The 61,557-nt window shown below is 42.2% G+C and overlaps 3 protein-coding genes and 1 non-coding gene across 24 annotated transcripts; 1 reads left to right on the plus strand and 3 right to left on the minus strand.

Moving 5' to 3' along the window:
• Positions 1-6,324: 6,324 nt before the first annotated feature.
• NFS1 (NFS1 cysteine desulfurase) lies at positions 6,325-20,870 on the minus strand. 4 transcript variants are annotated; one of them, XM_039699535.1, is made up of 13 exons: positions 20,715-20,869; positions 20,550-20,617; positions 19,683-19,799; positions 18,257-18,340; positions 17,471-17,623; positions 16,447-16,540; positions 13,766-13,900; positions 12,175-12,332; positions 10,670-10,775; positions 10,415-10,496; positions 8,988-9,071; positions 8,771-8,860; positions 6,325-8,132 (listed from the first exon to the last, which is right to left on the minus strand). In XM_039699535.1, exons 1-13 carry the CDS (start codon positions 20,839-20,841, stop codon positions 8,069-8,071), a joined length of 1,362 nt encoding a protein of 453 aa, XP_039555469.1. In that variant the 5' UTR covers positions 20,842-20,869; the 3' UTR covers positions 6,325-8,068. The 4 variants fall into 4 exon arrangements, with proteins under 4 accessions (XP_039555469.1, XP_039555471.1, XP_039555470.1 ...); XM_039699537.1 differs by having other exon boundaries at positions 20,769-20,856; XM_039699536.1 differs by having other exon boundaries at positions 20,550-20,618; positions 20,764-20,856.
• ROMO1 (reactive oxygen species modulator 1) lies at positions 20,854-23,758 on the plus strand. Of its 2 annotated transcripts, none has more exons than XM_039699539.1 (3): positions 20,854-20,946; positions 21,480-21,610; positions 23,568-23,758. In XM_039699539.1, the coding sequence occupies exons 2-3, from the start codon at positions 21,480-21,482 to the stop codon at positions 23,674-23,676; spliced, it is 240 nt and encodes a 79-aa protein (XP_039555473.1). In that variant the 5' UTR covers positions 20,854-20,946; the 3' UTR covers positions 23,677-23,758. The 2 variants fall into 2 exon arrangements, with proteins under 2 accessions (XP_039555473.1, XP_039555474.1); XM_039699540.1 differs by lacking the exon at positions 20,854-20,946 and adding an exon at positions 20,993-21,118.
• Positions 23,759-25,212: 1,454 nt separating this feature from the next.
• Positions 25,213-56,037, minus strand: RBM39 (RNA binding motif protein 39). Of its 17 annotated transcripts, none has more exons than XM_039699527.1 (19): positions 55,755-56,032; positions 52,561-52,623; positions 52,265-52,337; positions 51,092-51,238; positions 50,666-50,719; positions 47,698-47,889; positions 42,308-42,373; positions 42,146-42,199; positions 40,644-40,761; positions 39,928-40,080; positions 39,242-39,379; positions 37,685-37,750; positions 36,457-36,661; positions 36,170-36,247; positions 30,671-30,703; positions 29,570-29,645; positions 29,313-29,418; positions 26,298-26,376; positions 25,214-26,209 (listed from the first exon to the last, which is right to left on the minus strand). In XM_039699527.1, exons 5-19 carry the CDS (start codon positions 50,686-50,688, stop codon positions 26,109-26,111), a joined length of 1,488 nt encoding a protein of 495 aa, XP_039555461.1. In that variant the 5' UTR covers positions 50,689-50,719; positions 51,092-51,238; positions 52,265-52,337; positions 52,561-52,623; positions 55,755-56,032; the 3' UTR covers positions 25,214-26,108. The 17 variants fall into 17 exon arrangements, 15 of the variants coding, with proteins under 15 accessions (XP_039555462.1, XP_039555461.1, XP_039555466.1 ...); XM_039699532.1 differs by having other exon boundaries at positions 47,698-47,892; positions 50,670-50,719; positions 51,092-51,337; XM_039699526.1 differs by having other exon boundaries at positions 51,092-51,337.
• A 2,203-nt stretch (positions 56,038-58,240) lies between these two features.
• TRNAE-UUC lies at positions 58,241-58,312 on the minus strand. Its single transcript has one exon. It is a non-coding gene; the product is annotated as a tRNA-Glu (tRNA).
• Positions 58,313-61,557: the final 3,245 nt, after the last annotated feature.

The raw sequence follows: 61,557 nt of genomic DNA on the forward strand, positions 1-61,557 counted from the left end.
CATGCTTATTTTACAAGCCAGGACAACAAGTCAGCAGCATGATGCAGATAGTTACCAACAGCACGAGGAAAGTATCTATGGAAAGCAAAACATTGATAGACAGAAGGTTAAAGGACAAGGGATCATGTAACCATGTCCAGTGTTTTCTCTGTAACATGCATGTGAGAGAAGGCAGACAGAGGAAAAAGGCATTAGAAAATAATGGGATTTTCCTTTATTGGACACTAGGAAACCACTGGGAGCGCACTAATTTATGTGTCTCCTTTACCTAAATCAAAACTGAAGAAAAGTGTTAGGTATGCAACCAGGGGAAGAAAATTAACATAAGACATTTTAAAGTAACGCTTGAGGAAACCAGCATCCACTGTGGCAATTGCACATATGAAATAAATATATTTTCCTCCTTGCAATATTAGTTTTACTGCACCATTAGTCTGCAACTATTACCCCAAATCCAAGGTTCTTTGTTTCTTCAGACCCTGAAGGTACCATTCCATAAATACAGCCTCTAAACATATCCCTTCATCTATGGCTTGGATGAATGAACTCAGTTTGCTAAATGATTCATACTACTTTGTGTTTTCCTTTCCAATAACTACATTCCAACCACAAATCTTGTTTCCAGATAATTAAAAAAAACCTGTTCAACAGAAATAATCCTCACAGAGTCTCCCAGAAACACTCTCTTCATTCCTCATCTCAATCTCTACTTAAAACCTGTCAGTCAGATATGAGCTGGTATAATGACCCTGTTAGAGTAAAACACTGTTGGTTTTACTATGCCTACTCAGCACAAGCCCACTCTGATTGTTCATTAGTATGAGATTTGCTTCTTAAAAGAGCATCTTGTACCTGCCTTTTTTATTACTCTGATTTGGATCAGCTTTCAGAGGGATCATTTCTCCCAGCCACTCATATTGTCCATTTTAAAAACTGGCATTTTCTTCCTTCCAGTGCAGGACCTTATTCATCAAAGCTGTCAATAGTAGAGGTCTCAGGCCAGTTTTTTGAGACTCAGAACTGGGCAACTGTACCATTTCAAAACAGAGAGCATACATGTTAGCAGATACAATTTGAATGAAAACAGTTGGCCTGTGACTGATGTCACAGGAGAGAGAGAAAATTGCCAGCCAGCCAGTCAGGCAGGCAGGTGTAATTCCCCACGGCTTCCGTATTTCCCTTTTTAAAAAAGGGGGATATTTTGCAGTCAGCGAAAACTTAACCAGACTGCCACAACTTCTCAAATTGATGAATTGTGTTTAGTCACTTCCTCTGTCAGTTCCATACAGGCCTCCTGGTGTTGCTGCCTGACTTTGTCTTTGTTGGGATGCATTGCTGCTGAGTTCAGAAGAGCGGATCCTTTAATATCAACCAGTTTGATGTAGGATATCGGGTTATAACTGTTAAGGTTGCTAAGGCTCATGCTCACCAGCAGGCCCTGTAGGAAAGTCGGTTGAGGGGTGAGAGGCCTGTGAGTAAGGAGAGAGTCAGCTGAATGGCAGCTGGAAGTGAGGCTGTGATTGGCTGGAGGAACGCGTGGACAGTGCATGAGCAGGAAGCTGATTGGATGACAGGACGCGTGGACAGCAGCACTGCAGCTGAGCCAGCCAATGGGTGCCCTCTTTCCATTGAGATTTGTTAGGCCTCAGTTTGGTTTCAGTGATGTCAGGTGGAGATTGAAGGTATAAAAATGTTGCAATTTCTGTATTTCTGTAATAAAAGGCTCTCTTTCGGATGCATAAGGGGGTCCATGTCGCTTCGTTCCCCATTGCTACAGCTTTCTTGGGATCCTCTTCCCTCGAGGGTATTATCCCATAAGACTCAAGCAGATCCCATGTGAGTCCAAATCCTGAAGTTGAGCACAGTGGGCTTGCTTCTCACCCTTGTCATTGCCCCAAGGATCACAATATCCACCATTTCATAGTCAGTGCAGCCCAGGCTTTCCTCGAGCTTCACATTCCCTGTAAAATCGTGTCACAGACGGGCTGTTTGGGTCCAATCCGGCTAGCTATTGACCCTAGTCCGCACAATCTTACATAGAGGAAAGCAAAAGATTGAGAAGCACTCTTCTCTACATGGGAAATGTTCTCTCTTTATTCTAAGAGACACACCAGGCCGACAAACACATGGGAGAAAGAGACCCGCCCCCTTCTCTCGGTGGGGGGACTTTATACCCAGGGAATGGGGGCGGAGGAAGCCAATGGGATACAAGTGAGGAGGGGTGAGGTGAGGGACTGACCAGGCAAGAGACCACCAGGGGGTATTGGGGAGAGGGGTGGAAGACGGAGGAACCATGTGAGAGGGGAAGGGGTTAACAAACCACATGATATAACAAACTATTCAGTGCCATATAAAGACTGGTCAGTGCAAACCCTTAATCACCCAACAACTAAACAACTAAATAAACTATATAGTACAACATGTTAGAGATATAGTTAGTAATTGTCCTGGCTTGTAAAATAAGCATGTATTCTATTTTTGCCATCTGTTGGGGGTTAGGCAGTTTTTCTTATCTCTTTCAAGAACAATGACACTGCCAGGAAGACAATGGCCTGCTAATGGGCTATTGAATTACTCACTGTGGCTGGTAAGATTAGTTACATCATCCCATTGGGAGATGCTCCACCCAGAGGGAGGAGCCAAGCATCCCTGCCACCATAAAACAAGCATTTCTGAGACCACAGACAGCCTTCTTCGCTGGATTTCCGAGAGGAATCAGGAACCAAGGCCCAGCTGCTCCTTCGCCGCATTTTCAGAAAGGATCTACACCCTTCTGCAGATCGCCGCTCCAGGAGGAGCAGCCACCATCTGGCTGGACTACTATCAACACCCTGACTTCTCAGGGTGTCGTACAACCATGGTAAAACAGACTTGTAGCTTTTAAGAGAGAAGACTATGATTTTTACAATATATTTAAAAACTAACTTACTGTACATAGGGGAAGGGAGAGGGAGGAATTTTTATCCTCAGGATGGTGAAACTGCGGCACATGGGCAGAGAGGCACCACAACATTTACATGCGAAGGAAACCTCAGCTGCACAGGAGATGGGCATTCACAAGGACCTGCACCCAGTGACGCCCAAGTGATGATGGCCCAGACAAGATACCTACCTGAGAGGACCAGGGCCATCAACACCTTCCATCTGAATGCCAGATTCTGGGAATCGGGGAAGTGTATTATTCCATTCCCAGATGAAGGCTTTGTGCAGCCCAAACCTAAGAATGAAACCAATTTGAATATGAAGAACTCAGAAAGAAACAAAGGGACTCTGCCGCAGGCAAATTAAAGAGTATAAGAATCGCTGCCTCGGAGCAGCCGGTGTGGACGAGGGGGACTTGGTGTGATAGAGGCCATATCCACATTCACCCAGCTTATCTCCCGGGAGTGTTATGCTGTCCCTTTGATTGTTGGCTGTCAGGACTGTATTATGCTTGCGAAAGAGATTCTTTTTATATTTTTATTATAATTGGGCATATTTTCATTTTTACTTATAACAAACACAACAATTCCCCACTGGCCTGTCCTTGTTGGTGAGAATATGGTGGCATAGCACCTCTCCTCATTGTCTCCTCTACCACTTGGAGAAGGAAATTGACATCAGTATATTCCATGAACCTCCTGGATTGCCTGCTGGGTGCCCTGCTGGGTTCTCCCCACAGCAGATGTCAGGGTGGTTGAATTCTGTTAAAAATGTGGTTAGTAATTTGTGGAAATAAAAGATGTATCAAATATATATGTATAAAATAAATGGCTAGTACACAGAAGTGGGGGAGAAATTCTTCCCCAGGATGGTGAAACCGCTGCACATGGGCAGAGAGGCACCACCACGTTTACATGTGAAGGAAACCTCGGCTGCACAGGAGATGGGCATTCACAAGGACCTGCACCCAGTGACGCCCAAGTGATGATGGCCCAGACAAGATACCTACCTGAGATGACCAGAGCCATCCATGAAATAAATGGGCAGGAGATCTTTCTCCTTTTTAATGCCTTTATTAAGAAGAATCAGCTCAGGTGGGGAGAAATCGACGGGTCGCGCCCACGCCGCCGCTGCTCCCAGGAGCGGCACGGAGAAGGAGGGTGATGCAGCTTTGTCCGCTGGTCTGCAGACAGAGCTGGGGATTCCGTCCTCACGGGAGAGTCGCAGATTCCTGGCTTGTTTGTTTAACACCCCGGGGTGTCTTTTTAATCAGTATCTTTTCAGGTTAGGGTGAGAAGCAAAAAGGGTCTAAGCAGGTACGGGACTACGCTCCCATCCTTAGACGTCACTTAAGTCACTTGTTGGCTCGTGATCTTAGGGGTTTTTCTTGTAAAAACTGTAAAAATTTGGGGCGCAATGCATTTCTCATCTGCATACTGGCTGTGATGTCACTGCTATTCTCTTTACCTTGGAGGGTCTGTCCCGGTGTCTTCTTGGCAAGCGACCAGCATCAGGGAAACAATAGTTAATCACTGGCCATTAATGGGTAATTGAGTAGCTTTTCTTTGGCAGCGAAACCAAAGAGGTCTGACTGGTCTGACTTGTTTCTAACTCTGAAACTCAAAAAAAAAAAAAACAAACAACTTTCTATTCCTAACAATCCACACCTTCCATTTGAATGCCAGATTCCGGGAATTGGGGAAGTGTATTATTCTATTCCCGGACGAAGGCTTTATGCAGCTTGAAAATGAAAAACTTGAAAATTAAAAACTCAGAAAGAAACAAAGAAACTCTGCCGCGGGCAAAATAAACTGTATAAGAACTGCTGCCCCGGAGCAGCCAGTGTGGATGGGGAAGAATTGGTGCTGGCAAGGCCAATCTCACGTCCACCCACATCACCTCCCGGGGGTGGTGCGCTGTCCGATTTGGTTGGTGGCTGTCGGGACTGTATTACGGTCGCAAAATAAATTTTATTTTTCTATTTTTATTGAAATTGGCTATTTTTCATTTATAACAAATTCCCATATGAAAACTAGGGCTTGTAAACATGAGGTCATTCCTGTTTGCCTGTGATGACCCTCATGGCTCATCTTCCTGCTCAGATGGCCCGCAGGGGACCCCCTCTGTGATGTCACCTGTCCCTGCCCTCCATTCAATCCTGACTCCTAAACTCTCAGTGAGTTCCTCATTCATCCCCAGGTGGAGCTCCATGCACTTCTACTGGTCACTGGCATAAAGAGCAACACTGCCTCTCTTCTCCCCTGCCTGTATCCTTCTGTTCCAGCCCTCCACTCACAAGAGTCACCCCAACACATCTCCCTGTTGCTAATTAGATGATCACAGCCTGCCCTCTAGGCACCATGAATGGTTCTAACTGAAATGGTTCTTACTTCAGATGCCTTTGTTTTTTTCACTGTGTGAAGGGCAGAGCTTTTGAGAAGGAGGGGGATTGGCCCAGGACCCATCCTTTGGGGATTCTCTGAGTGCAGAAAATGGGAGAGTTCCCAGCTCAGAGAGGCCCCAGCACAGGGAGGTCACTGCAACTATGGAAAGCCCCAAGGGTCTCACTCAGGGCCACTGTTTACAGGGCCACAAGAGATGGGCTTTAGTCACAACAATGTTTCATCCTGGCCCCACTTCAGGTCAGAAACTTTTTTGAAAGTAGGAGAACAAGAATATTATGCCATTAAGGAAAAAGAAAAAAGAAGAAGAGCATGAGCTCATTATATGGCACCAGTTCCTAGAGCAGTTTTTCTGCTAAGTTCCAGAGGAGCTGAAGCCAAGGGCTGTTCAAGGCCAAGGTCTAGTGAGCAGTTTTGAGATCATGGTGCAGCCTAGGGGTGGGGGAATGATGCACCACCATTTATTGGCATCCAACTGGTAAGAGTAGGATAGACTCAAGTTCCCATTCCCCAGAGGCTTTAACTGCATTAAGTGAGGTACAGCTAGATGTTCATCCTTGCCATTACTTCTTTCTGTCATGGGGGATGTATCTCCACTATACATTTTTCCTCATCTTGTCCCATAAACATTTCAAATAAACATTTGTTACTAGTATGAATGACTTTCCTTAAGCTTTACATGTAGAATTTTTATTTTATATCTTATCAAATAAGAGGGGGTCAGAATCTTCAAGATTTGAGGCTCACTTTTGTCAAAAGAACCACAATTTAAGTTATTTGAGTTTAAAAAAAATTAGCTCAGAATAGGCGCTGAGTTTGAGAAGAATGACTCTTCAAAAGTCAAAAGTCAAATGTCGACTCGATGATGGCAAACTTCTTACAATGTTCATAGAAAAGTTTATCCTTTTCTGGTGCCTAATGAAAGCTGCAATACAGCAACTTACTGATTGTCCTGCATGGTTCACCCAAAAAGGTGGATCCAAAAAGACTGACAGTAGCCAAGTTTAATTCTTATCTGTAATTTTTTATCACTCTCAAAACACAAAGAACAATTCATAAACATGTATTTCTAAAACATGCTAGGAAAGCATGTTATCATATGCTTAATCCAGAAAATATGTATGGCCCAAGGATGAAAAAGAGTACATACAACACCACTAAAACATATTTATGCATATGGTTTAAAAACTATTGTGATGAAATATAAGGTGCCAGCACTACAATATTAAAACTGCTAAAGCTAGTAATTTGAAATAGAACAACCAAGGATTAGCTTTGCATTACAAACAACTAAATCTGTCCTTAGTTACAAAAAATGCACAAGCTTCTGTAATACAAGCCATCTTGTGAAATTCAGCTTCAGCTTTTACATGACACGGTTGATCCTTGAAGAAGATTCCATCCCAATCTGAAGATGAACATATTGTCTATGGGGTATACCAAATTCAGCAGCTAACGCAGCATCCATCAATCAACACAACTAATTTGGGAGCTCTTTGTTTATGCACTGAAAAAAAAGGCACTTTGCCATACAGGGTTCAGTTTCTTACTGGAAAGATCACCAAAGGTAAGAAAGGAGAAACACTGATAGAAATTAAACTCATCAAACCCTTTTTAACAGATACTTACTTCCCCCAGCATGTGCAGGGAATGGATTCCCATGAGAATCTCAAGTCAGACAGTACAGTCTGTGAGACAAAGAAAACTTCAGTGCCAGGTGTTCTTATCTTTCCTATCTCCAGACAAAATATACTGGCTGAGCTGGGCAGACTCCTTGCAGGGACAGAAACCAAGGGCCCATAGGCAAACCAAGTAACAATAAAGGTCTCATGACAAGGGGAGAAAAAAAAAAAACAAGAAAAAAAACCCCAAAACCCCAGACTGCCTTAAGACATTGCACTGCATCTGCTCTCCCCACCACCTCTACCACTCATGCTCTCACCAAACTGGTGCTGCCATCAAAGCTGACATATTCTGCTTATCCCCTCCCCCAGTCATTCAAGTTTTCTATCCTCACTGAGAAAAAAATTGCATAGAAAAAACCCAATGGAGGGGACAGCAAAGTGCATCATGATTGTATCATAAACTCTGGAACACAGAAGAATCTTTTGAATTAGTGCACATACACACACAAAAGATGCACACTCAAAAAACCCCAAGGAAAATAAGCCAAAACTACTCAATTTCAGAAAAAAAGTTGTTCTTAACTACGCATAAAACTTATCTGTGAAGGCACATAGCCACACTGAGGCATCACTTTCCTCTAGAAATCCAAGTGTCCTCCTATCTGAAAATTTCTTGCAGTACAAGGCATTTGAGAGGCAAAACCCAGCTGATGTTGCAGGATACCCACATCAAACAGAACAAATTGGCAACAGGTCTGTGGTGCAAACACAACAGTGACTTGGGATGAATTACACCGAGAAGCAACCTCTTGCCAGAATTCACTGGCCTGGGAGTAACATGCTGATTTAATTTTCACATTAGAAAATACATTTCTGAATAAATTACACTTTAGCATAAATTTCTGTGTGTCAATAGAAACACAGTGGGTGTTGGATCAGCCTCCCTTTCTCCATGATAAAAACCAGTTTTATTTTTGGCTTCTTAGATTTTGTGGTCTGAAAGAGTAGTTCTCTGGTCAAACTGCAGTGTCAGAAAACAGAAGTACTGCAAAATTTGCTCAAGACTGTAGAGAAAAATGCATTTTAATCTATATCTAGTCCATGGATAGCAATGTTTTCTCAGTGCTGAGTCCATTTAATGCTTTTGAGGTCAATTCCATCCTGCACCATTTCCCAGAGAGGACTGTAAAGAAAAGGAGAAAACTGAGGGCTAGCTTAAATGCACAGGACATCATCAACAATAATTAAACAGATTTTACCAAAGATACATCTTAATTCCTTGTGTCAATCTGCCTGTCTTGCCCTTCTGGAGATCCGTGAGCTTCAGGTGATCAGCCCTCAACTGTGCTCTCAACCAAAAATACAAGAGATGAGAGGGCAGATGCTCCACCTCATTTCCTGCTCCTACTTTCAGCATAAAGCACTGGTGTCTCTGAGACTGAATCCTAGCATTTTCACTGTCCACATTAGTCACTAGTCTTTCCATTTCACTAGAATAAAACAACTTATCAATACATTAGCTCAGGAATACCATCTCTGGCTTAAAATCTCCAAGGTACTGCCCTATGTGCCTGCCCTAATCATATTCTTTTTCTGATAAAAACAGGATCTGGGAAAAGGTTTGGTGTCAGGTTTGTTTCCTTAGAAATTTGTCACTAATGTTAAAATCAGGCTCCTACATACCTGGGGGACACTGTTGCTGATATAGAGAAACACCACCAGATTCTTGAAGCAAACAATTACTTTCAACTAAATAAACCAAATTCTTCCCATGATTATCACACCTAAGAAGTTTTCGTGTTTAATGAGACAACATCTCACCTCATTTCCCTCAACCTTTTCACATGCTGTATGCACTTCTGCACTGTATAATCCACTTCTTCTTCTGTAGTGAAACGACCAATACCAAACCTAAACCAAAAGAAAATCATTAAGGAACTGAATAACAAGGATATGGAGGGTGTGGAACAAATCTACCATTTATTTTTATCAGGAAAGAAAAATATTTGGAAGTATAAGGGCAGACCACACCACATACCTTATAGATGAGTGAGCCAAGTCTTCATCTGTTCCGATTGCCCGCAAAACATACGAAGGCTCCAGAGAAGCTGATGTGCAAGCACTGGGAAAGGGCAGGCAGGGAAATGTCAGACTTTTGCTTAATCTCCTCCAACAAAGAATAGGTCACTTACCTCTTTACAACACCATGTATCAACTTCCCCAGCCTCCTAGAAACCAGAAGTGAATACAAGCAAGTAAAGTGATATTTCTGCTACTGAAGAAAAGAGAATACAAGACACAGACATTATTGAGAAATTAGAGTAATAAATTAGGAGTATAAGGAAAGGACAGAGAATACAGGTAATACACAAGAATAAACACAATGCCACACAGAAGCAGCAGGAATGCAGATTAAGAGGTAGTTGAAGTAGAGGCTATGAAAAAAAGACAAAGACAGAAACTATCCAGAGAAGATAAAACACCAGGAACATAAAAGGGAAAAAAAAAGACTTTACAAGCTGTGTTTGGCAGCAGAACAAATAAATGAAAAACAGTGTACAGAGGGATCCAGAACAAGATGACTGCAGTTGTCAATAGAGAGAGTTCCACTTTGCAGCAGTATACAGATCTGGTTACACACTGTGACTCAGTTTTTACAGGTAGCAACATGCAGTGCCAATTGGAGAGCTGTAAACAGCTCCCCAGTGCACAAAGTAGAAAGTCAAAAGAGATCTTCACATTACAGAAGCGTTTGGCTTCAGGGATGGTCATGTGGAGACTTGCTCTTCCTGCTCATAGTGCCAGCTAGCTTCTAATTAGGATATGCTGACCACTTGGTTCTCAAAAGTGAGAGAAGGAGAGGAGGGGCATCTTTACACTCCATTAATTTCATCCTGAACATCAGGTTTGTCTTGGTAACTGAAATATTACTCATCACTCCTGTAGTCAGGAGAGCTGCATAAAAACACATGTAATTTTCTTTCCCACTTTTGCATTTAACACAGGAACTATGAGCTGATTTAATTCGGATATGTGCCCAGCCTCAGTAACTGCAGTAAAAATCTGCCAAAGGACAGAAGCTGTTCAAATCTTGGTGGCCTTTAGAACAAAAGTGTCACCAGTAAAAGTTAAGGCTACTCAAATAACCAGTTTGCAAGGCTAGTAGGTAGGAATTTCTGGGTTAGTTTTTGTGGTTTTGTGGGGGTCTTTTTGTTAGGATATTTTTGGTTGGTTTTTGTTTAGTTTTGTTTGTTGCTTTTTTCTTCCAGGATAAATAAATTTGACCTTCAGTTTAAATGTGTCACTTAAACACCACTGTAGAATGTAATCAATACCAGGCTGACTCATTAACTGAATATACAAATACAGGGCACACAGGAAACTACTACTTAGCTTTTACCTTCATTAGCAGATGCTATTTTCTCTCAAAAATACACTGCTATCCTTCCCATAGATTCCACATACCTTCCTGAAGACAGAGCCACGTCTTTCAGAGCCATCAGAAGACTCTCCCCTTCCACATATGCAAAAGATAAATTGATGCATCCTATATACAAATAAATGAAATCGAAAAAAGATTCCATCAACTGAAATCTCAGGCAAATTGTCCCCTGCAAGGCCAAGGATTTGCATCATGTGCTCCAGTGCATTATTCAGCCATGGCCACTAACACCAAGGAGCCAGACAGTACTAACAAGCTCACAATTTTGCTTGAGTTACCTGGATAGCGATGCTCTTGATCTCCATTCATCACCACATGAGGAACTTCACTCATTATTTTTGTAACCAGTCGTTCTGCCAATTGTGAGATTCGCTTATGGTCATACTAACAGAGAAACAAAAAAAGACACAAATAATAAACAGTGTACAGACCTCACTCAAACTGCTTCTTCATGTCACCAGCTGCACACAGAATTAAGTAACTGGGTTTGGCCAGACAAGGGAATGAACACAGCTGAAATATAAACTGTCAGACTTCGTCTGCTCTAGACACTGTTTTAAAAGAGAATAACCCCTTGGCTCATAGCTATTTCAGTCCTCACAAATGCTTCAAACCATTCAGAAAGATCTACCTACACAAGCTGCCAAACTGACTTTCATAACAGCACTGGGTTCTTTGGGTTTAAAGACAAGTTAGGCAGTGCAGAAGATGATGCATTTTGCACACAAGAAAGGACATCTATTATGACAAGTGCCTCTTACTTCCAGGAGCTCTCTAACTGTACCACAGAAAGACATGGACTTGCAAATAACTATGAACTCAGCTTTTACAAGAAGTAACCTGCATGGTGAGAACTGCCCATGTGCAGTGTCTTGCTCTAGACTGAAAAATGAGGTCACTTATACCAAGAAAGCAGTAAGGTGTGGGATCAACTTTGGCACACAGGACTGGCCACATGCACACATGCAGTGCATGCTTGTTTACACTTGAAAAAGAAATCCAGGCTAGCTCCAACACCAGTTGGTTTTAAAATGCTGTAACTCTGCCAGGCAAGAAAGAGAATCTAGATTGGAAGTTTGTGCAGAATTTAGACTCTGCAGGCTCCCTAGCCTCAACTTCCATAACCACACAGTTCAGATGGTGGAATTCTGCCTGTCTCCTGGAAAGAAGCCTGATCCTTGGGTGCAGATATCTGGCCTATGCATCCCATTGCCACTGTAAGTATTTTTACATTCCAGCCGTAAGGAAGGCATTGGTGCCCACAAACCAGCAGCATACAGAGGCTCAGACACCAGACCTAGCAAGTAAACTTTACTGTCCAAGCTAGGAAAAAAGAAAGAAAATAAATTCTTAGTTTCAAAGCTGCAGTAAACTTGAAATTATACTTAATAGGTACAATACACATAATAACAGACTGGGAAGTCTTATTTTTTCAATATATATTACATAAACATTACAGTGATTTCAAAGATGTTGCTAATACACATGTGCATAATGAAGAAGTAAATACAAGCACATAAAAGCCATATTTCACTAAAACTGACTGTCAATTGTAGCCTTTTTGTAGAAAACTATGACTCTTCAAGAAAAAAGAAACTTTAGAAAGGTCTTACAATTACCCAAAAACATCCCTTAAATTCTCAAAACATTCACTTAATGCTAAAACATGAAAATCAAATTTAATTCAGTTACATGGATGCAAAAAGACCTAAGGAATCCAAGACTTAAATGGCACTGTTACACTACTTTCTGGAACCCAGGACAAGTATCTTCTTGCACATACCTCCATCTCTTGCTGTGCCACTTCACATGCTGCCCCCAGTCCCACTGCTAGAGGTGTGGGCACAGTCCCAGACCGCAGTCCTCTCTCCTGGCCTCCCCCACTCTGCAGGGGTTCTAGCCTCACACGTGGTCGACGGCGAACATAGAGAGCACCAACCCCTTGGAACAAGGAAAGCTGTTTTACCATACCCCCAGAGTTCTGAAATTATGAACAGGGACTCCAGCCTTTGGTAACATTCCTTATTTCCACAGCAAACACACATATGGACACTTAACTGGAGAAAAATAAAGTGAACAAGTTCAGTATTATTTTCTAGGAAATGGTGTTTGTCCCCAGTAACCATGTTGAGGCTCACAGAGCTTCAGCCATAGGAGCTCAGCTTCTTCCACTCCGCCTCAATCACCCAAGGACTCAGAGCTTCTCCTTCCCACAATTCCTGTACACAGCTGAAGTTCAGCCCCTTGCACTGAAGTTTTTATAGGCATTCACCAATGTTCTCTTACTGACTTCCAAATTCTTTCCCTGGATTACTAGACCAGCACCAGTCCTAGGAGTCCTCTCCCTTTCTTCTCATTAGGAAGACTAATTAGTGGCAACAACTTTCAGCGGGTGGATTAGATGATCCAGTTTTGCTAATCAGTCAATTTCGTGCTCTACTCTCCTCACCTTGAAACCAAATTTTCATGTCTTCGAGTGCCCTGGTACACTTAAGGAATGACTGTCAACACAGGAAGGACAGTTGCAACTTCCAGGTATAACAAATGGTGAAAATTTATGTCTGTCATCTGTTCAAAATTACTAGTTGAAAACTTAGTCCTTGTCCAGAGATAATGTCTTCAGCTCTCAGCAGAACTCATACAAAAAAAAAAGCCTTGTTGAAAAATAAGAATTTGTTTTTTGTTTCTGAATAGGATAACAGAAGTTACAAGTTATATATATATAATGTTATAATGTTGTAAGTTAAAATGCTGTGTGTATAGCATACAGCAAAGCTGATTTCAGGCTCTCTAACATCCACTGTCACAAGCCAAATGGACCTTGACAATAACAATAGCTGGATTTTTAGTATTTGTCAGTCAACCAGAAAATGCATGGCTGAATATTAAACCTCACTCTGCAAAGAAAATGCACAAATGGAGTTGAGGGAATGGAGCCCCTGGAAGTAGAAAACAATCAAAAATCACCAATCAGTTAGCTTTTGGTCTCCTTGTTTCAAATCACACTCTGGTCTAAACTTTGCCCTATAACCAAGTGATTTCATTTCAATAATTTCAGCATTAGTTCTGCTTCACATCAGAAGCAGATGACTCCTGAAAAACCCACTGCTGCAATGCTGCCACCATCATACAACACTGTTTCTTCCTTCAGTGAAGCCAGCTCAACCCATCTAGCATTGAAGATCCACTTACCACAGCTCTACGCTGGCAGGAGTGCCTGAACTACTCTGAAGTCTGTCCAACACCATTCAGAAGAGTTTTCTACAGCTTAAGTAACTGACACTATGACAAACAGGTTTGACTTTGCATCTTGTGTAGTTACCTTAAGGTAGGTATGAAAACAACAATTCCCTATAAATCACTTCAGTTGGTACCTTTGGGCCCATAAATTTTATGGCCACTGATGCTCATTAGGTCAATTTTCATGTTGTTGACGTCCATAGGAATTTTACCAATCGCTTGTGCAGCATCCGTGTGGAAGAAAACCTTACGTGCACGGCAGATCTCACCTGTAATAAAAACACCAAACCAAAACCAGATTACCTTAACTAATTGCTATGATACCAAAGATTCCAGCAATGGATCTAAAGCATGACTGAATCTGAACCAACAGTAAGTCTTTGAGGTATCTGAGCTGACAAAGGCAGAAATGAGGGGGGCTCTGATGTTCCTTTTATACTGAAGTGGCTAAAGGTATGCAGGGACTACTGTATGCCTTGGCACAGGTGTAGACAGGTAAGACTACAGTAAATTTCTCCAGTTGAGAAGTTAAAAAGTCTTCTGTTAAGAACTGAGATTATTTCCAAACCCACGCCTAACAAATTTAAGAACAAATGGTTGCATGAAATATCAAAGTCTCCACACAGGAATGACTCCACAGTTGGAAAAAATTGTTTTTTCTTGGTTCTTTTTCTCTTCAACATCCAGTACAGGACAGCCTTCCTTTCAAGTTTGTATTTGCCATGTATTTTCATGTCATTCCCTCTATTTTCCAAGTTTCCAACACTCAGATTCAAAACCATTCTCAGAATTGTCACACACACACTTATTACTACCACATGAAGTCATCTGAGCCTGTCATCAGGCTAAAACATATGAAGAAATAATGTATTGTTCATGGGCAGTAAACGTAACTATTATTTATTTGTGTCATTAAAAAAATCACAACACACCTTCCACAGAATCTGCACAGCTGCATCTGAGACCTCTCCTCTGCACAAGAGGTTCAACATGGTACTTCACAGGATAAGTAACCCTCCCTGCGGTCCAGCAAGGTCAGGCCACAAGCCACACAGCAACAGGCCTCAGGCTCCCTCTGCAAGGCCTCAGGCCTGGCGTGTTGGACCTGTTCAAGGTGTTATGAGAACATAGCAGGGGAACTAGAGCTGGCACCAGCTGTCTCTGACATTTAAACACGGGACCATAGTAAGGACCTCGACAATATAAGCACAGGAGGAAAATAAGAATCCTTGGGGCTATAAGCAACTCACTGATGGTCAAATACTTGTCAATGAAGAAACAGAACCAACCTTGAAAAACCTTTGCAAAAATGCTGCTTTGAGCTTATAGAAGAAAGAAATAAATTCAGCAGCTAAGTAAGAAAACCAGGTGCACAACAAGATGCCTGGCACAGCCTAAGAAAACAATACTTATGGAGTATGTACTCCAGAGCAAAGCCAAAGCCAAAATATTGTCCAAAATTTCAAACACCTTATAAGAGGATATCTTGAATATGAAGGTGTGCTGGTTTTGGCTGGGGTAGAGCTAACTTTCTTCACAGTGGCTACTACAGGTCTGTGTTTTGGATTTGTGCTGAACACAGGGATAATAATAGATGTTTCTGAGATTGCTGACCAGGGCTTGCACAGAGCCAAGGCCTCTTCTGCCCCCTTCTATGGACACACTGGAAAGAGAGCTGGGGGTACGTGAGAGGCTGGGAAGAAACACACCCAGGACAGGTGACTCAAACTTACCAAAGGGATATTTCAGACCATATGACATATGCCATGCACTTTCAGTATAGAAAAGTGGGAGGAAGAAGGTGGAAGGGGGAGACGTTTGGCATAAAGCTGTTTGTCTTCCCAAGTTACCACTGCATGGGATGGGGCCCTGCTCTCCTGGAGGTGGATGAACACCTGCCTGCCCATGAGAAGCAGTACAGAATTTTTTGTTTTTCTTTGCTTGTGTGTGTGGTTTTTGCTTTCCATATTAGACTGCCTTTATCTTAACCCATGAGTTTTCTATCTTTTACCATTCCAATTGCCTCCCCAGTCCTGATGGTGGGGGAGTGAGTGAGTGGCTGCAAGATGCTTGGTTGCCAGCTGGGGTGAAACCAGGTCAGAAAGGGTATGTGTATATGTTTTGCTACTGTCACAGGAAACTATCAACAGATCATCTGGGATCCAGGGATCTGGAGGGTCATCAATAACCCTGCTTGTTCCAACAACCGTGGTTTTCCAGGGTCTCCCTTAATTTACTCTGAGGTCCCTGTCACTCCACCTGCCGGCTCAGAGTCTGGCTCACCCTCTCCCTGCCTCCTGTTCCAGAAGCACAGCTCTTCAGTAGGCTTCTGGCCTACAAAGCAACTGTTCATGACTATATACAACAATACTAGGGGAAGGATTGTCCAAGTGTGGTGCTCACCATCCTCTCCCACTCCAAATCCTGCACATTTCTCCTCTTAAACACTACAAGCACTCAATAAATCTTTATAGTATATAAGCTCAATTTTGGCCAGTTATTCTGTACAGTATTTTTAATCCATCATACAATCCAATGAATTGCAGCTGATCCATCCAGAGCAATGACTGCTGCAATGCTCACCATAAAAGTACTGAATTTCATTCACATTTCCCTTTTGAAATCAGTTTTTATTTGGGACAGCAGTATTATTTATTTATATTACATCTTTTATTTTAAAACATTTATGTTATTATTTTTTCCTTAGCTATATTACACCTAATCTTTTGCATTGGTACCATTTAGGGATGAAAACATTATCTAAAATGAAGCAGAAGCAACCTTAGCTGGCATCTAGAAGACACAGTGTACTTACCAATGTCATGAATTGGCTGCTTTACTCCTATTTCATTATTAACAGTCATTACAGAAACCAAACTTGTATCGGGCTGGAATGCAGCCTCCAGTTCCTGATGAAAGATTCAGAAAGACAAGAGTTGTGACTAACAGAGAAGAAGGATTCCTGTGCACATGTTCAATTTACCAGCAACTCAACCACCAGTCCCTTATTTGCAACAAACACCTGGGGTTCTGACAAACAGCCCTGGGGAAAACACCAACCCACATGAACATTAAATGGCTGTAGGAAGAGGAGCGAATCAATTGTGTTTCTGCAGGTCCTAACCCTTCAATGCACCTGGCACCCCAATTGATTAAATCAAATCTCAACAGACTTTGCTATATCCCGTAAATGTCTCTGAACTATCTTCTTTAATGAATTAACCACCCACAGTATAACTTAAGCCTCTTCTAGCCAAGGTGAGGCAGGCTGTAAAGGAACTGCTCTTTAGACAAAGTCACATCACACCTGCAGCAAGATGCTCAGAAAACACAACTCATTACTGTGCCCACAGGCTGATCCCTCAGTCCCATCACACACACTACCGCTCTCCATGGCAGGGGAGGGACTGGGAATAAAGCTGTTGCTGCCCTGTGCTACAGGATGTCAACAATGAACTAAAAACATACAACTTCTAAGTTTTAGGGCTGCAGCCAGTACATACAGAAGGGCTGGCTCATGGACAGCCATAGGAAGTACTGTGATCACTGAAACAGTGCCTCAAATATTGGGCTCCTTATAGGGTACTCAACAGCTCCACCTGCACAGCAGCAGCTGAACGGTGGGACAGGAGGTGGATGTTCTGGCTGAGAAAAAGTGTAGGATGTTAGACAGAACAGAAAATCCTTCTCCAGATCTGACAGATTTGACTATGATTCTCATTTTACTTGGTGATATTTATTATCCTTTCCTCTTTTTCATCTAGAAGACACAAGGTTTTGAGCATCAATTTGAAGCAAAAACCTCTTATTTTAGTTTCTTTCTCTCAGTAACAACTTACCTTCAGATCTATCAGCCCATTTTTTTTAACGGGTAGATATGTGATGTGAAAACCTTCTGTTTCCAGGGAACGACAAGAATCCAACACACACTTGTGCTCTGTTTGCGTAGTAATGATATGCTTTTTTCTGGATTTATAGAACCTTGCAACACCCTGTCAGGCACAGTCCATGAAAAAGAAATTTGCCATTGAAGAAAGCAGGCATTACACAATGTGATTGCAAATAAGAAATTACTACTTAGATATAGTTCATTTGGATCTTTCCTGTTTGACCCAAGTCGTGAAAGTACTAAAAGGTACTGACATATAATCCACACTACCTATCTCCATCAGCACCTGCTTTTCAGAGCATCTTCTCAAAAACTCTGTGAAAATGTTTATTGCTGTTAAGATGTAGAAGCCATTAACCAAAGCATTTTTTTGAAAACTTTAGCACTGGAGTCATAAACACTGAGAAGTTTAGTCTTAATCAGAAAAAAGTTTCTAATCTGCATGTCCACTATATTTTACAATAAATATTTTAATTACATAAGCAGAAGGAGTGTATTTAGTGCATGTGAAATAAATACCAAATATTTTACACTGCACTCAAAATCATGTCACAGGCATCAAAACATTCATCCATGTATTTCCTCCACATTGGTAACAGAGTATCACAAAAAGTTACTCCAGAAATGCAAATATGTTATACTTCAACATATTAACATTTAAATTGTTGAAAGATGCATACAGTTCCTAAATACAAAATTTTAACATAATAAATAAGAATCAGTATAAACTTTTTACCTTAATTGCCATATTATTGGATTCTGTTGCACCACTGGTAAATATAATTTCCCGTGAATCAGCTCCTATTAAATCTGCAACTTGCTGTTTAAAAAGAAATACAAATTTGACTTGTTAAGAAAACATACAATAAATTCATTATAGCAAAATACATGTGAATGTTTTCAAGAATACTCCCTTGAGCTTCAAAGGTTTACAGCTGGTACCTAACAAAATTATGCTAAAAATAATCCAGATATCTGAATTATAAAATACACAAGGAATCCATAGTCATTAGAAGCAGTATTAAGCATCAACCTGTTATAACAGAGATAAAAGCTTAAGGAGACAAAAATCCATTACATATTACTTCAAAGAAATTACAAACATCCTTGCTTAAGATTAGAAGAATGACAAGATATGGAGTTAGTCCAATGACCGCAGCAATATGCTTGTGACTCCAGGAAACAAATACTGGGGCACGTTTACTTAAAGTATTGTTTTCTGCCATTTCAGTTGCTCTAATCTCACTGTTGGAGCAAGTGCCGGCTTCTGCACTGGGGACTGGAGAACCCTGGGAGTCCAGGCAGACTGAGGAACAAGAGGCTGGAGAGCAGCACCACAGAAAGAGACCTGGAAGTTTAGGCTGAGGGCAAGTGGAACAGGAGCCAGCAGTGCCCTGGCAGCCCCAAGTGCCAGCCTGTCCTGGGGGACATCGGGCCCAGCATTGCCAACGAGCAAGGGAGTGACTGTCCTGCTCTGCTCTGCACTGGGGAGGCCTCACCTCGAGTCCTGGGGGCAGTCTGGGGCAAATCTATATAAGGATATAAAGTTATTAGAGAACATCCAGGGGAGAGCCATGAAATGGTTAAGGGCCTAGAGGAGAGTCTGTAAAACAAACAGCTGAGGTCATTTGGTTCTCTCAGTCTGAAGGAGAGGAAACTGAGGTCAGACCTCTCTGGGGGCTGCAGCTTCCTCATGAGGGGCATCAGAGAGGCAGCGCTCTGCTCTCAGTGACCAATGACAGGGCTTGAAAAAACAGATAGAGCTGTGTTGAGGAAGTGCAGGCTGGACATTAGGAAAAAAGTTTTTTACCCAGAGGGTGGTCAGGCACTGGAACAGGCTCCCCAAGGAAGTGGTTACAGCCTTAAGCCTGCTATAATTCAAGGAGTGTTTGGACAATGCTATCAGGTATGTGGTGGGATTGTTGGGGTATCCTGTGCAGGGCCAGGATTGGACTTGATGATCCTTGTTGGTCCCTTCCAACTTGAAGTATTCCATGAGTCTATCTTTTCCTGCAATAAATCTACTGAAGTACAGCTAAGTAAAGAGGAAACTGCTAAATCCAGCCCACAGAGAACAGGGGTTTTTTTCTTCAGGTTCTTTTGACCCTGATTTGCCTCAACAGCAGGAAAACCAACATGACCGTGGAGAGTCAAAGACTCACCCGCCTCGCTTTCTCCATGGCAGCCTCGCTCTCCCAGCCGTAGGCGTGAGTTCTGGAGTGGGGGTTGCCATAGTAGGCTGTTAGGTATGGAAGCATGCTGTCCAGGACTCTGGGATCCTGTGGAACACAAACCACACAGCCTTAGAAAAGGAGAAGGGAAACCATATAGCTTCTCTCTGGACATGCCCCCTTGACACAGTATCAGCAGCACTTCTGTGGCAGTGTCTTGCTTTAGCTTCGGCATGACCTTGAAAACTTGAAGCCATTACATGTGACGTGTAACACAAGTATTTGGCAGTTATGTTCTGTGCACATAACCCTGATCTGCACTGAAGGTCAAAGAAGAACAACATCATTTGAGAAAACAGAATCACAGACCAGTTTGAGTTGGAAAATATTTCAAAGCTTATCTTGCTCTACACCCCTACCACGGACAGGGACACACCTTCCAGTAGGTCAGGTCGCTCCAAGCCCCATCCAACCTGCCCTATCTTCTGAGCGGAAAAAATACAAGGTCTTAAAATGTTCAGAAAAACGTCAGATCAGTATTTCGGCTGAATTCACTTCCTGCTTCTCTCAACTGTATCCATTCCCGCAGGGGTCGGTGCGAGCCCCTTCGCGGCTCCGCCACGCTCCTGCCCTGCGGCACTGGGGGTGCCCATCCAGGGGGCTGCCCCGGCGTAGCTACAGCCCTTCGGGGGATGCCCGGACCGCCCTGTGGTGACAGGAACAGCCTGTGTCGCTACAGGCGGCGCCGAACGCCGCCTCTGTCACCCACGGCAGCTCGGGACACACGAGAGCGCTCAGGCAAGAGAACTGGGAGTGTGGGGACCACGCTCCGCTTCCCGTGCTCGCTACGGCCCTTACCAGCGGGGTGGTAGCCTGGACATCCATGTAAAGCGGCCGAGAAGCACTGCCGCCATCGCTGGTTCGCCCTGAGGGGAGAACAGGGGGAAAACTGCTGTCAGGGGCCGGCAGCAGCGGGGGAGCTGTCCCTGCCCGGACAAGGGCTCCGCCCGACCGCGGCCTTACCCGGTTCCGGTCCCGGTCCCGATCCCGATCCAGGTCCAGGTCCAGGTCTCGGTCCCGGTCCCCCCGCTCGGAGCCGCCGCGGGGCTCGCTGGCCCCTCAGGGCCGCCAAGCGCCGCCACAGCAGCATAGCCCCCGACGCACAGGGCGCGGGCGTACCCGCCTCTTCCTGTGCGTCACGGCGCGCGCCGGAAGCGGGGCCCAGACAGGCGGAGGCGCGGTGCGGCCTAGCGAGGTACGGGCGGGGCGGGGGCCCGCAACGGGAACAGGAACGGGGCGGGCTCGGGCTGCTGGTAAAGTGAAGCGCGCGGTGGGGCCCCGGTTCGCCTCCGAGGGCTCTTGCGCCTCGCAACGGCGATGGCTGCCGTTCCCGGGGAGTCCGCGGCCTGGCCTCGGTGTCCGTAAGGGTGGGTTCACTGCCCGCTCCTCTGCCTCCGAAGCCAGCGGCAGCCGGGAAGGTCGAGCCAGCAGCGGAGGCTCGGTCAGATGCCGCGTGTGCTGCTCACTAGGGACTGAGAGCACAGGGTGAGGCCTCGGCAGCCACAGCGGCGCCCGCAGGAAATTGTTGAGAGGAAGCGTAGTCGTCGTTCCCTCTTTGTTCTTCCTACCTGACAAGCAAAGAAACAAGCCTGGGAGCCAGCACAACCTCCAGCGCTGCATGCACGAGAAGCTCTGAGCTGCACGGCCTGCCTGCCAGCCCTGTTTGGTTATAGAAGTATGTTAGACAAAGCAGTAAATCGATATGTGTATTGTTCCTTTCTTTTTTAGATGCCTGTGACCGTGGGCCCATATGGGCGGTCGCAGCCCAGCTGCTTTGACAGAATAAAGATGGGTTTCATGATGGGCTTTGCAGTGGGCATGGCTGCAGGAGCACTGTTCGGCACATTTTCCTGCCTCAGGTACGCAAGGAAATGGCTCCCACAGACAAGTGGTGACAGGGAGACAGCCAGAGAGAAATGGTCATGCTGTGGGGTTGGGAAGGGATTGGGTCTGGTCCTGTGCCAGTCCCATGAGTGGAACTTTGTGACTCCCAGCTACTGCAGTAAGCCCCTGGCCTACAACATGTGAGTCTGATGCTGGCAGGGCATCACCTCTGGGTGCCCTGTATGCCAGGAGGTCACAGTTTCACAGACCTTTTCTTGCCTCTTGTAAGGGAGGTTCATTGGGAAGCCCAGGCTGTGGAGGATCACCTCCAGGAGGAACCAGATGAATTATTGCCCATGTAGATACATGTGCAGCCCTCTCCTGGCCCTAAATCTTCCTGAGGTGCTCTGTAAGCTCTCAGTGTCTGCGTCGTGGTCCCTCTGTGTGTCCCATGCCCTGCACAGAGGCAGTTACCAAACTGCCCGAGTCTGAATGGCAGGAGTGTGGGTAGACCCATGGCTGGCATTGGCACAGTCCCACTGTGCAATGGAGAGGGACAATATTTCACCTTCCCCTGGAAGCATGCTGCCATGAAAACAAGCTGTTTGTTGCTCTGTGTTTGCTCTGGTACTGTTGACTGGCTTTGCACATCATCTGTGACAAAGAGTCACTGAAGTCTGCTCTTTCATGCTTTGCAGAACTCTTAGTGTGTGATGGGTTTTACCTGTGATTAAACATGGGAGATGATTTGGTAGTGTGGTGAAGGAGGAAAATGCACAAATCTTAATCCAATGGGAGTTTGAAGTTTTCTAGTCTCTCTCAGTTCCCAGAGGGTAAGCAGCATGATGCTGGCAGAAGATATACATTAAGGGCATGTAGAAGAACCAGCGAGAGTGGTTCTGTTACACTTGAATGACGCAGCTACAGTACTGCTGTTCCATTTTTGAGGGAAAATCTCATGTTTTAAGAATCAAGTGCATGAAATTCCTTAGACCCTAAAGTCAGTGCAGTGTTTAAAAGCCAAATATAACAAGAGCTTCTTGAGACAGAAAAATTCCTTTTGTTTTAGTCTGACCTCAGGTAAGTGAAAAATGGAGAACAGAAACACCTTTTGAAGTTTCTAGGACTTTCAGGTATCCCATATTAAAAACACAGAGTCAGTAGTAAATAGAAAGTTTATTTTAAATTGGTGATATTAAAGAGACTGCCACTGCAGCTAGAGAGGATGGCAGTACAACAGCTCAGATGTTGTTTAGGCTGCCCCTTGTGTGAGGACATGAGGTTTGACTCCATTTTCATCAGAAGGCTGATTTATTATGTTATATATTATATTAAAATACTACATTACAACTATACTAAAAGAACAGAGAGAAGAAGATCAGAAGGCTACAAAGACAAGAATAGAATAGAATGAATAACAAAAATCCTGTGACTGCTCACAGCCTTGGCACAGGTAGCTGTGATTGGTCACTGATTGAAAACAATCCACATGGACCAATGCAAGATGCACCTGTGGCCTTCCACAGCAGCAGATAGTTATTGTTTACATTTCTTTCCTGAGGCTCTCAGCTCCTCAGGACAGGAAAAATCCCAACAGAGGCTTTTTCACTAAAATATCATGGCTACACTCAGACAATTCTTTTTGTACTCTGGCAAGTGAAATACTTGGACAGCTTTTTTTTTTTCCTGTATTAAGGGTATTTAGGAGACCAGGATGGAAAGCTGTTCCTGCTAAAGGTGTGGCAGGAAGGTTCCACTGCAGGAAAAAATACACATGGGCCATGTGAGGTGAGGGCCACCAAAGAGCCCCTGCAGTAGCACAGGGCACTGCAGCCAGTCTCTGGGGAGGCAGCTGTACAATTGCACACATAAAGACTGAAGAAGTGTTCAGTTTGCAACCATGAGCTGGTTGTCTCAGATGTTTTCTGCTGCATGTCTGTGATCTGTCAGGTTTCAGCTTTTATATAATGCCTGTGATTTTCTTTATCTCAGGATTGGCATGAGAGGACGAGAGCTGATGGGTGGAGTTGGCAAAACGATGATGCAAAGCGGTGGGACGTTTGGGACATTCATGGCCATTGGTATGGGAATACGCTGCTAATCTGGAGTTTGGGATTTATCCCAGAGTTCCTCCACCAGCCATTCCTCTGCTGTACAATAATAAAATCTTTAGATACCTGGAAGTGAGAGCTCTTCATGAAACAGCAGAGTTCTTCCCTCTGTGCTCTGCTGATTGTAAGCATGCGTTTTACAAAATTTCTACTTTCTTCCCGTCTCTTTCTCCCAAAACAATGAGAATTAATAATCATTTTTACTACACTGAAGTTCCTGATTTACAGATACAAGTACACCACACAAGTTTCTCCCTTTGGCACTTGGGCAGCTGATATTGCCGATGTGGATGTGGAGCTGCTTTGTTCCGCCTTGCATTCCTGAGTCTAGGAAAGTTAGATGGTGGGTACTTCAGATTAATCATCAAATTTCTGTCCTCTTGCAAAAATAGGTGGGTTGAAGCTGGTCCCGTTTCTGAGTTTCAAGTGTCACGGGGCAGATGCCCTCAACAGTGTTAGGGACCCCAGGATTCAGGCAGCTCCCACAAGACCTGTTCTCCCAGAAACAAAGCCTTTTCTTTCATTCTGGTTTAGCAGGCGTACAAGATAGTCAGGACTTCCCTAGGAGAACAGGGGAATCCCTCCTGCTTCTCCCCAGCTCCAGAAGCACTGCCTACAGTTGATCTAGGAAAGGTATTGGGTGCTATAGTCTTCCATTGAAATAAGGCCTCTTTCTGCTCCTCCTTTAGTTCTGTGTAAGAAAGATGTGAGCAACAGCACTACCTCAACTGGCACCTGTACAGCCTGGGCCTGTTACAAGTGCCTTTTCCCCAGTTTTTAGGGCAGAAACACAAACTCACAACTCAAAGCCTGTTCTCAGATAAAGCACACCTAGAGCCAGCTCTACTTCTTCAGCTGTGTTACTATTCCCAGGATCCTGCTGTATTCCCAGCCCCTCTCCACCTTTGCCTTTTGCTTGGTCTCAGTTCTTTGGTGAAGGACAGGCACTGCTGCACTGCAGCTCAAGGACAGCTACAGCCCCAGAGGCTGCAGAGCAGATCCTCTCCCCACAATACTATGGAACACCAGCAGCACTGCTGCCTGCCCCACCTTTACCCACTCCCGAGGAATGTTCTGCTCTCCCTACTCTCTCCACCTTGGTCTTTTCTTAGTGGTTAAAAAGGCCAGGGAGATGGGACAGGGGTAAAACGGGCAAAGCACAGGGACAGGTTGCCTCTAGAAACCAGACTGAAAGCAAACGTAACTGGCTCCTCCAGCCCCAGGACTCTCTACCCTAAGGATGGGAGTGGAGATGGGCAGGATGGGTTTGTCTCTGAACTTTAAGCACGCCTGAGGAGGGTAAGACTTGTCCCCAGATCCTCAGCAACCATGGCCACACTGCACAAAGGGCTGGGAACAGCTTCTGCATTTACTCTCTGAGCACATGATATCCCATGGCCTATCTGCATACTGTGTAGTCATATCCCAGATACTGGGCACTGGACAGCATTTATCACTCACCTCCAGGCCTCAGCACACACTGCCTAAAGTCACATTGGGAGAGCAGAGAAATAAAACTTCATTAAGGCCTTTTTAAGAGAATTTTATTTGAGTGGTTCTTACAAAGATTGTTGCAATATGAAAGTCTTTGATAGAAATATCAAGCTGTCTTGTCAAACACACTGAAGTAACCCAAAAATATATTTCAGAGCTCACAGAGCTTAAAAAGAGCAAAGATTATATGCAACCAGAACAAAACACTTTTCTGTATTTCCTACCCATTTTCAGACTTGGCTGAAATCCTCCAGCTCTGCCCCACTGTGCCTGTGGAAACTCATTTGGAAATGCAGAGATGTTTTGTTTGGAAACTTAGACACACCTCACAGTATTTACAAAGAAACTTTTACAGATACAATAATCAAAAGTTACCATCAAGAAATAAAACCCTTCAATCCTCCTATTCTTACCAATTATTCAGCACAAAGCAAGCTGAGTAGCTGTCTGCAGTCAGCATTCAGTAGCTTTTTGAATTTTCCATTTATACAAAAACACTAAATATGTCCCTTCATTCAGTCTCTCTCTGATACTACCCTTGAGCAGATCACCCACATTTAGTGAAATGTAAAATGTCTTTGCTGCATTAAAAGAAAGGCTCATGAAACATTAAAAATGTCATTATGTCCCATCTGCCTTTTACGGAGTACTTGTTATCTATGAGCTACTTCTCAGTTCCTACGGATCACCTTTGTCAATGTACAAGAATTACAAGGCAGAACAAGAAGTCAACAGCTTTGTATACAGTGGAAATGCTAGTAAGGGAGAATGAACACACTGCATTTCTGCTTACTTCATTTTATTTTTAAAGATAGCAGGAAGTGTACACAAAATGACATTAAATCCTTTCCTTTAGTTTTATCTAAATAAAAGATAACTCAATCTTCCTCCAAAAAATACCTATGTACAAAACTGACTAAATTAATCTTCATCGTCGAACAGGAACCAGTAGTTGGGTTGCAGTCATAGAGTCTGGGAAAAGGCTGTGGTATGTTGGAAGAGGTACATACGCTGCTGTAATCATTTTACCTAATCACAAGAGAAAAAAAGTAAACATCAGTGTTTGGTCACTTCTGTAATGGACGGCTAAATGTAGGCATGTACATGGAACACTCACCTGCAAACCACCTCCCATGCAAAGCATTGACAGCCGCGATGGCAGCAGCGATGGAGGGACATTTCACATACACATTGCCCTGCAAGACAGAATAGTGTGGCCTGTGAGGAGTCAGAGACACTTCCCCCACGCTGTTCCTCAGCCATCCCTGGACCTGGCTGTGACAAGAGCCATACCACCTCCACCCAGCACCAGCTGGCATTAATCCATGACACAGAATGAGCACAAGATAAGGGGACAGTGGTACTGGCAGGCACTACTCCACTGTGCTAGTTACTGCAGCCTTCAGGTTTTCTAAATAGGATTTTGCAAGATAGCCCAAACATGCATTTGACTAGCAATTACTGAGCCACGGATGGCTGATCTGCTCCTGACAGCCTTTTAGAGAGAGGATCTAAAGGCTCCTAATCATTAACACCATGTGAAAGAGAACAGCATAAGGGGTCTGGCTGCCCCCAAGGCAGCCCAGCTGCCCAGGTCTGTAAGCCACTAACCTCAATCACATATGCTTCACTCAACACACAAGCTCACAGCCTGTATTCCACAAGAACCAACCACTCCGCATTCCCACAGATGGGAAGCAACACTTCAAGATATCATAAAAATTCTCCTATAAACACATCAGTATGTCTGTCTTTACTTGAACAAGAACTGAGGCAAAGAGAAAATCCCATCCCTGCAGGGCAGGAAGAGCCTGAGATGGTTCCCAAGGTGCATGACAGACTGATCTTTGAACTTCACCAGAGACACCTGGAGTTTGCCATCTGCAGATCAAGCACTGTGCCTCCCTAATCCAGAGAACCACAACAGTCACATCCAACAACTCCAAGACACAGAGATGCCCACAGTAATGTGTGGTATTTTTCTGGCTGTCTGCTCAAAAATAACCACCAGTAATACCCAAAAAATCAATTCTAGCTGAAACAGATTTTTCAGGAAAATAGTGCATTAAAAAATAGACTCCAGCCTTTCCTTAGCAGCTTTAGTCAGCCAGTATTACCTCTTCCCACTGCAATCTAACTCATTCCTTTCTCATGGGGCAAACCTAAGCTTAGGGGCTGGTGTTTAAGGCACTAAGCAATCAATTAACATACAGAGCTCTGCTCTCAGTCTCCCCCTGCAAAAACTGCTTAAATGCCCAAATGAGGTGCAGAAACACAAAGCTGTGCTTTTCCTTAACACCCAGCAGCACAGATAGATGCAGTAGATGAGCCATGCACTCAGCTGGGACTGCAACTGTTTAATCCACAACAAATCACACCATCATAAGCCAACACCTGACAGCCCTCGGCAAGGAAGTCTCAGACAAAGCCCTCAAGATGCCCAGAATCTAAGCCTGGAAGACAGAATGGTATAATGGAAACACTATCAGTGGGTATTTTATATCTGTGTCACTGCTGTGCTACTATGACAAAACAGATTTCATTTTTTATGAAACATTAACTCCTTACTTAGTATGTTGCAGTTTCTTCTTTTAAATCCCCCTGCTAATGTGAAACAGAATTTTACAGCTCCATGGGCTTAGAACCTAGCTGAGGTATCTTGAGGGCTGGTGTAGTTTTAGGGGTGGTGGTTTTTTGGGGGGTTGTGCAGTCATTTTTTTGTGTTTAGATATTGGGAGGGTTTGTTGGAGGTGGGAAGTGTTCTGGGTTGTTGGTTGTTTTGGGGTTTTTCTTCTGTCAAAGAACACTTCATTTTCTGTAAATAACAAACACATTATGGGGAAAGTTTCTGCCTCTCATCAGTCCAACAGTCCAAGACCACAGGTGTGATCTTGAAGATTACAAGATGCTAGGTAAGGCAGCACATTGTTTTATGTGCTAGACTGCAGCTCCTATCTAACCTCTCTGTAACCCACAAGAAAGGGTTTCAGGTGATACTGGGGCAGCTGCACAAGACAGCAATGGTTGAGTGCTAAGTGGATCACCAGGGCAGAATAATCCCACCTAAGCACACCAACAGGAACAGGGGTTTCAGCCTTATCTTAGCATGGAACACAAGATGACACTTTTAGGGTCTGGTAGAAATTAACCCAACTGTGAAATCATGTGAAAACTGAACTTTTGTTTGGGCTGTGAATTCTTTAATAAAAGGGTTCAATAGAGTTAAGCTATTTACAGACCTTCCAGAGTTTATACAGTCTAAGAGCTGAAATACAGAGAAGAGGTCTGCAGTTTATGTAAACAAGGTGAAGTCAGAAGAAAAAATATATTCACCAGTTTAAGATGCAGGCATTAATCTGGAATTCAGAACAAGGAAGAGAGACTGCTGCTGACTAACTCCAGGCTCTCAGACTGCCCATTGCAAGGCTTTAATGTCGTGAGTGAGCACAACTGTTTCTAACCATGGGTTTAGGCACATATTTACCTTACGCTGTAATTATGTTGGAGCAAGGGCCCTTTCTGCTGAAGCCTGTGCTCTAGAAAGAGGAAACTGAAGTCCCTGACTTGGGGGGAAGGCACAGCATAAGGGAAATGCCAAATGCCTGAACTGGTCACTGCTCTTCTATAGCAACTTCAGCTGGGTAAACCTGCAAGAGCTTATCCAAGTTACACACAATGACTCACAATAGGAGGGAACCACCTATATTTTGCACAAACTAAGACATTTAGGTACAGTTTAGGAAAAGTGTCGCCCTGTTTTTTAAGATTTTCTAAGCCTTCTGATGTTTACGTTCTTGTAACAAATTTTCTCACACACTTTCTGTAAATAACTTATTGTTCTGCATTCTTTTATGGAGGAGGAAAAATTTTATAGATTGTTGGTTTGTCCAGTGTCGTAGGAGAGGTGGCACTTTCACCTTCCAATCCACTGTCACTTCTGGAAATCTGTAAATGTTGGAGTAGGAAAATAAACTACCCCTTTTTTACCTCAAGAACAACGTGTTCACATCATGCTTTTTTGTGTCTTAAGAGTGACAAAAAAGCCCCATAGTTATAATGCTCCCTGTAGACAAAAGAGAGTAACAGAGCTCCTAACATCTGCTCAGGGTGTCCCCCCCAGAAGCAGGCATACCTGAGCTGAGTTTTTGTCAACATAGATGTGGATAACTCCTCCATGTTTGTTACATTCCTCAATCACATCATCTTTAATTTCTGTGTCCCAGCCAGCTTCTTCTTCACTGTACAGGGGAAGGAAAAACAGGACAGAGATATTGTTCACACAAAATCCACCCCCAAAACCCATTAAACACACTCCTGCAACATTCTGATTTCTTTCTTACATGTTAAAGTCATTGACAAATGCCAAACAGACAATAATAAATCACTTACGTTTGAGGATTAAACATGTTGGAAAGCTGGAAGCACTGTGTTGCAAGTGGTTGTACAGAAGCAGCTGCAGCCAGAACTGTTGTAATGGAAAAAACCCGAGACATTAGCATATCTAAGAACCTGCTATGCATGGCTCTAATTTATTCAGTATAAACAGCTCTGACTAAAGAGAAAGTGAAGGCAGGAAAGCAAAACGCAGAACCAGACACTACTGATGATAAGATATATTTAAACAGATCAATACAAAAACCAGCACACTATGAATCACAGTTGAACCTGAAAAGTGAAAATATAATTGTGTACATTGATTTTGGCAGATTTTCCATTTGAACATTATTAAAAGGCATTTATCTTAACTTGCATCTAGAATATCTGCCTGAGTTTTATGGCAGCAGCGCCTTTTATGTTTTGCTCCTCATAGAAGCCCAACAGCAGCTCAGGACAGCACCAGCTCAGCTGACTGGACAGCAGAGGACAGACAACCCTGGGGAATTTTTAAAACCCGTTTTAAGCACCTGTTTCAGAGGTGTACCTGCACTTTTATCCCTTGAAAAGGCTGACTGAAGGAAACATCTGACGCATGAAATTGCTCTTTCCCTATAACTGAAATTTTTATTACTTGTCATTTACTGCTGCTCATCATGCCAATAACATTGTGTTAAACACTGTCCCACAGGCTGCCCTTCCATAGGCTTCAGGCTGCTGTCAATGGAGCTGCAATAACAGCCCCCTTCCCCTTATACTTCACACATTAAGGGTTCTGCAGTCAGATAAGGAGCAATTCAGAGACCGTAAACCCAAACTTCTGATTCTCAAATAACCCCTCTAAGGCAGGGAGAACACTCCTACTCAATTACAAATACCAGCCCACGCATTTTCTTGGACTAGTACATGGCTGGGGAATGCTACCAACACTGGAGAAAATGCAACCAAGAATTTTCAGTCAAAAAAATCAATCACAGCATGATTCCCCACAGACAACTAGACAACTAAGAGAACACAATTTCTCAGGTATGGGCAAACCCTATACCAGAAGAATTTCCCCTGCAGACACCTGACATAAAATCTACTAACTACAAGTCATATCAAATGCTAGTTTACCTTCATTCTGCTGGGACAGTCTTGTTTGTAAATCTGAAGAAAAACACAGAGAAGTTAATTAGTATGCTTGCTAGCATCACTGTATCATCACCTGCCAACGAGGTTGTTCAGCTTGTATTTCTGTGGTTAAGAGCTTATTCCAGTATCACTGTTCCTCTCTAGTTGTGAGTTGTTTTACTAATTTCAGCTTCTCTACAAGAATGTTCTGTACTTGACAGATTCTGTGACAACAAAGCATTTTAAAGAGAAACAATACCTTAAAAGGACAGACATGACCATGTACCTTTAATTAAATGTATCACTCCCAACTTGCTTTTGCTGTGATTGAGGTCTTTACAAGACATGTTTTACTCCATGAGAAAATAATTACAGTAATTCTGACATGCATTAGAGGTGCATGTCAACACCAACATCTTTACTACCAGAAAGCAGTTAAGCACACAGTTATTCAAACCTGACATTCTTAAAGCAGTTATTAAATTTCATTTCAAGTAGAATAAGGCAATATTTAATCTGCTATGCTTTCATACAGATGGCATAATGATACAAGTAACTTTGGCATTTTTCAAATTCTAAATCTTTTCCAATTTTCAGAACATGTAATTGGCCTAGAAAACATTATTTACTTGTTTAACAACATACACTTGTCCCAATTCAAAGTGATGGGAATAAACAAATGCAGACTTTCTAGCCATTTCCAAGTATATGACATCTTTGAACTAACAGAAAACTTCAGAATTCAAGAACTGTAAGTATAAGCCCTTTTAATCATGGTTCCACTTAACATACACTAGATGCGAGAAGACTGAAGCAAACAATCGCCTTAATTCACTCATTTACAGAATAGCAAAGTGATGAGCACCAAGTAAGTTTCCAAGCTTACTTGGAAATACCTGAAGGCACCAGGTATCAACAACTTATCCCCTTTCTAATAAAACCTCCTCCAGAACACTGAAGAACAAAAATAAATGTTTTTCTCTAGATTTTCCTCATGTGCCTTTCCAAGTGTTTTGCAAAGAACACGTACCAGGAGCCATACTGAAAAGCAAGGGCTGGAAGGAGTAAGCTCTCAAGGCTGAGCTGCAAAAAGAGCTGGCCATGTTTGGCATGTTTTCCATCCAGATCTGAAGCCACCAAGTCCTCACCTCCATAGAATGAGAAATATCACAATAGCAAAGGCTGCCTTAGCCTGTATTCTTTGCAGAAACTCCATGGTCTTGGACAAATCTGTAACTAATTACCTACTTAATTAATACTCAGACTCCTTTGAAAACAAAGGCATTTGAAAGAAACCCGCAAATATCCAAACTCCCAATTTAGATGAGGACAGACACTTTTCTTGCTGCAATTCCAATCCATCATGTCCAGCTGAACTTGTCTATGTGGGTCAGCCTGGGGGTCTACAGCCAAATGCTCCAGAATTCCTGCCCCTAACATGGTAAACCTGCATATATCACCAATGCAAATTCTGTCCACGGCCAAGTAAGATCTGTTCTAAACACAGCAAAGTCAGCTACCACTATCTTGTGCAACAGTATCACAGGTTAATTATCTACCATGCTTGAAACATAACCTGCTGCTCACCAAATCTTTTATCAGCTAACTGGATTCTCTTGTTGCTCATGACTGAAGAACAGTCCTGTCCTCTCACTTCTAAAATCACTCAGAATTATGAAACTGTCACTCTATACTGTCAATTCATGTTTCCCTACACATAGTTTTAAATAGTATGCAGAAACTAAAATTTATACATCTGACCAATTCAAAGTAACTTTTCCAGTATGTTCTTACATAACACCTGTAAGAGCAGCAAGTCTAGCATGATGGGAGTACATGTTTAGTGTACAGAGAAAGCAGAAATACAGACATATCAAAGCGTTTTGTCTCTTAAAATATAAAGTTTATTCTGAAATCCAGATGGCTTTAAATAGGCCAAAGCCTGCCAAGCATCACCCAGTGTCTTGAGTCATTACTTAGAACAGAGACCAAGTAGAGGTCCGTCCAGGATGATAACAGCTATCCCATCCCCTTCCTCTTTTGCAGCACACCATGTCAATTTCTCCCATAAACAGATAGCTCCTTCCCCAAGTAAGGAATGCTTTGTCCCAGAAAACATTGGAAGAATGTTCTATAGGCTGACTATTTTAAATTTCCTACGTTCAGAAAGAGAACAGGGAGTACACAGTGACAACTGATCAGCTTCAAATTATTTTTCCTGCTGGATGGCCAAATTCTCAAGGGCCCCTAAAACTAATTCTTTACTTTCCCTACTTTAGTTTGATTGACTCTCTCTTGAACACAGATTATCAGAAGTGTTTGCAGATGTATTACACCTCAGATGCTCAGGCCTACCTGCCTCTAGGAACACAGCTAATATTTCAACGATGTATCAAGCTGCCAGGTCACATTCTGCCACTGAAAAACTGAAGCATTTAGATATTTTCCTCCTCCCAGGCAATTCTTCCATTGCTAAGCTCCCAGAACTATGCAAGTGAAATTTGATTTAACCATGACAAGGTGAACCATATTCAACACCCCAAGAACTTCTTGCACCTATTTATTCACCTCATTTCTACTGCTGACCATTTTCATTCATGTAAATATTACACAAGAGCAGCCCAACACCTGAACTTTGGCTTTAACAATAGCCTCCAACTTTCCCCTGTATAAAAATCCTTCTTTCTCCAAGCCAGCTTCTTGACACACCTCGTACTTCCTATATTACTCACTTCTCCAGTTTAATAACTTCCAAATGACAGGAATCTAAAGAACAGCAAGAAGCTGCTCCTCCTTAGCCAAGGAAACACAATTTAATCAATGACTGTTGGTCCATACAGTTTCTGACAGTATGCTATATTTTTGTAATATTCTCTGGTTTACCCTTCTTTACTATGACTTCTGCAGGAGCAAAGTCTACTCAGTAACGGGACCAGAATCTGGCCAGACCACATTCTTCTTCCTTTAAGTGTACTTCAAGTGTAATTTAGAGTCACATGTTTCAGCTATATACCATATCATGGACTTAAAATGTTTATCAACAATACCAGAGGTGAGACCTCATGTTTCATACATGTACTCCATCATTCATGTCATGGGAGTTTTACTCCTCTGAACTGTTTACATTAGCCTCTTACTTTTACCATTCTTCCTACCTTGGAAGTAATTTTCTTATTCATTTTTGAACTACATATTCCTAGCTTACCTTCCTCCAATTCTGAACTTTATGACCAGTATCCCCACTAGCTGAGGCAACTAAATACATAGAAACATCTTGGGAGTAGTTTTTCATCCACCTGAATGATTTTTTTTTTTCTTTGAGACTTGATAAATTTTCATCTATTGCTCTTTTATCTTTAACAACGTCTAACTCAATCTGACTGTTGGCAGACAATTATCTTTTATAGTTTCCCAAACTAAAAATATTGTTTTATTATCAGTCATTTTTCTTATTCTTTATAGGCTGTGTGGTCATTCCTCATTTCTTTTAAGGTAGCTGATCACTCAGGTTTACCGTGGAGCCCACACTAACAGAATTTTTTCTTCTTTCTGTAGAATACAGATCCAACACAGCATTAGCAATGTGAAACAGAAGAAACTTTTTACATCCTGCCTGTTCAAACACCCAAGTTGCTCAGACCAGATGACTTAATTGCCTTGTTTCTTCGACCAGTTAAGACTTGTTTGTGTATCCTTCCATTTAAATGTGAGCAACTCATGATCCCTCAAGTCAATGGTCATTTCTATTCTCATCCATAACATCTTCATTACTTACCAAATTGAGTTTAAAATAGAATCCCCTCTTCATGAGTCAGTGAGTGTTTGATGAAGAAATTTGTCGGATATCACATCCAGGAATATCTGGGCCCCACCATTATTACTAGCAATTCTTCTCCAATCTGTATCGGGGAAGTTAAAGTCTCCCACAATGACATAATTCCTGGTAGTAATTTTCTCTAACAAGAGTAAAGAGATCTTTAATCCATAACCAAATCTCACTTTGGGGATAGCTCATGACTCTATGGCAGCAAAAAGCTTAATCTTTTTCCAAAGTTATTTAAGTTGCATATGTCTGCATTATTCCTTTTGTACAATACAAGTGGAATGAACAATGCTACCCCTACCACCTTTATTTCTACAGTTGCTAAACATGCATCACCTGTATCCAGCCTCATCATTTATTTCTCCGCAGCCATGTTTTTTCATGCTGATTCTATACTACCTGAACCATTCAGCTGTGTCAGACATTTTTGGCCATGTTCTTGATTTAGTGAGCTTGGACTTTTTTGACCTTGTTTCAAATGAGGGGGAGGAAAATGACTGGTTTTTTTTTAAACACTATTCTGATTTCTAATTGCTGACGTGTTTCTACATGAGACTGCCACACCACTATATAAACTGCATACATGCTGATCTAACTTCACCAGTTGTTAGCTTTCCTTCTTTTTCTGGACTAGAAACACTTTTTCCTTGCTACTGTATGTTTTTCATCCTTCTCAAACAGGCAACCAACATTTTTCTGTCACTAGCCAGTTTCTTTTCCTTAGAAGGGCACATCTCTAGAACAACTCTATTATATTCTTTTAGCAACTGTCTACAGCTTCATATGTATGCTCTTCTTATGACTGCACCTGACCTTCAGTAACATGATTCAGACCTATCTTATTAAGTCTGAATCATTTTCATCACAAGCTCTGCTGGAAGGCAAAAAACAATGCCACCTTTTCTTTGCTAGTTTCCTGACACTTCCCACATATTCTAGCATCTGGTTATTTGTGACATTCAGGTCCTTTCTACTGTTATGACAGTTTCATATCCTTTGTTCATAGCAGTAATCAAAAGTAGCAAAAAAAAAAAAGAAAAAAAAACCTTCAGAGAAGTTACTCCCTGCTCTAGCTCTCAAGACCCCATTAACAATTTGTTTTTCAGACCCGTTATGAACTAAGCAGCAGCAATCATATCCCTCAGCCTCATTCCAGCACATCCACCTGCAGAACACACAGAGAACCATAGCCAAATCCAAGCAACACACACATTCCCTGACATAAAATGTCTTTCCTCACGAGGACATATGCTGTACAAACACTGCTGCCATCTTTACAGTATGTCCCCCATAAAGTCCTAATAACCTTCCTGCCCCTTGTACAGCTCTGGTTTTCCTATTGGGGTCAATCCCCTTCCAATTCTGAGCCTGCCATTTTTAACAGTCAACACATATACTGCAGTAGAACATACAAATCCCCACTAGCACAGAGAATAGTGAAGAGATGAAGGCTTGGGGTGAAAACCAGCAAATTTGGAAAAATGTGCAAAATTAATCACACCCATCCAAATTGTGATATACTGTTATTAGTTATTTGCCTATGGTTTTGCAGTGTTTTACAGTTTGTAAAACATGCTGCAATACCTCATTTCTAAAGACCAAAAAACATAGTTAAGTACCTCCTGTCTCAAATTTATAAAGTAATTTTTTTTAAAAATATATAGGTCATCATTTCTTACCTGTCACAGCTCCAAAGGCCAAAGATCCACTCATCTGCAGAGCCTGCTGTGCAGCTGGAGGAATCTGCAAACCAGTACCTGGAACAGAACATAGAGAGAACTTGGAGTAAGCCTTTTCATTCAGTTAGGGATGCAGTAATGGAAGTATTGGAAATCTTCCTGTTGTCAAAAGATAAAAAATATCATGCATTTAAACGTTTCTTTCATTTATCCTAACAGATCTGTGGAGTGTTTCAATTCAAATTCGGCAAACTTCTTCAACACTTGTTATCCAACACTGCACACACCTTCTGCAAGTCGTGCCATCAACTGAAGGCGACCAGTTGTTCCCAAATCAATTCCAGTCCGTTCCAACTCATCACTGTCCAAAAATGAGCTAGCACTGGAAGCATCAGTACGCTCAGTTACATGTCCAACTTTCATTGGCCTCCCAGCCAGCTCAAATCCATTGAGTTGTTCCAGGGCCTTTTTGGCACACTCAGAGTCTGAGAACTGTAGATCAGAAAAACACAAACTCAGTAATACTTGTCTACAGGAGTCAGCAACACTTCTACTATATGTAATACTCACAATTACACAAATAGGAAAAACTCTTCTAGATAATAGCAACAAGCTAACATACATGTGCTCAGAATTTTTCATTTAAACCAAACACACATATTTTGGTATCTACTGTCTCACAGTTAGGTACAATATATTTAAATATATTGCTGAAGATACAGCATCTAGATACTGCAATCAATAGAAGTCATGGCTGTGGCTCTCTTCCAAGAGTGACACCCAATTCCTTTGCAACCTTATAACTGCCATGGTATTTACAGGTTATTCCTAACAGATATTCTGCTTTATGTTGTGAAACATCAAAATAAACACAAGCATTTTATCAGTGTTAAAACCATCAAGTATGAACTATACAGTAAGTTTGGTTTCATTTGTGTCCACATGCCAGAGGTCCCAGCCAAGACTTTTTTCCCCATGACAAATTGAGAGGAAATTGAGTTAGGAAACTCAAGTTCACAAAACTGTGTACCTGAGGGTAAAGAGGAAAGATGCTTTCAACTGAAAGTTTCAGCCCCAATTATTTCCCCTAAAAAGCTCAAATTCTATTATTTTCAGCTATAAAAAACACCAGTCTTTACTAGTGTATTTGCCTGCAGAAGACAGAATTTGCTTTTGCAGGCAACTGACTGACTACAGAGGAAACTATTCCCATGTAAACATTATCACTGCCCTTTCTCAATACCCAGAGAACCATTAGAAACAAAGAAAAAAGCCAGTGGTGCATCCTGCAACATGACACTTGTGAAATGGGATATATAGTAATCAAGCAGCAATTTAGTACCTCCTATGCATATGTAACAAATTTAGATTATGCATGGTTTATTATGTTTAGATTGCTACTATATAACCACACAGATATAATATACACAGGAAGGTTAATATGTAGAGATATACTCCTACATGGGAAGGTTACACTCAGAAATCATCTTAGAAACCTGGCAATTCTAATCATACCGTAATGAATCCATATCCTTTTGAGCGTCCAGTTTCACTGTCCATCATGAGCTGAATACTTTCAATCTAAAGATAAGAATAAAGCTATTTATTAACAGACACTTTGGAACAAACCCCAAGAATCACAACACAACATGAAAACAGCCCTGTCAAACACACATACATGAATGTGTGAAACTATTAGTTTTTTTTAATTAGTCTCTCATTCCTTCCTCATTTCAAAATCAGTATACAGACAGCTAAATAGGTACTTGCATAGCAAGAGAAGCAGGTAAAACATAAGGGTTTTGAGCTCATCTATGGGTAGAGGCTTGATGCTGAATTCTAGCAGAATAAGCATGCAGACATGATGAGATCGTAACTGAAACACACTGATCATGGCACCTCATATGCTGAGAAACTGTTTTACTAAGTAAGAAAAGCAGTATGCCTGACTGATGAAGGTCTTTAAGAAAAAGCTGTATGTTTTAATAACTATTGGTACATGGGAACTCCTAGAAGTTTACAGTTACTGAATTTAAAACACATCACTGAGGTATCCATTAGCTATAAAGTAGCATTGGGAAGGACTGGAGTATACGGAAGAAGCAAAGATCTTCACAGGCCTCCATATAAGCCTCCTAAACTACCTTAATCCTACTGCCAGACCTTGATGGAAGAAAAAACTCCCAAACCACCAGATGAGCAGCCACGTACATTAAATTTTATCAATTGTAGCAATTTTCCAGGGTTTTGCGCAAGAGATTTAAAGGGATAGGCATACTGAGTCTGAATAAAGCATGTGAAAAGCATATACTATATGTATAAGAGGCAGAGTTTATACCCAAACACAGTAGGCAAAACCCTCAAACAGACTTCTTTTTACCCATTAAGAAGCATATTGAATACCTAACTTTTCCCCTATGTAAATGATATATACACCAGTACGGCTAACATATTGTAACTCCACAAGAAACTTCAGGTTTTATCTGCTCACTTCCATAATTCTTTCTACATAAACTTACTATCATGCTACCATGCTGCTGCTCAATGTTCAGGAGTGACAGTGGTCCCAACTCAGAGCTGTCTGTATAGGACACACTGCTAGTTTATGGTCTTAAAATCAGCTAAAGCTGCAGCAAAAAGTCATCAGAAACATGACAGATAGTACTATTCTCAGAGATCTCTGATTTTTGTGTTTTAACCCATGAAATGAGGCTTCCATTCACAATCCTGAAAGGGAAAGATACAAGCTGCCAGAGCACGATACAACATCGAGAATTGTTCTGCTTTTTTTTCCCCCCTGCTCCTCAATTTCAAGTATTCATTGAATTCTGAACTTTCTAAGACCTGCTATTCTAATTCACAGGACACCACCACAAATCTAAGTTCTCATCTGCTCTCCAACACTACCCACATACCTAAGGCCTGTGGATGCATGGGCACAGCAGTGCAAGAAAGCCACAAGTGTTTTGTGAGTATGAAGCTGAATTATTTCCAGAAGCTGCCAGGGCTCTACAACTAAGCTAGGTTTTTCAAATAAACTACTCTAACACAACATGCCAAATTAAAGTTTACCCTGCCAAATGGCTCGAAGATTCCTCGAAGCATATCTTCAGTTATATTGAAGTGTAATGATCCCACATAGAGCCTCATAGGACCAGCACTGCCCTTCTGCAGATTATTTGCCATTGCTGCTGCTCTGTTTTTCTCTGCCTAAGGAGAAAATAAAAATTCACTTCAATAAGAAATCAATAAAAAAATCTCTAACATATGAAGTAAATATCTATCAGACCTAAACTAGAAGATTCATCAAACAGAGAAGCTGTTGCGTGATCTGCAGTCTATTCATCAGACTTGAACTTAAGAGCTACAAAATCCAAGACCATGACCAAGTAGAGAGACAAGAGACTCCAAAAGCCTTCAAACTGAACAACTTCATGCAGAATTCTGACTTCTACCTAGTAAATTATCTGGAAAGCATACGCAATACAGCCTTCACTTCTGTAATACTATTAACAATTTCTTTACTGTTACTTGCTTAAGATCTGTATTTTCCTAGTAGCTTTACACATCTTTAAATCATGTTAATTTGCCTGTTATCTATGAGAAACAAAGGTCCATTATCACAAGCTTAAATAATCATCCTTGTTCAGGTTTTCCTAATATTCAGTGGTAGCCAAATTTTCAAACTTTTAAGTTTCTCATCAAAACACAGGAGGCATAACTCAGCATGAACAAAAATGAGGTTTACAATTCCTTACCTGAGATGCCTGTACTATGATAGGGACACCCAGGACTCTCTGTCCAGTCAGTCCTATTGCCAGGGGCACTGAACTAACATCAACAAATTCAACATAAGCAATCCCCTTTGAACGTCTGGAATTTCTATCTGAAATCATTCGCACATCTCGAACCTGAAAGGCAACAACAGAGATGGAAATACTTTTAGAGAAAGAGGAAAAAACCTAATGCAGCCTATTTCTCAGGCACATATTAATACTGAGAATTATTTGCCAAGCCAACAGTTTTAATTCTACAGCAGCATACACCTTTTGCAACAAACGTATCCCAGAGACAAGCTAGAACTAAAGCTGTTTTGTTTTGTATGTGACAGAACTTGCAGCATGCTAATGCTTTACACCAGAACCTTACAGCTGATAGAATAAATGAAGTTTTTCCAACTTAGAAGTTACATGAATTTTCAAATGACACTATAACTGATAGACCTATCTGAAAAAAGAAAACATGAAAAATGAAATTGAGTCAGAATTACATCAACATGTTTTGCCTCACATCACATGAACAAGCAACTACTGAGAAGCTACATTTTTGTGTTCAAAGCTTTTATTAGTTCATTGTTAATCCCTCTTTGCACAGGGATGTACAGGATGCTCCAGAAAGCCACATGCTTACAATTCTGAAAAAATACCAAACTTGAGGCAAAATACAAAATTATTTTAACTTCCCTATCAATTACCTTCCCTACTGTAGAGAAAAATTCTTCCAGGTCTCTTGGTCGAATTCTTGCAGCCAACTGCATGCAGAACACTGTTCGAGCATCCCTCTCTTCAGGGGTAAGATTATCAATAGGTTCTCTGGAAAGAGTAAAGTTCAGCTAAAAAATCAACTGAATTAAGATAACTCATCTATGGACCACAAATGACACACTAAGCAATCAGTACTTCACAGTCTAGGAAAAAAAAAAAAGCCTGCTGTATTAAAGAAAGGCGGCGAAAAGAACTGAAGGGAACACCAAATATTCACATGGTAAGTTATAACATGACTGAATATCCTATTTCAACTGTGAGCATCAAATATCACTGGAAAATTCTATTTTATGTGCAAAAGCATAAACTGAGGTTTTGCTACTGTCCAGAATTGATATCAGGTACTGCTATGGAGCTTACATGTCCTTTTCATCAGAAAGATGGAACGACAAGAATACAAAAGCAGATAGGGCAAACTAGCACAGATCGGCTATCCAAATTCTCAGACAAGAAGTGTGGGCTAGGTTTTACCAACTCACATCTGGCATTTACCCAGTCACTTTGGAGTCACTACAGCCACCGCATAAAACAAGACTAACATCCATGTAAATAGAACTCGCAATCCTCATTGCCTAGTTTCAGCTTGTTAACCCATAAAGAAGTATGAATAGTGAATTACTTTGATCCTTGACACATTAAGAACTAGAATAATATTAACTTCAATACTGAACTATTAGCTGACATTAGATGTACCACTGTTAATGTATTAAAGCTTCAAATCTAAACAAATCTGACTTGTACTCAAGTGCAAGTTACATATGCAGTAGCATGGTGTATCCTGGATTGAGCTTCCATCCATGTAGCATGTATTTTTATTAAATTAATCACATAGATATTAATCACTTAGAAAACACAAGAACAATTTAAACATAATTATCTCAGTAAGAGTTTGCTAGTCACTGAAAAACAAAATGAGATTGGTTGAATTTAACTGCATTAATGTAAAAGAATAATCTCATTAGCAGCTATCTCAATCCTACTCCCTTAAATAAGAAGACTAAGTAAGAATGGCTAAGCAGCTCCTGGATTGCAGAGGCATATAGCCTCTCGACAAATAACACTAATAAATACTGGACAGCAAAAAGAAGCATTTGCACTTTCCCATTCCATACTCTAGATTAAGTACGACTCATCAGAAAAGCTAATTTAAATCACAATTAATGAGGGAAAGACTGAAAATACAGAAACATAAAAAACAAACAAATCAAGATTTGTTTTCCAAACAGACATTATTTACAACCTCTTACAATGTGGGGAGAAAGCAACATACTACCAATGCTCTTCTCTCACTGGCTTTCTGAATGAATTCCAGCATCACTTATGAGTGTAAACTGGAGAGCAAGTAGCCATACATTATTTCACCATCACTTTTCCAACTTGACAAAAACAAACCAACCCAAACACACGTCAAAAAAAAAAAAAAAAGTCATACCTAACAGGACTTTTGTCTTTTCTGAAAGGACTTTTGCTTCTGGAGCGACGTCTGCTAAAAAGAAAGATCAACAAGATTACAAGAAAACCTTCCAATAAACCACTCCTGGTTCTAAATAAAACCTATTAATGATGCAATGAAAAACAGAGAAAAGTCAAAAACCTTAATTTGATGCTGTGAGGCAGACCAATCTTCCCTCTGATGGCGCTGTTGAATTTTGGACCAGAACTATGGTAGAAGAAAAGACAAGACACCTGAGTACGTGAATTCAAAGTGTCCTGTCTGTACTCACGCTCCAAGTGCTCACCCACCCTTGCCTCTGAACTTGTCATCATTTCCATTAGCAGCACCCACAGCATGCATAAGATAATCAGCTAGTTGTCCATACATGCAGCACTTCAGACCATCAGGAACAGAAGATGATCCCCTCCCACTTTCACCAACATCACAAAATCCCAGAATATGCAGGACTCTTTGTGAGACAGTCAGTCATGGCACATTGGTATATGCAAACTATTCTGAGCTACAGTTACTGTTATAATCATTTTCACCTGCTTTTTTGTCCACAAGCAAGTTCTACATACTGACAACTGCAAAGCATAACATTCATGGCCTTGAACTCAGCTTCAGAGATGTATGCCAAGTGGTACTGGCAGGATTACTTGCTCAAGTGTAACATTTTAAAATCAAAAGTTCCAAGAAATTTACGGTGCAAGAGCAAACCAAAGTGGCTGCATGCAGACACATGCAAGAGACACATGTTCACTAATGGCTCTAACCACTTAAGTGCTGCAAATAGGTAAATGAAGCTTCCTTAAAATTCCTAATGGCCATCAAACCACAGAAGCAGTGAACCCAGCAGTCAGATGTACACAGACACATAACCACAAAAGGAATCCAATCTCTTGACTGAATCTCATTTAATTCTTCAGGCATCACAGTGACTCTTGGAACACACTGTAATCTGCCCTTTGCTTCCATTTTAAGGACAGTCCTCTTTCTAGTTAATGGGGCACCCAGGAACAGACTGATCCATCCTATCATGCTCCCCCTGAATTTGATCTCCTGGTAGTTGTTCAAAAGGCAAAGAACAACACCTGTTAACATTCTTCCTGTATCACCACCAAGTGCAGAGGCACTCTGCACAGACTGAATACTGTGCACTGGGCTTTGGCTTTCCATCTGTACACAATTGATTCTTTCTGCTGTTGCTAAAAATTGATGTAAAACACCCTGAAAGACGCAGTGGGCTGAAGACACTAAGTAGTCTTTCACTAAATCCATTTGGCAACGCAATTTGTCTGAAAAATGTCTTCTTGCTCCTCAGTGGAGCAGTAATGCTTATAGTTAAACTCAGCATCCACCACAAGGAGGAGGATGCCCATTTTTTAAGCATGTTGTGACACAGTTAGAAGTAGTGGGCCAAGATCCAAAACCGTGCTGGCCAGGTTAAAGCAAGGGAAACATGGCCCTGTACAACACTGGGGAAAAAAAAAAAAAAGAAAAAAGACCATTTAGAAACTACTCATGAAGATAGCTACTTACTGAGCAAAAATAAGACATAAAACACAGGCATATGTTGAGATGAGATCACAACTGATCAAAACCAGACCTTTTTTGCCCAGGATAAATTACTCCCTTTCCTGCTCAAGTCTAGACAAATTATTGCTGAAGTGTCTATTGAGGCTCTTCAGTATCTATGGAACAACTGCCAAAAGCTGCACCTGGAAATACTGGTACTAATTTCAGAGGCTACCTTCTTATCAGATATGGGACTACCTTGCACCTTCACATCAGATATAAAACGTGGTGCTCTCCATTTTAATTCAAATGCAGCCAGACAAACCAATTACAGTGACTCCATAACACTAACATGCAGACCAACTAAACATTAATAAATAGTTAAGACCATGAGTTCTCAAGAAAATGGTGAAAGAAATATTGTAAGTATTCGTCTAAATCTAATTAATAACGAACCCAAAACACAAACAACTGAGAAGTAAGTTTTCAAATACATGCAGAAAGTGGGGGTGGGGGTGGAGAGAAGAGGAAAGAAGGGCAGGGAAAACCCACAACACACCATAACTCCAAAAATCTCCATTTTCTTGCTTGACTAGTACTGTCTTATTTACAGAACTCCATGAGACCAACATTAAGAAACCCCAGACCACTGGAACAGACCAAACAGAAAACTGCCTAGGGCGAAGTGAGAGCCCAAATTATCTTCTCAAAATCAACAGTATACCCTTTTCAACAGTATTCTCTCTGTGTTTTTCTAAGGAGACTTGTTTGTAAAGCCATACATCTCAAGTAAAGTTTCTTCATTGCTTCTACTGTCCCCACAATTGTTGCCCAGTTCCTGCTAATCTGTATGGAAACACCATGTCACAAGCCATTAATCTCTGTGTCTAGGAGTCACTTTCTTTGTAAGCCAAAGCGCTGTGTGCAGCCAAAGCACACACTTCCACAAAACCTATGAGATGCCACAGGGCCCAACAATGGTCAGGTCAGAAGACAGCCAGCAAATGATCAGCTTTTACCTATTCATTCATATTCAAGATTCCAACAGAAAAATGTTGGACAAGGCAAACTTTGGCTAACAAAGTCCAGGAGAATCACAAGCAACTTTCAGTCATCACTGAAATAAACCTGTTTTCCTAACAGCTTTGTCTAAATTTGTGATTTCAGAATAGAAACAGGACGATCTAAGTGACTTCTACTTTCTGTTAGCAGCAGCTGGGATTTGCCCAGCAGATGTCTAAGCAAGACTACTCAGTCAAGTTTTCTCCTAAGAGACCTAATGATACAGCTATGTAACACTTAAGGGACAACATATGTGAAAATAACAGGAGGAAAAAAAAAACAACCCTGTGAACACTAACCAATGCAAGACAGTCACCTAATTTTAACCTAATTTAAAACTAAAGCATTTAACCACATTTCAAGCCTAAAGTGAGAAACTCGAAGTTTTCAGGTTCTCTGTAGCACCCTCCTCTCTTTTTCCTTCAGAATTACCTAAACTTTTTTCTGACTACTGCTGAGATGCCTCCTAATTGCTCTCAGCGGCAAAACCATCTCAGTTTACAGATAACCAGCTTGAAAGTGAGCCTTTATAAAGCTCATGAGAAAGAGCAAAAAATAAAATAGAAACCATTAAGCAATTTGTTCTAGATACTGCAGTCAGCTACAACCCTGTCAGCAATAACTCCAACCCAAAACTACTGGAACAGCCCCACAAGGAGAGACTCCATAAATAAATTCTCCAACCAGAAAGAGTACTCTGGCAGTCACTTTTGAAACACTGAACTTATGCCACTGAGACAGAGACAACTTCTTCAAATGAAAGCTCAGTATTGGTAGATCCAAAAGTGGTTGGTGATGCAGGAGGCTTTATCACCGAAGTTTTAATCTCCCTGAAATTCAGGGAAATTTAAAGGTGGGTCCCTGCATTTTAGGAGCCTTGAACAGGAACTCCACAATTCCTTCTCTTTCACACATTTAGAGCCAAAACTAGACTTCTGGAATCACATTAGCATGTTTATCATTTTAACAGGACCATTCATCATCTACAACTGAATGACAGCAACTGCTTGCTGACTGCCATCAGTCAACACAAAAGATTCTGGGACACATGTTCCTGCCCTATACCAGTTTTCCACAAAACCATCTAAACACACTAGAATTCTCCTTGGTTAAATGAAAGCAATGATTTGGCAACTGAAGCAGTGAACAAACTATCAAATGAATAGCACAACTATATACCCTCAGAGCATACTACATTATCCCCGTATCTTGTTCACTGTACCTCAACACCAGAGCAATCACCCAGAACAGCTATGGGAGACTGCCAGGATAGCAAAAAAAACACCTTGCTTACCTTTCTGGCATAACATATCTCAGTGCATTAAAACAGGCATGGGTTATTGTAGTAACATCAATACTTTCAACCTCTACTTGCAGAAATTATTTTGGAAGACCAGAACACTGGAAATCCCAAATTTCTCCAGGTGAAAAACCTTCTCACCCAGAGACATCAAGAAAAACAAAGAATAAAACCCTCCAACACAGCTGGAAGAATGCAGCAACTCCCAACTACAAGACAGAACAAAAGACATCCTCTCCACACAACACTGCACTGGAGGGAAGGATGCCAGCAGGCTTCATATACAGAACGCTAAAGTTTTTGATCAAGGTCCTCTGTACCTTGAGCCACAACAGTGGCACTGGCATAACCCAACCAGCTACTGTAAACTTTACGTGCAATAGAGTTGTAGGAAAACAACTCTGCACTGCTGAAATCTTTACAGCTGAAGTCCAGAGCAGTGTACAGAGGCTCTGACACTCAAGACAAAGGAAATGGAGGGCTGATATATTATGATCCCCACATACATAGGATTGATGATGCATAGGATGCCACTACACCTTAGAGGATCCAGGAACTGCAGCAGGCTTTCATTACGAAAATGCCAACATCCAGCTGACTTAGCACAGAGCGAGATCCTGAGACCTCAGGAAGTTTTTGTTTGTAGTCCAAGAGTACAAAAAGCCCGAAGAAAAACATCCAGGTTCATAAAATTGCACAAGCCTACAATTTATCAGATGGTAAACACTGTCTGCTCAAACATCCTGAGAGATTTCTCTATCATGGTGGCATCATATGTCATGATTAAAAAAATACATCCTTTTCAAATGCCTTCTTTTAACAGGATCCTGCATTCCAAGATTTGACAACAATTGAGATGAGACCCAGACAACAGCAGAGACAAACCGCAGCCTCAGGTAATCAATGAGAGTCAAGCATACAGCCCAGTTCCCACTGAGTTTCTGCAGAAAGAGGCAATGGGAAGCAAAAGGGAGAACCACAGTACAAACCAAACCATCAGAAACTGTACTGATGAAAAAACATCTTTTGAGAACTGATTTATAAATGCCTGGAACCACCTATTGCTCAAGTTCTATCAGCTAAATATCTGAGAGGAACGAAAGAATTCTTGTCAGCCTCTAAACAAGTCTGAGAAAAAAGCAGGGCAAATTTGCAACACATGGGCATTACTAAGACCCGATGCTCCCAGTTTGGCTGCATAAACATGGAATATGTTTGTGTGAATATCCATTTATGGAGTTAATGTTCAGGAACAGCAAGACAGTAAAAATCTTTAGTAATACAAAAAAAAAGAGGGTATGAGCCTGTAACCAAATTAACAGACTACTATTAATTTTTTGACAGTTAAACCATCAAGTTCATATACTTTAAACAGTCAGGACATGGAGAGAATTGTGTTGTTATACTGATTTTGTGATAAACTTAGTTTTCCACTCAGCTGTACACATTCTTTCATTTGCTTTCCCATCTCTGTGTTTGGCTAAGAATGAAAATCTAGAAGAGGAATATTACTATCTCCTTTTGCACTCTGTATTTACTGATTCTTCAACCAATCTCTCACTTTCTTTTCAATGATAATTATTGACCAATTTAGAAAGCAGAGAGTGAAACTTTAACCTTTCACATAGTAACGATGAAGCACACATGGAACTCTGAACAAATAACCTACTAGGGACTTCTATACCGGCCTCTGAATCTGCGATCTCTACTCCTAGACCGGCTGCGTCTGCGTTCTTTGCTTCTGCTCCGTTTCCTTTCCCGGCTTCTGCTCTTTTTCCGTTCCCGATCTCGGCTCCGTTTGCGCTCCTTACTTCTGCTCCTCTTTCTGTCATGGCTTCGACTTCGGCTTTTGCTCTTTTTTCTCCTGACAAAAAAAGTGCAACTTCAGATACACACGCAGTTCAGTGTTATTTACCCCACATTCCACAGTTCCTCTGATGTCACAGACACTGATGGGAAAAGTTTGTAGCTGTTGGTATTTGTACTTTTTATTGTTAAATGGGTGGCTAAGCGTGAGAGCAATCTTCTTTCATGAGCCACATGAAATCTGCAACAGCACATTTGTATTTTAAATTTTTTAATTGCTAGAGAATGCTTTCAGAAGAGTAAAAGGACTAAAAACCCACTTCCTATGTTAGACCTAGTACACAGCAGTTGCAGTACTTCATCTGGTGTTCAAACATACTTCACTATTTTAAGGATACATTATATAGCAGAAAAACAAAATGCAACAAAAATAGAAAGAAAGAGGCAAATCTGGGGGAAAGGAAGGTTGTTTCCTCCTAATACTCTCTGCCAATAGTCTTTAACATGCTGCTTTTAAGAGTTTTGCTTCCTACTTGCTACTCCCACTCATAAACCACTTGCTTTTTTAAGTCTATGGCTGTTAGAGGTTTGGGACAAACTGCAGATTTTTGTACCTTTACCAATTTACTTAGAAAATAGCATCTTCTAAAACCTATATGTCAATTGTACCTCATATTTGAAAACTACGTGCAGTAAGCAACTGTTCCATTACTGCATTTGGATTGACCACAATTTTTTTCTTCCACCTCAGCCTCAGATCACCAAAGCTTAGTCTCCTAGTTTCTAAAATATATCTGTAGGTATATATAAAACACGTGTTAAACAGATGCTCAAGCCATTACTTAAGACAGCAAAATAATCAACTTTGCTGCTAAACTTTCATAGTTTGAAACATCCTTTGTCATTGAATTTTTCCTCTTCTTCCTTTTGGGCCTTCTGATTGCAGATATTATCTTTTCTCAACATGGTCACTCACGCTTTTAAAAATTCTTTTAAAAGGGCACGTGGATTACAAAATGTTCATCCCTGTGGCTTTCTATGGCCATGTATAAACTAAGACTTCTAGTTAGTTTCAATTTCTGAAGTAAAAACATCCCTCATCTGGCACATCTTACTGAACCTAATTATTAATAGCTTTTGCTCTCCAATCTCCACCTAGGAAGGCCCACTCAAAGTATCTTAGTATTCATCTCTGAAGACAAGCATTTTGCAATTATGTTTTAAACACTATTTTTTTTTCCTTATCTGCCATAGTTTATTAGTTTCTTTAATATTTTTGTATGGACAGAGAAGTTGCTGCATCAAAACCCAATATTCAGAAGCTTCATAGTTTTTGATAGTTCTCTATTTCTGTGTGGTGTCATCAGAATCACTTAACCACACTTCCTGCTGTAATGCAGTTTGTTATGGTTAGGCACACACCATCCCTCTCCTCTAGGATCCATAATTTACCAACGTTTCCCCAAGGTAAACCCTAAAACACTCACTGTTAAAATAGCTCTGAAAAACACACCCTGAAGCTCACTATACTAACCAGTACCAGTAACTACTAACTGCAGCCACTCTTCACCAATGACAGGAGCTATTCCCTATCCAACAGGGGGAACCTGCTTTGCAGGCAAGGACTCCCAGCAGTCCAGATCCATGCTCTGCCTTCAAATCACAACTGAGCTGGACCTACAGGACAGACATCTAGTAAAAATGCAGATCCTTATTTCTTCCAATTAATAAAATGGACATCTAAGTATGATTTGACAATTACTGAAAGTTGCACATTGTTATTTATTTTTAAAGTTGCTGATGTTCGCTGTGGATTTTCCTTACAGTTTGAATCTTATTTCAGTATTTGCCCAATTGAAGTAGATAAAAAGTACCATTTGGACACAATTATTTTTTTTTAAAGCAAAGCAAGAAGTCTTGCAAACCCTGCATACACCTTTGTCTTCAGCAACACAGTACACTGTCACACATTACAAACAAAATAGTTATCTAAAGGTTATGGGGAACAAGAACTGTATCAAAATTAACTTCTAGAGCTTAAAAATATTGACAGCAACTGCTTTTGATGGGTTTTAGAGGTCTAAGCAGTTAGCATGAAAATTATTTCCACTGTTATTTAGAACACAAGTAAAAGCATGTCATCTGTATGATTTCAGAAGATGACAATAGCATACATGCTAACTTCAGTGCATTTCTGTAATACACAGCTAACTTTTTACTGTTTTGTAAACTATCAACTTTGTAATTTTTTTTCTTTTCATCAATTACCTCTTCACCAAATGATGTTTGTAAGGTAAGGAATTTATTTTACAGACTACACACCTTTTGGGTATCAGCAGGTGTTCACACCCTGGAATTATGCTTGCTGAGCAAGGTGGGCTTGTATTCTTGTTTTGTAAAAAAACTTGTATTATAAATTTAGATGTTTTCAAAGGGCAGGGATGTGGAGCAAGGCAATTCAACACTCTAAACCTTTTCAAGAAAGCACTGGTTTCTTTAAGTGCTTTCCCCTGCTCCAAACCACAATTCTACAACAAATAATTTCTTAAATGCAAAATCTGTTGCATAGTTAAAGTAAAAAAAAGAATTTAAATATGCTGAACATACTAAGCTGGTATTTTTACCTGATGCTAGGTGAATGTTTCTGCAATTTTGACTACATCCGTTGCAAAGGGTATTAACTACATTTGTAAACAAAAGAAAATTTCCAAATTGCTGCAACTGCCAATTCCAAGTTTTTTCAAATTATTTCCTTAAACACCACTGACATGGATTCACAAGTCCACAAAAATCAGCAGCCTCTACTCAAATGCAGAGAACTGAGAAAATACTTACTTCTTGCTGCGTTCTTCATGGCCGTTGGCACTGCTCAATTTGTTCTCATCCTAAGCAGGGTTGATAGAAGAACATCGTGAGGACGAAGCGGAAATATTTCAAGTGGTCAAAGGGTAATGGGAATAGGAATAAGAAAATAAAAAAAAAAATTTAATACTAAATTACTTGTTTACAGTTTAATGTGGAAAGCTTTAGAAAATTTAGGTAGGCATGTTTAACCACTTTGCTGCTTAAATTTAAGTCATACAATTACAAAATACAAGACTTATATAATTTAAAAGTGTGTATTAAATTGTAGATACTTCCATACATGGTTTAGAGAGCAAGTTATCCTGTAGAATTCATCACTCAAATAACTAAATGTTATTTCTATAAAATTTAAGAGGAAGTCTGAGGTGTTTGCGAGCCCCTCTGATTAGTACCAAGGCTATATCGCTGCCTAAGCCCCGTGGCTACACTAGCAGCCAGCCACTATCGATTTCCTGTGACCGATGCCATTGCCGAGATCTTCACTCGTTTTCGCTGAAGGGTTGTAAGAGCTTGATGTCACCTCTGTCACACATCTCGCCCTGAAGCAAACAGGGATTCACACTGCTTTAGTAACGTCGACTCCCAAGAAAGCCATCAATAATCCACCAGTCCAGCCTAAACATCCCCTATTTCCATACCTGTTTACATGGAAAATATCCATGTTAAGCCAGGACACAAGAATTTTAACACAACAGTTCACAAATTTCTCTTCAAGATGTAAATGTAACTGCTAAATATTACATTAACTAAATATACCACTTAAAACTTACAAATGCTCATCCAAAATTCATTACATGGTTGTAATACACACTTCAGAACAGACTGACAACAGCTGCTATGTAACTTATATACTGGCTTTACAGTTTAATCACATTGGTTACATGAAAAGTACAATTCCTAGGCGACTTAAACTTATATACATTTCTTTCAAAATCAGTGCTAAAGCATGCAGTCTGTCAACACTTCAACACCATCTGGTGGAAAACAAAAAAAGACAGTATTCATTTGCTGCTGGTTTAAGTGAAGGACATCACTAAGCTAATTGATAAAAATTTCACAGAAAAATCGACATTTCCTAATTAAACAACTAGGAAAGAAGAACACAAGAGTTTCTTTTAGAATGATACCGCAGACTGTGATACTGTCTTTTACTTGCTAAGAACATTCTATTCAGGGATCCAAGAATTTCTGTAAATTCGTTCACTCAGCAACTGATTTTCATCTGCCCTGTTGAAAGATTAATCGCCAGCAGCCTTCTGCATTAAAAGCAAGTCCCACTCTTCTCACACTGAGCAGATTGTTCAAATATTTACTTGCCATGGGACTGGTGAAAAGGTTATTCTTGGAGCCCCGCTGTTTTCCCAAACCACTGCATTCACCTTGTTGCTATAGCAAACTGGACTTCACAATTTTGGAGAAAAGGTTTTAGAATTTTGGTTTCTGGGGTTTGTTTTGGTTTTGTTTAGTTGGTTTTTGGGTGGATTTGTTTTGTTTTGATTGTTTGGTGGTTTTTTCTTTTTTAACCTAGGGGACCACGGTACAGCGATACGTCACTCAATTACTACCTTATGATTGACAGTTCACACTGGAATCAAAGGTGAATTCATGGGAGTAGAGGTGAGATATCGTTAGGCAAGTCTACAAAGAGAGATAGATGGGCATTTATTCATCACGCTGAAGTGAAACTACTGCACAATATAATTACATTAACAGTATATATTAACTTGAAAGTTACATGTAATGTATGTCCAATAAGATAAATCATGAGGGCTCCAGGGATGTTAGTCTACAGTTCAGCAGTAGTTTCATGAATAATGCTAAATTAAGGTAAAGAGGACCTCTCTGGCATATTTTTTCTCACCTTTTTGTAAGGAGCTTCAAGCATTGCTTCAATATCAATATCATCAGCCATTTTTCAGGACACCTGAAAGAAAAGCAATTCCACCTGAGTTGGAAAACATCCTTGTGCTTTATATTCCAACAGCTTTTGTTTAAGAGGTCATCACTGCACTGGCTCAAATTCACTAAACATTTACAAATTCGGTAAGTATTTCCAACAAAAATTGGAATGAAGTTTTGCCCAATGAGATGGTAACGAATGTGTGCAAAGTAATTACAGCTGCAAACAACAAAATGTGATAAGCCAGAGGAAACCCAGAGACATTGCATGAATTTCTTTCAAAACAAAGAGCACAGCCTATTTATGATACAGAAACACACCTCTGGTGGCCATCTCGAGAAGTGCTAGAGCTTCAGCAAAGGACAATGAACAATCAGGTAAACCGGTTCACAGCTTCTAGCCTTTGCCTCCATCATTTACCAATCTCAGCATGTGGACACCATGGTACTTTAAGAAACGCAGCCTCCTCCATAACAGGGGTCACAGGAAAACAGTTATGATTCCAGCGCTAAGAGCTACTAAAGCATACACGAAGTCCATCCAGTCTGGAACTTCACATCTCAAAACAAAAACATCCATCACACCAGGTAACATTTGACACCACAGCCATTTTGGGTTGGTGTCCTCTTATTTTCCAATTTCCTCTTACTTTCCAACTTCAACCCCTTAATATAATTTTATGTTCACTATACTCTGAATGACTTTGACTTCCTCACCCTATGCAGGTATGCTATTAAGTACCTCTCAAGACTCTTGGCATTAAACTTCAGATATTCAACTTCCTCAAATCTCTTAGTGGAAGTTTCTCTTTTTTTTCTTTCTTAAGCTCCAGAATGGCCAGTCCTCTAGATCCGAGTTTGACAGCCAACACTGAAGATTTGTGTGTGCACAATAAAACATATTTTTAATTATACAGGTTAGTTCTTGCACCTTGTCTACAGGCAGTAGAACTGTACCGTCCCAAGGCTTCGGCAGAATAACAAAAATGCTCCAACACGTCAAGACCCTTTACACCGGTCACTTATAATGGTGTAATTGAGAATGTTTTACCAGAGCTGCAGCACATCTGACCCTGGCCCAGATACATTCTAGAATAAAACACCATCCTCAAGCACGACCAAACACTGGAAGTTCACACTCAATACTTAACTGAGGCACACTAACCCAATTTTCAAATTATTACCTATTAGGCTATAGTGCTATCACTTACAGATATGACTGTCCTTCCTTTAAGTACAATGGCTCAATTTTACTTTTTACTACAGTATTTATAGTCAGCTTTTCAAGCCATCTACAGACATACATGTGATTTAATTCACAGCCGTTCTACCGGTATGTAGTATAAATAGTACATCAGGGTGATTAAGGTCAAGAAAAAGGCACACCTAGGATTCTACAAGAAAATTCCCATTGGTGACAACTCCCACCCAAAATTACATTTCCAGATGTATAATTTAGCCAACATATCGAGCTACACTTGGCGAGGAATTCTTCACTCTGAAGAAGGGCTGCCATCATAGGAACCATCAAATCTTGAATGGCATGGGAAAATGCAGGGGGAATGACTATTACTGCACTGTCCCAAATAATGAGTGAATGAACTATCATCCAGTGGATTCAAAACAATGGTCCTTATTCACAAAGCATTTAGCCACTGAATTCACTGTTGAAGGGCACTGTGGATCTAACAAAGAAGTACATGCAATGTTTAAAAAAAAATCAACCTTAAAAGTTTAAAGAAAAAGGTTTTCATTAAACAAAGGCATGTCTCGTGACTCTGAACTACAATTAAGCTACAACTAAGCGCACACAGAGAGAACCATCCATGAGTCATTGCTCTGTTCTTTTTTTGGCATTTACTGCTGGCCACCAACATTGAATCTCCTGAGCTGCATGGACCTTTGGCCTCACCCCAGCAATCGGTACCCTTTGTACTCTTTACAAAACACGTCCACTGGGACGACACCATGTTATCAGAGTACCTTCTCTCTACACGCATGACAGCCCTGTTATCAGCCCTGCGATGCATACTATGATGCTACACACCAAGTAGAAAGAATTTTTTTAAAGCCACAAATAACAGCCCTAAATAATCTCAAATTACTAGAAAGTCCTGACAGATTTTCAAGTATCTTTCATTAAACACGAATGCTCAAAAAAATTTTCCTAAAAACCTTCCAGCTTTCTCAAAAAAGCTATGTATGACTAACTTGATTGTTAAGGGGAAAAAAAAATCAAACCAAAACCTCCCAAACAAGCAAACAAAAAACACCAACAAAAAAAACCCCACGCCAAAAGATCAAAATAAAAAAGGAATGAACTACACTTCAAACTTTGTGGATCTACAGAAAACGTAAAGGGACATGAAATTTACTGCAACTGAACTAGTCATTATTTTGAAAGAAATCACTCTCTTTCTGGTGTATTATATTACAAAAAAAGGAGTTTTAAAGGGTACGGTTTTCAAAATTATTTGTTTTAGAAATCCAACGAATGACAATTCGACACGTATTATATGTAGTGTCCTGGAAGAGCATCAGGAAACTTTAAGAGGACTCCGACGCCTCAGAAGGGGAGCTAGCCTCTCAGCAGGACCCATACGTCTGCGGGCAGGTCACCGCCTGCAATTCCCAATTCCCTCAATTCCCACATGCTCCTGACACGATCGAGCGGAGCAAATTCGGTTTCCTAGAAACAATGATGCCTAGCGCTGCCTGTCCCGCCGCGACCGCCCTCCCACCTCGCTTCTCCCAAAAGCCTTCATGGCGAGCCCGCCCGCGGCGGCCGCCGCTCCCCACCTCCGCCCCGTCTCCGTGCGCGAACGGCCCCGCAGCTGCTCACGCCGCGTCCTCCGCACAGCGCCATCGCGGCAAGAGAGGGGGAGCTGGAGCGGGGGAGCCGGGGTGGGGCCGCACCACGCCGAGAGCAGTCGGGCATGCCCGTGACGTGGCCACGGGAAGAACCAAAGCGCACGGGGCCGGGCCGCGGGGCGGGGATCACCGGGGGCTTCGGCGACGCTGAGGCGCGGAGCGGCCCCGCGAGCAGGGCCGGGGCGGCCATAGCAGGGGGAGGGGCGCAGACGCCCAGGCCGCGGCACCCCGCAGACCAGGCCGCCGCTCGCCCGGCGGCGGGGCCCGGGGCCCACCCGCAGTTACCTGCGCCGCGGGCAGTGCGATCCTCGCTAGGGCCCCGAGGTCCGGCAGCGGCGGCTCCGGCGTTACTGCCCTGGCGGTGGGGAACGGGCCCGAGGGCTTGAGCACCTTCTCCAGGCGTCTGAATCTTAAATGGACGGCGGCGCTCAGGCAGCCCCAGGGAGCGGGCGGCGAGGGGCGGCGAGGGGCGACGCGGCCGTGAGTCGGTCCCGGTGCCGGTCTGGCCCCGTCTATGGCTCCGCGGCTGCTCCCGAAATGGCGCCCGGCCGCTCGCGGCTCCGCGCACGGCACGGGGGCGCCCAGCGCACCGCGCAGGGGCTCTCGCGAGACGCACGGCCAAACAAGCCGCTGCACCCCCAGGCTCGCCGCCTCTCGCGAGACATCGCACCCGGAAGCAGTGGCTCGAATGCTCGCGAGATTTGGGTTGACATGTGGCCTTGTCACGCGCCTTTGCGCTCTCGCGAGGGCTTGCGCACGCGCCTGAGCGTGCCGGGAGGGGCCGAGGGGCGGCGGGGCGGGGCGGGGCGGGGCGGGGCTGAGGGCCGGGGCCGCGGGGCTGAGGCCGCGGACCGGGGCTGAGGGCCGGGGCCGCGGGGCCGGGCTCAGCTCAGCGCGGCCGCCGCAGTGCTCTGGCAGCTCGGCTGCCTGCGGGCTTGTGGGTGTCCAGTGCGTTCGGAGCACCCGTTCCTTCCCTGGCTCTGGAAGAGCCGTGTCCCACATCCTTCAGTACGTTCTCGATCCCCGTGTCAAGGCCTTTCATAGACTTGCTTTCCAGCAATCTAAAGTGGATTAGGTTATGGAGTGGACAGGAGGGTGAAGTTACTGTGTTCTTTCACCAGAGATTGTGCTGACGTGATGAATAGGGTCTGTGGTCTGATCTTTGTCCATTTGGCTGAGGGCTTGATGTGATTCAGTCAGATTAACAATGCCCGAAGCTGTTCGGCTGTACCCTTCTGCCAAAAACTACACCTCCCTTCCCTTCCTGGGCTAGCAGTGTCTTGCAGATTTTTTAGCCACTTCAATTGCAAGTAAAACAATCAGTCAATGACCTTCCCTTCTGGTGCAGCTTTTGGCCCAAGCCACTGCAGATTGCTGGAGCCTTGAAGCTTAACTCGGAAGGGAAATCGTGTTTCGTGAAAAAAAGCCCCTCTTTAACAGTGCTCAACGCTGTCTCATTAACAGTGCTTTGTTTCCCTCAGAGCTCACAGAATGGTTCATTTGTATTTACATTTAATAATACGTTTGGGACAATTGTTCAACATAGGACAGATAGCATTAAGTGAGTTTCCTGCTGCTATCAGCATGAAATAAATTGTTGCTGGGGAATTTTAGGTTGTTTTTTTGTTGTTGTTGTTCTAGAAATCTGAAACAACATAAAGAGAAATTAGAAACAAACTTTACCTCCTGAAAATATTTTTTTTTTCTGAAAATCCCAGGCTACTGTCTCATTTAATGGCATTTCTAACAAAGTTCCTGAAATGTTAATAGCAGAGAATGGTCCTGGGGCTCTTGCCCAGAGTGTCCAAGTCTTTCTAAGATGAAGTGGTCAACCAGTAGAGTTTGGAACATTTAGGAAAAATGACCTGTTTAAAATTAAAAACAAAGCATAACTATAATAAGGTTTTTTCCCAACCTAAGAATTTCTGTACAGTTTGGTTGTAAACAAAATTACTAGTCTTCTCACAGAAAAAACAAGGTTTGTTGTATTTTTTCCCATGCACTGCTCTGGCTGCTTGTCCCTTACCCCTCGGCTTCCAGTCAGCCACCGAGTCTGGTCTAATCACCTCCATGTTCCTCGTTCCCTCACCTTGTGATTGGGACTGAAGTATGTGCATAGGCTCATATTGGTGGATTTACCTACGGCTTTTCTCTCATCATTCGCCTGGGGAGCCAGGCTCTGGAAGGAGTACGCAGATATGCGATTTTTGTCTACTTGACTAACATGCCCCTTGCCCATGGCTGGTGCCCAGGCAGTGTGGGAGAAAGGATCCACCCCCCACACTTACAGTATTCACAGAGGGGGCAAAGGTGGCTAATGAGGGGTCTGGAGTAGCGAACAGCTGCACAAGCTGCGCGTCCAGCCCTGTGGCCAGACCCGGCGTACCACAGCAATGCCCTGGCCCATCGGCTGTCGACGCTCAGCTCCACAGGGCCGTTCGGGCGTCACTACGCACTTGGCTGGATTCACCTCTGGAGCTGACGGGAAGCTTCCAGTAACACACTTCCTAAAGAAGGTTTTCTTGTTTGTGGGATGGCTTGGACCCGAGGAGAGACCGGCTCTGCAGTGCTGAGACATAATGCCATCTTACCGCTAGTGTTCCTTCCTCTAAACCTGGCTCTGTACTCGCGCCAGGAAGTTCGTTCGCCTCAGGCGCCAGGGTTGCGGGCGGGAGTTTGTTTGTGTTACCTGCGCTGCGAGGGGTCGGAGGCATCGCGCGGAATTAACAACCGAAAAGGAAGTAAGCGAACGAAGTAAAAAAAGCCATGTCTTCCCACACCGGGAGTCGAACCCGGGCCGCCTGGGTGAAAACCAGGAATCCTAACCGCTAGACCATGTGGGACTACGGGTAGGCGCTTCTTGCCTGCGCTACCTAATCCCTGCATTGCTTCGTGCCTGCGCCGCCTCCGCCCGCGCTGTTGGTCAGGATCAGGGAGTGCAGTGGGGGGTGCAGGGCCACTCCTGCAGGTAATTAAAAGATGAGGTTCGAGGTTGACAAAACTGAAGAAGTAGGAATTCACTAATGGGAAGATGAACAAATGAAGTATGGCCTAAAAAAGGCACAGAAACTTCGTAACAGCCACTGACATGCTCTGAAACAAATAAGAGCAACCATAACAGCAGGCAGAACGACTGCACTACCCAGCTTTGATTCAGAATAACCTTATCAGACACTGGTACAAGGCAGGTAACAGGTGGCACACTGAAGTGGCTGGCTGTGGATGGGCAGGAAGAACTGACTATTGAGCATGTGGAGGAGTAATGCTGGATGTTGAAGAAACTTCAGAATCAATGCACCTAAACCATTTTAATCTTCCAAGATGTAACTGAATCCCTATATGTGGAAAATTCAGACCTAAATAGGAAAAGGAGAGAATTAGGACTATTGTAGTGAACAGAGTGTAAAACCAGTGGTGGTGACAGTAATGTATTTAGGAGGTCAGAGTTGTTACCAAGGCAGAAAACATCATTATGAAAAGTCTCAAATTACCCCCACACCAAATGAGTAAATGTCACATCAGCATATCATGTTCTTGCTACATTTATGTATCACAAAGATTTGATTTTTGGAGCAGCTGGTTGGAGAACATAAAAGAAGCAATTGGGTTTAATACTGAATTGTGTGAGGGGCTGTTAGAACAGTCATGCATAGCAGTGAGTATAATGTATTCAATCTGGTGACAATGAATGTCAACAAAGAAATTCCTATCTCAATTGGTTATTAAAAAATTAATAAACCTAAAGGATAACATGGTTGTAAGAAGCATGGAGATTCTAAAATTACTCAGAACACTTGCATCACCACAAAGAAAAAACTATGGCTACAAAACACCAAAAAAAAAGGTTATGGAAATATTAAAATAAAGATTAAAATGTGATGGTGGCATAGACCATGTCCATATGCCAGCAGAGAAAATCCTGAATAGGTTATAAACTATCAAATTAATCTGACAGTAACTACAGAAAGTAGATTTGAACAGATTCTGTTTCCTCACATGGATCCCAACTGCAGCCCACTGACCTGCATGAGGTTGCGAAAGACATGGACAAGGACTGGCTGACATCCAGACAGCCCAGCTTTTTTGGCACACAATGATCTTAGTCTGTCTCTGACATGAGGGGGACATTTATTCCAAAAGACTTGACAGTGGTGGTGGAGAGATTTGAGCTTCTTCTATGTATCAACCTGCCTGTCCTCGGTTTCTCTTCTAGTTTTAGAACAAGATGAATCTCTTTCTCCTTCCAGAAGGCCTAGTGATATGTCAATATGAGCAGCAGTGCAAGCAACTACACCCCTCCACTTTTGCTTGCTTAGGAATTGCATGTGAGGGAAGAACAAAGGTTTTCCTTTGTCAACCATCCCTGCGGATCGGAACCTGTGGGGGGCAGAACTTTGGCTTCATTTCAACTGGCCATGCTCATGCTGTTGATCTCACCTGTCTGTGAAGCTATTCTCAGGGCCCCAAGAGCACTTAGGCCAGCCTCACTTAGGGCTCACCCCAGCCCTGCTCAGGAGCCCCAGTGCATATCATCCCTGTGTGGCAGCAGCTCTCTCCACAGAGAGCAGCATGCAAAACTTTCCCAGGCATTTTCCTAGTGAAGGCTGTGTAAAGATCAGAGAAAAGAATGAGAAATAATTCTTATCTCCACTTGCTGCACCTGTTGTTGTGCACATGTGGAATGTGTTATGGAGATTTGTTTACCAAAAGGTGATTTCTTAACTGGACACTTGTTACTCTAGGACATGAAACAGAAAGATGCAGACACTGGATTTTTCAAGGCAAAAAAGAAGGAAGTTTAATTCTGACTCCAACATTTATAGATTTCCAAAAGTGACAGTGGATTGGAGGGTGAAAGTGCCACCTCTCCAATGACAGTGGACAAACCAACAGTCTATCAAATATCTCCTCCTCCATAAAAGAATGCAAAACAGTAAGTATTTACAGAAAAGTGCGTGAGAAATTTCATTACAAGAATGTAAACATCAGAAGGCTTAGAAGAACTCAAAAGAACAGGGCAACAGACACTGGTGATGGTCTTTTGATTGATTGACCACTTAGGCCAAAGCTATATGGGACTGTCTGGAAGGGGATGAGTTTCTTAATAAGTATAGTATAGGATAATATACTGTAATAAAGTGATTGATCAGCCTTCTGGAATCATGGAGTCAAAGATAATTATTACACGGCTGGGGGCCTGTGGCAACAGCCCTGGACCCTCAGTCCCTATCTGAGCTGTGTTGAGGTGTGCTCGTTTCCAGTACTCCTCACCAATGTGCCCATGCCCATGGCCATGCCCAGCCCTGAGTCTCTGACCCTGACCTGCAGCCTGCCTGCCTGACCTAACCTCAGCTTTGCCTTGTTACTAGAGACCTGTCATGGCTGGGTCTGTCCCTGGTCACCATCGCTGGCCTCATGCTGATCCCAGCCTGCAGGCTGACTTTCCAGCTTGATCTCCGATTTGCCTCATCCCTACGAGCTTCTCGGCAGTTGAGGCTACTCATGAGACAGCCCCACCATGGTGGGGCTGACCATGACCTCCTGCAGCTGTGCTATTCTGGGGGACTACCTGCAGGTTGCATGGGGTGGTCCCCTGAGACACTGCTCTGGTGTAATCCCAAGTGTTTTCTCTCTCCTCTAACAGCAGCTGTTCACAATGAGCAGCCTCAGAGGTACATGGACAGAGATGCACAAGTTCAAGCTGTCAGCACCCAGCCTGAGTGCACAGCACTCAAATTGAAATATAAGAACTGGTTGGTTGAGTTGATCTGCTTAGTAGTACATCTCCAAGTTGTTTAAAAAATTAACAAAGAACAGCCTTCAAAGGGGTTTGCCTAAAGATGAATACCTACATGCTGAGAGAAACCCAGCTTGCCTGTCACAGTCAGTGCAGCACAGGGGGATATTGAGCATTGCAATGCTGGCAAGAACAGGTTTGGAAACTTCACTTCCCTCTGCAGTTATGAGATAGAGCAAAGAATTTGCTGCTGTTCCCACTGAGTTCAGGAGGCTGGTTTTCAAACCCTTGACTGTAAGAGAAAGGATAACAGATAAAGAGTTATAGCCCACTTCTAGTGCTCATGATAGG

This window comes from Passer montanus, unplaced genomic scaffold, assembly GCF_014805655.1.
Source record: "Passer montanus isolate IOZ18808 unplaced genomic scaffold, ASM1480565v1 scaffold136, whole genome shotgun sequence".
In the NCBI taxonomy this organism is placed as follows: domain Eukaryota; kingdom Metazoa; phylum Chordata; class Aves; order Passeriformes; family Passeridae; genus Passer; species Passer montanus.

Bases quoted from the DNA above. Each gene is read 5' to 3' on its own strand.
- NFS1 (XM_039699535.1), bottom strand. From the start codon at position 20,841: ATGCTGCTGTGGCGGCGCTTGGCGGCCCTGAGGGGCCAGCGAGCCCCG. The intron at 8,861-8,987 runs GTATGTGGTGTG...CTTTTGGTTTAG, and splicing joins TTGGCTCACTCATCTATAAG to GTTTGGTATTGGTCGTTTCA. The intron at 8,133-8,770 runs GTGAGATGTTGT...TTTTCTTTACAG, and splicing joins AAAAGGTTGAGGGAAATGAG to TCCTCTCTGGGAAATGGTGC.
- ROMO1 (XM_039699539.1), top strand. From the start codon at position 21,480: ATGCCTGTGACCGTGGGCCCATATGGGCGGTCGCAGCCCAGCTGCTTT. The intron at 21,611-23,567 runs GTACGCAAGGAA...TCTTTATCTCAG, and splicing joins GGCACATTTTCCTGCCTCAG to GATTGGCATGAGAGGACGAG.
- RBM39 (XM_039699518.1), bottom strand. From the start codon at position 52,611: ATGGCTGATGATATTGATATTGAAGCAATGCTTGAAGCTCCTTACAAA. The intron at 42,374-47,697 runs GTAGGTTATTTG...CTTCTACCATAG, and splicing joins GGCCGGTATAGAAGTCCCTA to TTCTGGTCCAAAATTCAACA. The intron at 29,646-30,670 runs GTAAACTAGCAT...CCATTACAACAG, and splicing joins ACTGTCCCAGCAGAATGAAG to TTCTGGCTGCAGCTGCTTCT.